The sequence below is a fragment of the Buteo buteo genome, chromosome 6, assembly GCF_964188355.1.
Source record: "Buteo buteo chromosome 6, bButBut1.hap1.1, whole genome shotgun sequence".
In the NCBI taxonomy this organism is placed as follows: domain Eukaryota; kingdom Metazoa; phylum Chordata; class Aves; order Accipitriformes; family Accipitridae; genus Buteo; species Buteo buteo.
This window is the reverse complement of record NC_134176.1, coordinates 35,497,859-35,569,947: the sequence shown is the minus strand read 5'-3', so window position 1 is coordinate 35,569,947 and position 72,089 is coordinate 35,497,859. Positions and strand designations below refer to the sequence as shown.

The 72,089-nt window shown below is 41.9% G+C and overlaps 2 protein-coding genes across 6 annotated transcripts in view; both read right to left on the bottom strand.

Moving 5' to 3' along the window:
• Positions 1-5,686, bottom strand: part of GREM1 (gremlin 1, DAN family BMP antagonist) — an 11,044-nt gene extending 5,358 nt beyond the window's left edge. Inside the window, exon 1 of the mRNA XM_075030389.1 lies at positions 5,398-5,686. The gene's annotated coding sequence lies outside the window, so the exon portion shown is untranslated. The remainder of the gene's footprint in view (positions 1-5,397) is intronic.
• Positions 5,687-26,740: 21,054 nt separating this feature from the next.
• On the bottom strand, positions 26,741-71,478 carry LOC142032149 (neuroendocrine protein 7B2). 5 transcript variants are annotated; one of them, XM_075030386.1, is made up of 12 exons: positions 71,317-71,478; positions 68,698-68,768; positions 68,271-68,367; positions 67,468-67,718; positions 66,771-66,931; positions 66,511-66,657; positions 64,742-64,816; positions 63,923-64,090; positions 62,526-62,661; positions 62,125-62,233; positions 61,181-61,328; positions 54,991-55,047 (listed from the first exon to the last, which is right to left on the bottom strand). In XM_075030386.1, exons 1-12 carry the CDS (start codon positions 71,443-71,445, stop codon positions 55,043-55,045), a joined length of 1,497 nt encoding a protein of 498 aa, XP_074886487.1. In that variant the 5' UTR covers positions 71,446-71,478; the 3' UTR covers positions 54,991-55,042. The 5 variants fall into 5 exon arrangements, with proteins under 5 accessions (XP_074886489.1, XP_074886488.1, XP_074886487.1 ...); XM_075030383.1 differs by lacking the exon at positions 54,991-55,047 and adding an exon at positions 58,114-60,799; XM_075030385.1 differs by lacking the exons at positions 54,991-55,047; positions 64,742-64,816 and adding an exon at positions 58,114-60,799.
• Positions 71,479-72,089: the final 611 nt, after the last annotated feature.

Below are 72,089 nucleotides of genomic sequence, written 5' to 3'. Positions count from 1 at the left end.
GGCCACCTAGAGACTCAGCAGAGTACCATCTGCTATAAAAGATAACTGTTATTTCTCAGTTACTAGGTCTTTCCAGTCACACGGAGAAAATAAATGTTATATTATGCCGTTCAAAAAGTGCTTCTCACTGAATGGACTGGGAAAGGAATTGCTGGAGTGGAAAAGTATCACAGGGGGGGTCCCGTGTATTCAGGGATTTGCTTGTGGATCTAATGTTTTAAGTCTTTGTCTACAGATTGTTAAAACACCTAGAGTTTATAATACATATGATAAATATATGCATTAGTTTTATTCATTTAGGTTTATGTACCAGTATGTCCTATGTTTGGCAGAAGCTTCAGGCTTCAAGCGAAGGATGTAAGAATGACACTATTGACGACTCCAACAGACAACTTGGAAGGGCTGCTTTTAATATCTAAATGAAATATGGTACAGAACATGCAATTTCAATAACCTTAAGGCTCTGACATAGAACAAAAAAAACAGTTGGGATTTCTAATTGAAGACTAATGCAGCATAATTTCAAGTGTCAGCTTGGACTTCACATTTGCTGGTTTTTCCCCATTTCTATTACAACCTGAATGTTATTTAAACATGTTTCTTTTTAAGTTTAATTTTGTCTTTAAAATAATTTTTTAAAAAAGAGTTACAAACCACTGCTTATTTCCTCAGGAGACCAGAATGACTTCTTCCAAAACTATTCCTATTTCTCCGGCAACTGTATACCCATGCTGTATTTAGACAGTATTTTAATATGCACTTTATTTACTCAAGATGGTGCCAGAGCCTTAAAAGAAAAAAAAAAAAAAGTCATTGCATGCAATTGAAAATAAATTGGTAGTTTATAAGCAGTGCCAGGAAACTTCAGGTGTTTGTTTAGTGTCCTATAACTGAGTTGAAGTTCCACCAACATGAACATGCATATTCCTGGACTACTTTTATTTCTACAACTGATGACCTACACATTGCTTCACTTTTTTTTTTTTTTTTTTTTTAATAAATGTGCAATTGTTGGCACAGTAAGGTCTAGTCATGTGAAAATGAGGTGCACTTTGGGATGGGAATTTGGGAGAAATTTGGTCATAATGTTTACTATTGTAAGATCTGTATCCCCGATTCATGCATCTTTATTAAGCATGTGCTTAACCCTAAGGAAATGCAAGCATGTGTTTCAATATAATCCTAAAGTGGGGGAGGAAAGGTAATTTTTCACTGAGTTGGTTTCCAGCCTTAAAGGCGGAAGCTATATTACATGCTCATAAAAGAAATTGTGATTCAAATGAAAATTAGCAACTCAGCAAAAACTTTTGTTATGGTCACTTCCAAAACACACACCTAAAAGTAAAAGTAATCCAATCATTTAGGGATAAATACAGTTTAAACATAGACCCACAGAACAGGCTGTGTGAACCTCATGATCCCCACAGCAGCTCAAGCAGGACTTTCTTTTAATAGTAACTTATTAAACATTTCTTTTAAAAATTAAGATTATTTTTTTAAAAATGCAAAATACAGAGGAAAATGAGGTGCCATGCCTCAATAAGGAAAGCCACCGACATGCAGTGTGGGCGCTCTGCCCCACCTCTGGTCCCAAGGCAATGCATTTGCTTATGAGAGAAGACGACACCTCTGCTTGCTTATGTTTAACAATTCGCATGGTTCATCCATCTATGAATTAGTGTTTGTGAATGTTTCCTTAACTGGGGTTTTTTTTATTACTGCAAAAAAATAGAACACAGAAGAGTACAATTAGCTAAATCAGTGTTACCATACCCAAAGGTGTACCAAAAAGAAATCTCTCCTGAAGTAGATGTATTTTTTTCTTGTCACAGCCATCACTCTGCAGAAGTAATAACTCTGGAGCTTGGGTAGGAGCTGTGAGGAATCAGGCTGTAAAATCTTACATTCCAAATTTCTGCAAAATTTTCAGTACTTGATACTAGCTGTCACATTGGCATAACCAGAAATCCTTTTGAGAATCCATTTGAGAATCCTTTGAACGAACAGATGACTATAACCAAAATGGTCAATTCCCACTTACTTCATTCAGATCCAGAGAGATCTGATATGATTCATATTTATTTTTAAAAAGTAACAAAATACTTCAAAAATCTATTCTTTCCATATTTCACTGCTGACTTCTACTTTTCATCATCTGTAAGCTCTTAGTCCTGAAGCCAAGAGAAGTTTTATTGCTGACTTCAAACAGGAGCAGAATTGGGCCCTAACATTCATATCACCTCATATGTGGTTGATCTAGAGCCTGGGATCTCATCATCTAAAACAGATTAGGAATTTTGTGGATTAATACTAGCAACCATTCATGGAGAAGTGTAAATGCTTTCAGGTTTATTATTTCATACAATTAAGATGTAATTTTTTCGTTTATACATTTTCTGCTATAAATTAAGTATCTCCACATGTCAGTTCATAAACAGAATTTCCCTAGGAGTTCCCAGGCCGAGTCAGAAAGTTATTACTGAAATTTTTAGCACAAAGCAACTTGTTTGAAAGAACTGGACAGAATCCTGGTTCTCTTGAAATATACAGGAAAATTCTCACAGACCTCAGCAGGCCCGTAATTTCATCTGTGAACCATATTTACTAGGAAAATATTATGATGAACCATGGACTCATGTGCTTCACAGAAAACATGAAAAATAATCTGACGAAGACCTACAAAACCCAAATGTATTTGGTGGGCTTCAAATACCAGCCAAAGAAAGAGGCAAAACACAACCCTTTGACTACTGAGAAAATTGAAGTGGTTTATGTCCCAAAGGATCAGCATAATTTTATGCCTGGCTTATTATATATGAATTACAGAAATAGTCTTATGTAATGTTTTCATAGTTCACAGATCTGTATTTTTAAATATACAAAAAGGCATGGCAATGGCGGTTCCCAGAGAACCATGATTTTGCTTTTCTTTTTTTTTTCTGAGATCAAGACAGCAAAGCTAACATCTCTGCTTGGTAGAATTTGGATACATTTACACTTCAGATAATTTCTTCTTGTGAGCCGTGGAGATGGCTTTTGTTGAGACACATAATGAGCGTAGGCAGCAATAGAGAAAAGAAAAAAAGACCTTGGAAACGTCTTTGAGAATCCCCCCTTTAAGAAAGCGTTGCTCTGCGGGGCTCCAGGGAAGTTGAACATCATGGTGGGCATGGCCGGTACCAAACCCGACTCAGACTCGCCTGAAGACGCCCACGCAGCCTGACAGCTCCACGCCGCAGAGCGCAACTCCCTTTAGACAGATTTGCTCACGGAGCCCCTAAAACCACCAGCCCGGGTTGGCTCCCGAGCACACCCACGCGTACGGACGAGGAGCAAAGGCTTCAGCTACGCGTTTCTGGGTGACATCGCCGAGAGAAAAAAACCCAGATGCTCTGGCACAGCGTGGGACTGCGTCCTGAGAGGAGCAGAGCGCTGCGGGCACTGCCGCCCGTCCCCACTGCCAGGCAGTCTGCGCCGCACGCTGCGTGGCCGGTCACTCGTGGCTTTGCGGGGCGGCGAGGCGCGGGGGCAGGAGAACAGCCCTGCCCCGGCCCACGGATCCCCGCGCTCGGCTCGGAGGCCGCTGTGCGTGGCTGCGGGCTCGCCGGCGCTGCACCCAAACGCCTCCGCGCACCCCACGAAGCGGGCAGCTGCGCCCCGCGTCCCTTCAGCCGACGGGGCGCGCCAGACGCCCGTCGGTGTTGCCGAGCCCCTGCCTACGCAAAAAGAGGTTTCCCCGGCACCGGACCTCGGGCCCGACGAGCGACGCGGGGGTTCGCTCGCCAGCCTTTCGCCGAGAGGAGCCACCGGCGGGACACCAGGAGCGAGACCGCAGCTGACGGCCGGGGGCGGACGCTACGGCTCACAACAGCAGGCCGGGGCCGGGCCGCGCAGCCCGCCGGGCCGCGGGGGACCGCGCACCTTCCCGGCCCGCCGCCGCGGCCCCGCACCGGACAGGCCGGCCCCGCACCGGACAGGCCGGCCCCGCACCGGACAGGCCGGCCCCGCACCGGACAGGCCGGCCCCGCCGCACCGCCCAGCACGCCGAGGTAAGAGCGGGCTGTCGCTGAGCGCAGCCTGGGTGGCTACGCCGCAGGGATCGCCGGCGGCCGTCGGGGGCGGAGAGGCCGCCGGCTTGGCTTGGCTTGACTCGGCTCGGCCGGGAGCGACTCGGCCCGGCTCCCGCGGGCGCCGACGCTCCTCGCGGCGGCTGGCGACACCACCCGGGTCTCTCCCGTGGGGGGGGGGGGGGGGCGGACACACGGGACAGGACGGGACGAGGACGACGGCCGTCTAGGCTTAGCCAACGGAGGACGAGCTCCCTGGAAGTGACTCCCGAGCCCCCGGGGGATCGCATTAAAACGGACGGGGCGAGTAAACGTGGGTCCTCCCGGAGGGAAAAGCCCAGCGCCAGGTCGCGCCGCGGGCCCGGGGCCGAGGGAAGCGCGGCCGGTCCGCGCCCGCGGGGAGAGCTCCGGCCAGGCCGAGCCGAGGCGGGGACCTGTCAGCGCGGGGAAGGGGAGCGGTGCCCGACGGACGCACGGAACCGTCGGGGCGGCAAAACGAGTCAGGTGGGAGGGCAGGGCCGGGAGGCGGCGGAGGGGAAGGCGAAGGGCCGCTCAGCGCAGCGGCGGAGCCGCGGTCCGTCCCGCCCGACGGCGCCCGAGGACGCGCGGTAGCGGGACGCGCGGCGCTGCCCCCGGGCGCGCAGCCGGTGCGCAGCCGGTGCAGACCCTCCGCTTCGCGGCGCTCGACCCCGCCGGCACACAGCGAGCCCCCCGGGCGGTGCGGCCCCCGCCCCGGGGAGGTGCTGGGGGCCCAGGCGCACGCTCCGCCGAGCAGCAGTGGTTTGCGAAGGCGGGCCGGGGCAGAGCCGGGGGCTGAGAGGTCTCGTAGAGGGCAGCTCGGCGGGACGGGACGGGACGGGAGGGGCCGGGGCCGGCACCTGGGGATCTGCCCCCGCCCCGCTCCGCGCAGAGGCCGGGCCGGGATTTTGCCGTGTGTCGGGTGGGCGCCGAATCCAATTTGTCGGGAGTGATGCTGTAGGCGGAGATGAGAGGCAGAGCTAACGGGGCTTTTGCAATCCCTGGGCTTGTCAGGGGAGAGAGATGTAACGGCGCCCTAATCCCCAGCGCTGCAGCGGGGTTGTCGGTGTCCGCCTCGCTCCCGCCGACGGGAGGGACGGGTGTCACCCTCTGCAAAACCGAGGCGCCCCGGAGTTTTGCTAGACACCGGTGAACGACTCCTCCCCTTCCCCCTCCCCGAAGGTAGGAGAGAGAGATTCAAATTTTGCCTCCCACAGAGACCGGCCGAACTCCGTAGCTGCCGGACCCGTCTGCGCCCCCGCTGTGAGTGCGCGCAGCGCGGCGCGGCGCGGACCGGCGCGTCCCGGCTCACCTGCGCGGCGGCGGCGGCGGCTCCTCGGCGGGGCCCGGCTCGGCGGCGGCGGCGGCTCCTCGGCGCGGCCCGGAGCTCTGCGGGGCTCTGCCCGGCGGGTCACTCGGCGGAGCGGGTGGTCTGGGAGACCGGAGCTGCCCGGGAGTCCATAGAGAGAGAGTCTCGGATCCTGCCTACAAATTGCAGCAGCGCCGAGCTGTCTCCCATTTAAATGTCTGCCAGCTGAGATCTGCTCTCCAAGCCCCTCCAGATCATTGGACAAGCGCCTCCAAAGCCCGTGTTATCCGCCCCCTTTAACACTTCCATAAACTTCCACCAGGGAAAGCTTTCAGTCATCCAGATAAACACTCGACTACTTGCCTCTCTTAAAAGAATCGGTGCTAAAGGTCACCACCCCAAGGAATTGTTCCTGGAATGCACAGAAAATTCACATTTTCCATCCCCATTAAAGTATGACATTTAAGAAGAGTTAAATCCCCCCGCTCCGCCCCCGGCCTCCGCTGCCCTTCCACGCACGCTGCCCGGGGCCGTCGGCCGAGCTGCTGGGGCGCTTCCCTGCCCAGGGGCCGGCCGGGCGAGCGGTCCCGCCGCAGGGACCCCTCACCGGCCTGCCTTGGCCAGGAGGGAGGCAGCCACCTTTCCGGCCCTCCCTGCTACGAGTCGCCATTGCTGAGGTTTGCCTTCCGTAAATATGCCGGGAGTTACGCGGCTTTGGCAAAAACCCCGTGTTTGGGGGGGGGGGGGGGTGGGGTGTTAAAGCGTGGCTCCCGGTCCGCAGCCACGCTCATAGCTCTTTATCAGCTAGAGATTTTTTTTTTTCTTATTTTTTTTTGGTCCCGCAAGAGGCGGGACGCCGCGGGTGGCTTTTTCCCCTCCCGTCGCTGCGTCTCTCAGAGGGCTGCGGGCTCCTCAGGCATCCCGCGAAGGGCAGCGACGGCGAAGGAGCGGAGCGTCCCGCCTGCGCTGAGCGCGGAGGCGGCCGGAGCCGCCCGCCCGTCGGGGCGGCTGCAGCGATGGGGGCCCAGCGCGCCGCTCTGCGCCCGCCGCCGCCCCGCAGGCGGCCGCTCCGGAGCCCCTAGGCGAGGCGGCCGCGGTGGCCGGGCCAAGCCCCACGGGATCCCGGGGGTCGCTCGGAGCTGGGCAAAACCCAGCGGGGGCTGAGCGTCTTGGCGGACCGAACCCTTCGCAGCCGGAGCCGGGGGCGCAGCTCCGCGCGGCGGCTGCCCCAGGCTTACCCCGCGTCTGCAGCCAGCGTGGGGTTGGGGGCGTCGGGGGGCAGAGCCCGGGGGGGCGAGGGGACCCCCCTCGATGCCACCCGGCCGCCGGGCCCTCCAGCACCCGCGGTTCTCGTCTCCCACGGGCTTTTTCCCACAGAGGGCTGCAACGCTACCGAGGGTCACTACGAGCAGGAGCCGCCTCTGAAATACGGGTTGACCTTTGGGCTTGCTAATTAAACAGAGACGTCTGTCAGCTGCCACTTCCAGCGGTGGGCATCACCCAGCACGCAGCAAAGCAAAGAGAAGCGCCCTGCGACGCACCCGGGCCCCGCAGACGGTGCTGCAAGCACCGGTTTGTTTTCTCCTTACTGTCCGGCACGAAATTACTGCCCGCGGACGAACCAAACCAGCCTTGCACCTCAGTCACCCTGCCCTGGCAGCGAGCACCCGCCTTGGGCCTCAGAGAGGCCCAGATCTCACCTGACACGTGGAGGTTTTTATTGTCCCTGGGTTTGCAGATGGGGAAGATGAATTAAAATGAAAGGATCTGCTACATTAGGGATGCCAGGGCTAGGCAGGATGCCAGGTTTCTGACTTTTCACAGTACTTAGTAGCAGCTTGCTCTTTGCTAAGGCCCAAAGCCTGGCTCCACTTAGTGCCAGTTCCACAGGTGAGCGCTCAGCAAGGTAGTAAATTAGGCCTCTTGCTGTAACTCACACACACATTCAGCAGTAACTTGTTAAAAAAATAATCACGTCAGTCACAGGGCAAGCGACCGTAGTGCAGTGGTAGGTGGCAGCCTGAGAGAGAAAATGTATTGGTGTGCAGGGGCCACTGAAATTCAAATACAATGAAGGGGGGAGGGATTACTGGCAAAGAATCACAGCAAATGACATCTAGACGGATGGAAGGAGAGGCCTAGGGAATTTTTAGGATTTTTTGTTGCTGTACTCAAAAAAGTGCTATTAAAATTAATAGATGTTTTTAATTAACTGGGGTCCTTCCTTTGTGAATCCAGAGAAAAAGTCGCAATTCCCACCTCTCAGTATGTTGACAGACTTTATGCTCCTTTTCTTTTTCTTCTGTTAAGTAATTGTCCTGACGCGTTCACCTCTCTTCTGCTCTCTGTCTCTCACTCTGACTACTTGCCCTAGAGCTGGGCTGGGGGGCTGCCCCTTTCCCAGGGCCGTGGTCAAGGCATTTGATGCTGGAGGAAGTGTTTTCTGTGGTTGCTCTGAGCTCCCGTTGGTGCCTGATGATGGCACTGGCACTGCATGCACTTCCAGGCATTGCTGCTGCCCTGCAGGCAAGCTGCCTCTCCGCTGTGTTTTTCTGCAATGTACTTTACATGCCACTCTGGCAGTGACCTTCCTAGATGATGATACTTCTGGGCATCTGTTGCAGAGCAGTCATCACCACTTTCATGCCTCACTGCAGTCAAGCATCTAGCCAGAGTGGCTGATGTGGAGTAGATCTCAGTCTGACTTAAAGCAAACTAAGGAACCCTTTAGGAAGCATCTCGAGGTGTGGAAGATGTGTTGCCTCCTCAAGAGCTCTCCCCATTTCTTGTGGCTGAATGTTCTGCACCATATTTCCCCATCTGTTTTCTTTCACTCAGTTCAATCGCGAGTGTTTCAAGTAGGCAGTAGCATCTTGGGTCCAGTAAGACAATTTTTCAGATTTCTCTGATTGTTGCGAAGTAGAATTATTCCTGCAAGAGTTTGCCTGCTCGTTCAGAAAAATAAACCAGTTGGGTACCAACAAGGTATATAATTGTAGCTGTATCTGCTTCCTTGGACTGAGTGGAGGTAGAAATAAATGTAATAATAATAATAATAAAAAAAAGACTTGGCAAAAAAAAAAGAAGAAACATTTATGTCTATTTTTTTTCTTTGTGGTTGAGGGTGGTGGGGGAAAGACATCTTTCTCCTCATTGTTCTTTTAACATCAGGTATCCAGATCATTTCCAGCTTAGAAGTTTGTATTCCTTTTACTGCTGGATTCTTTAACAAAACATTCTCCAAGTTTACTCCAAAGGTTCATCTGTGCTGGTCAGATCCCAAGTAAAGATGAGGTTCTGCTATCTTCTGGCTTAAAAAGCCCCCACTGCTTAAAAGAAAATATTTCCCTTCCTCCCCCCTTATCCACACCTGAAATTCTGTTGATGCTCAGCAGTGCTGCTAATTGGAGCTGGAATACTGATGGGGAAATTTTATAGAATTATTTAGCATAAAAGAGGCCTATGGGAATATGCATATTTTTGTGGCATAGGTTTGAGATGAAGAGCTTCAATGCCATGGGGTGGTAATGGCGTGTACTATGAACCTGGCTGGATTCAACTACCCGCTCGCTATTGTTTTGTTGGGCTTTTTTTTTTTCTTTTTTTTTTTTTAAGTTTCCCATTTCTTGCTGGTATTCGCTGTGTGAGTTGTTCTTTGTTTTAGTGGAACAGTAAGAATTGTTTTAAGCTTAAAAGAAGTGCTGTACTTAATTCTTGCAGAGAAAAATGTTATTGGGCTGAGCTCCTGTCTGCTACTGCTAACTTTGAGCGCTACTCAATATATCCTCACTGCCAGGACAGTTGGCGCCTTATTAAAAGCCTTTGCAGAGAAGCCAAAGAGTGACAGGGGCCAGATCCTCTGCTTGAGTAAATTGGAATAGCTTATAATAACTTCAGGGAGATGTAACTGATTTATGCCAGCTGAGAATCTGGCCCTAATATACCTAGAAATCCAACGTCTCTCACTCCTAGACATGTTCCTCCAGGTCAGAAGTAAGGCAAGCTGTCCAGGAGAGACAGGGCACATCTGAACTGCTTTACTTGGTATTTTGAACTGTTCTGCTAGAGAGAGAAAGGAGTTTGGTTTACAGGGCTATGAATCTGGCACCAATTTACAGAGGAAAAACTAAAAGGGTACATAAAACTCAGCCATTGATGACAAAATCTCTCATGTTTTCAGTGCTTTTTGTATGGCAGTGACTTGAGATATTTCCTTTCTGTTGGTAATGTTCAAGAAGAGTAATTCCAGACTACTCTATTCATGTATTTTGAAGGAGAAAATCTACATACCTACCTACCAGCGTGCCTCAACTTCTTGTTAATACAGAGGTAGTGATGATTCGCTGTGCTTTTTGCCCTTTAAAATTCCAGTGGTGCTTGTGAAAATCGTGTGAAAATGAGGGAGTGAAGTGTTAAGGAAGAAGTTGTCTCACCAACACAACCATAACTTTTCTCATTGAGCTTGTAAGGAGGCTAGAAGCAAGCGCCGACTTCCACTGCGGTCTGCTGCTCGCCACCTGCCACCCTGGGAGGGATTTAAAACTGCCCAGCGGAGGTGTGAGGCGATGAAGTTTGGCACAGTTGTTATTTGATGCAACAAAAGATGCGTGCGTTGCAGAGATGTCTGGTTTCAGAAATGGATTTTGCGGGATGTGCTCTCAGAGATGAGGGTTATCTTCACGTTACAGGGATTGTCGACCTTCTGGTGGTGTACGTGGCTGATCTTCCTAGCTTGATGGGCAAGATGAGCAGTGTCATTCATGGCTTGGAGCATAAGCAAGATTATATGTGGTGTGTGTTGGGTGGGCTGTGCATAGAAATGCTCCATCGTTAGTGTATCGCCCAGGTGTGGGAGCTTGTTTGCTTTACATGGGGAAACCCCCCTGTGTTTTGTCATAGAAAAGAAGTGATAGCCGTGTGGGGTTTAGATATATCCAAAAGTAACGGACAAAAAGTGGTATGATAAACTAAGGAAAAAGATTTTTCACTTTTTATTTCAAACCTAAGTAGGTAGACAGTAATAAATGGCATAAGATGAGGGATGGAGATGTTGTAGGCTTTCGTTTCAAGTTACTCTATTAACATAGCAGTCCTATGGTTCTTGTTCAGGTACTTCACTATTTATTCTATTACAGATTACCGTATGAAAAAATCCTCATTTAAATAGGGTAGCTGAACCTCATCTGATCATTGTACTTCATATCAAGCTGTATAAAATAATACCAGAAAAGGCTTAGGTTAGCCTGAATTGAGTTAAATTTCTCATAAAGTTTACTAGAAAAATCAAGCTTGAGACTGTGCAAAAATTACTTGAGACTAGCAAAGTTCTGTTTAATTAAAGAATGTAAATCTTTATCTTATTTGAGTTTTAGAATTGATGTTCATGTGGCTGAGGCTCCACCCCACAGCCTGAGAAGAAAGATTTGGATAATACTGTACTTACTGAAAAAACAGTATTTTAGATGTAGGTTGACAGAACATCAGCATTTTAATGTATAGATTTCCATCAGGTGAATGAGAGAAAATTAAGAAGGGAAAATGTTTGTTTGTTTTTAAATGAAATATTTTGATTTTTTTCTTTTCAAAACACTACTTCATCTAGGAATATTCCCCCACCCCCCCCCGCCCCCCCCCCGGTTTCATTTGTGAATGTTCAGAAACAGAACACTGGAAATCAAAAGAATGAATGGGTTCAAGATAAAATCCTTAGCTTTTAGCACCTAAATACTGTAAAAGTCTGGGATCCCACTCTGAATAGTATGGTGGCCTGGTATGTCTGAAAAGCTTTCTTGTTTAACATATACTACATGTAGAGTCAGGTTGTGAGCTTGTAATGATCTCTGCACCTAGAGCCGTGGTCACCCACCAGCATTCTACTCTGCTATGTGCTGCAGACATAGAACAAAAAAAAATACATTTTCTGGCCTCAGAACACCTACATATATAATACAATCCATATGTGACTATTTTTCAAAAGTGATTTAGAAAAGCTTATTTTATTAGGATGAAGTTTGACTGCTGGACAAATATAAACTTTCATGCCAAATGAGGAAATATCATTTGTCAAGCTAACCTTTTTATAACTCTCTTCACAATTTTTTTTGATGCATCTTATGTATTTGATGGCTATAGAAGAATTTGCCAAGAAAATGAAAGCCATAAAATACCCGTGAAAAATTCCTCTGCCCTCATGCATTTGCTTTTCTTTTTCTTCTGTCTCATGAATCTGTAGGAGGTGTTTGCTGACATGTGTTGCTTTCGGGGCAGCTCTGGAGCAATGTGATTCAAGGAGTGACTCAGCTAAGCAAACTGAGTTTGTATGACCATAAGAAGCCCTTATAGTCTGAAGTTGTAACTGGGAATTATGAAAGGAGGCATCTAAGGAGCTCAATGTGTTATTTGCTTACATATTTCACTCCAGGGATATGACAGCTATGAAATACAGTTTCCAGTTATGCTGCAAAACTAAAAGACTCCCTTCCCACACCTCACCGCATCCCAACATCTTAGATTACATACACTTTTAAGACATGTGTAGATATCTCATACACAGTCCTGGCAAAACAGTGCCTTTTACTCCTTTCTTGCTGTGATGAAAGGCAGTTTGTTGTTGTGTAGCCAGGATGTTACCTGGAAGAGGAGTGCTTTCTCCTCCTTGCAGTGTAGGGGCTTCTGTGCAGCACCTATAGCGCATACGATGTCAGCCTAGCAGGTAAGGTGGGCTTTGTTCCTGACTCTGCCACTTACTGCCTGTAGTGAAAGAAAAAGGAGTAAGAGGCGCAGGAGAACTATTTTATTATGTCAGGAGAACTATTTTATTATGTAAGAAGATTTGCAAGGCTTTTGTTTTGGTCTGCGGGGTTTTTTTTATCCCATTGCCCTCTTCTCAAAATTGAAATCTTATCTGTTCTTTTTGGTTTTCCTGGCAATATCAGGGTAAAAACAGAATACCAGATAAAAATGTAGCTTTGCAGGAATGAAAGAGCTGAAGCCCGTTTTGGCTGAGACAACAACTTATTTAGATTGTGTAGAACTTCTGCATTTTATATTTTAAATCCAGTGTCCCAAAAATGGCTGCTGTGTTATGGGAAGGGAAGAACTCTGTTAAACAGTTGTACTGCTCCAGCATCGGTTAGTCCACTTCTCAGAGTGAATACTAATGCAAGTGGGAAGAAACAGAACTCTTCCTCGCTGCCATTTTTTGTTTAGATGGTCTCTATGTCAAGAGGAAGAGGTGTAAGAGGTACAAGTGCCCCCCACCCCCCATCTTCATCCTTTAACCTGTTTCACTCACACTGATTTTCTCTTGACTCCATTTCCCCCCCTATAAAACTGCAACAGGGAACAGAGCTTTCAAAGGAGCCAGAATAATTTTGGCCTAGATCCTTAAAGCTTGTTCAGTACCAAACTTCCCATGAAATAAGCAGTTAATAAGGGGAGTTGAGAGTTCAACTTAATCTGGGAAGATAAGTCATATTTTTTTAACTTTCACTTATTTTGTGTCTACGTGCTTGAATGCATCCATTTTGAAATTTCTGAAAGCTTTTAACAGGGAAGAAGGCCTTTTAACTTCTGTAATGCTCCACAATAAAAAAAAATGATATTTCCAGTGAATAAGCCAAGTTTTCACTGTTGTGGACAAAAAAATCTAAAGGCAAAGAAGTGTTTAACCAGTTGTGGTTATCTAAAAGAACTGCTAAAGATAAGGCTCCAATTTAGCAGTCTTTGTTGATTTGAATAGCATTTTAACTATATACATAAATGCAAACAGATATTTAAGTGCTTTGGTAAGAAATGTGGACTTGTATGCATACTTCAATTTTTTGCTAAACTTAGATTCAGACCCGAATCCTGCAGGGACTTGCCAGATGCTTGACTTTTTGTTTTCAGTGGGGCTATTCGGAGTGTATAAAATGAAGCGCACACAACCATCCAAGAGCCTTTCTAAAAGACCCCAAAAAAATTTAGATACACATCTTTCCCCTGTTACAGGGGGAACATCTAGTTGATGTGCATATTAGAATGCTAAACTTTATGAACTTAAGAATTAAAAGTACAGTACAATAATAATAAAATACAAAAATAGTCTATTTTTTATCTGTATGGTTACCAAAACTTTACTCTTTCAGAAATTGCCAAAAAAAATCACTTCTGGGAAACTACACAGGCGAGCCTAGGGCCAAATCTCTTGTCTTGGTATTTCCAACTGCTCTGTTTTGCTTCTCCTGTTTCCTTGTCAAAAGGATCCTGTTTAGCCTGTTTGGCTAAGGGCAGTTGGATATTTATTCATTGATCTTTCCCTTTCTTACAGTATCTTGAATTCTAATTAGCATTTTTCAAGTCCTTTTACTTTAGTCTCCAAACATAACTACAACAGACATCACTCTTCACTTTTTGTGGAGCTGTTCAGAGCCATGGAAGAGCTGTCATCTTACGTTCTGGGACTAACCACACTGCCTAGCAATTCTCTGCTTTCATTGGCAGTTTGATGAAAATATATTTTTTTTAAATTTTTTTTTTCCACAAATAACATGCAATTCAAAGTGCCTGGAAAAGCGTAAAATCACTTGATGTTAGGAGAGACTCTGTAAATCAGCTCGGGAGCAATCCTGTAGGTGTTTGTAATTAATCAGGCACCAAAACCTTGGAGCTTTTGGATGCACTTTTAAAAAGTCTAAAAATGTAAACAGTTTTCTTTCCCCTCCCCAGGAAGGCTTAATGCACTAAAGACATAAGCGAAGAAGTTAAATCGCAAGTGATCGAATCAATTACACTTCAGATCAGACTGTGGCAGGGCTTTTTGGTACTCAACCAAATGGAACTAGACTCCTTGTAAAGGAGGCATTATTATTTCTTGTCAGGGTTTCAAAATGAACATATGAATTCACAGTAAAAAAATACATATTTTTCCTTTTGAAAAATATAATAGAACATTTAGAGGAAAGAATCCTTGGGAGCTGGCATCACCAAAGCTATCAGACACTTAAAAAAAAAAAAAAAAAAAAAGAAAAGATCCTTGTAGCTATTTCTTGTTCTTTTGATCCGACAAAAGAGAAAACAGAAATGAACAGGATATTTTCCTGGGTTGTGAGGCAAAGAAGAAATCCTCCTTTTTAATACAGTAAATTCTTGGATTCAGAGTTTATGACTTCTTTTGGCTCTGCCTTTCCTGTAGGCTGAAGTTTTTACACTGAGACAGCTAGCGTGATGTAAAAACATACCAGAGCCAAGGTACGGTGGTTTTTGTCTTGATCTGATTAGTTGAGATAAAACCAGGTGAGGGCACAGGCTATCTGGAGGCAGAAAGCACTTTTTTTAATCCAATGGAGATGGGACAATTAGTTTAGAAAACTTCTGCACATTAGGGAGGAGGTGACTACTACAGTCAAGTGTAACAAGCCTGCCTTCCTAGATAGAGAAAAACCACCATAACCAAATAGGACTTCTTTATTTCTAATTTAGAGAAGTACTTTGTAAGACCAAGTACTTTTATGTTTTAGTATCTCAAATCAAAGTGTTTGTTTTATCTGGGGTGCACATCCCTCTTGCTTTGAGTATACTCCCACCAGCTTCTGGAAAAGCTTTGAAAACCCCTTTAGTATTTGACCCTGCATATTTTAATAGGGAGAATTCCACCTGAAAACATCTTGAAAGGAATTATTCCTGCTGGTGTGGAGGAAAAGATTGTGACTTAGCTTCAATGCTGAAAATGCTTATAGCAAGACATGTATAGCAAGACATGTCTTGCTATAAGGAGGTGTCCTGTCAGCAACACTAGCAGGGTCCCTTAGGGTCACTGGAGCCCTTGGTGAACGAACCTGATGGATGACAATGATTGCAAGATCAAATTTGTCACTGGGATGCTAACAGTGAGTAAGAAAGTGGGGTTTTATGTGCTTTCTTTTCAACAGATGCAAAATGATCTAAAGCTATTTTTTAAGTTACTAGAATAAAGAATGCAGAGTCAAGTAAATGAACTCTTGCTAATTTGTCTTGCTAAGTAACATTCTTCCAATTATTTGGGTAGCAGCTAAATACGTCTCATTTTCCTGCAAAAATATTACATTAAAAATGAGTAAAAGAAGGCTGGTATTGTTTCAGGAATCAGAAAAGAAAAGATTGCAGTCTCTATCTGCTCACCGGAGGGGTTCAAGCCTGTATCTCCTACACCTCCAGAGGTGTAGCCTCTGAGCCGTGAGGCAGGAGCCTATTCGTATGGAGGACTCTGCACCTCCCCTGCTGAGGCTGTTCAACAATTCAGGAAACAATTAAATAAAGACAGGGAGCCAAAATAAGGCATCTGGTGGGGAGGATGGGGGAGGGTGGTTGGATCGTTTTCGCCATGCTCTTAAGACTGCTTCTGTATTTTTATCCAGTGCCTGGCTGGCTACCCAAACACTCCTTGAGGATTAGCTAGAGCCCAGGTGTTACTCTGTCCTTCTTCATGTTCACCCTGCCCTACTAACCACTAGATGACAAATTTGTGTTCATTCTTGATCCCCTTCTCTGATGCTGTTAGAGCCTTGATTCTTTTGCCATACCTCTTCCAAACACCTTTTTTTTTTTTTTTTTTTTTAATTAAACTCTCTATTTCTGCTGTGGTATTTTGTGCAATGCCTGGTCCTGTAGATGGGTGTGAGGTGGGTCCTTACCAGGCTGATTCCCCCAGGGAGTATAGAGGAGGAATTGCCAAGTTTGTGGATTCAGGTTGGATTTAGGACTGAGATAGGTGTAGAGCTATGCAGGTTCACCAAGTTTCAAACAGTCCTAGGCATGCACGGAAGTTGAAGTTTAGGTGCCTGAGGTGTTTCATTGACAAGAAAACATAGTTGTGTATAGACTTTAGCTGCCTAAGGAATCAGGCAAGGGAGGCAGGGCTTGAGGAAGACGTGCTCGGACTTTGGTATTTGTATTGCACGCAAGTCCAATGGTGGGCACTTAAGCCTTTAGTGGAGCCAGCCCTCAATCTCTTTGCAACTGTTCACCCATCTGTTAATTGGAAATCATTTCCAGTTTTGTAAACCTCCAAATCAAGAACCTTCAGATACACAACAAAATAGGCACAAAGTGTTTTTAACAAGCAACTGGTATTTTAGGGGCTGCCTATAAAGGTCTTATCTTCAAGCTTGCGGATAATTCTTGTCCTTTTAAGGGCTCATAGGTCGCTGCTGAGAACATAGAAACACAGCAGGAAATAGCCAGTATGGTTAGAAATGAGGATATAGCCTCAACTACTAAAGCAGAAAATATTAATGTAATTTAAACTGAAAGAAATGTATACTCTTCTGACCCATACTGCTTGCATGCTGGATAACTTGCACTCATGAGAACCCCTTGAAAACAAGTCTTCTGAGACTCCCTAACTTCAGACCCATAACCATCAGAAAGTCTGCAGCAAAGTTGGAGGCACTGTGGGGATAGCAGAAAGAAGCTATAAGGAAACAGAAGCAGGGCAAACTTTTCTGTTTTTTTTTAACTGTGCACACATTACCTGCACGTGCACAAACCCCTATGGCAGCTGAGTTGTATGGTTGTTTGGGAATTTAACCAATAGCCAGGGCTTATGCATGAACTATGATAGCAATGCTTATCTGTTATAACAAAGGCTTTTGAAGAACTTACTTAAATCACCTGTGACTATTTTTTTAAATTGATAAATAGTTTATGCAGCATTAAAAATAGGTTTCTTGCTTCAATTGCAGTAACACAGCTTTAAAACCCATAAATCCTATAGCTATTGCACTGCCTGTTGGAGTCACTTAAGGTTTTGCAATTGAGTTAGTCAGCAGCGTTGTTAAAAAAAAGGGAAAAAATAACCAGTGGTGAATTATGAGTGCTTCTCTGGATGATGTGACTTGTTCTTTCATGAGTCTGTTTTGTCCATTTGGAAATATAAAATGCCACAACGTGGTATTTTATTTCCCAGTGTAGAAAGGTGTTCTGTGTTAGAATAAGGAATCAGGACCACATTTCCCCATAGGGGCTATCCCACTTGAATTTCAGCCACTTTTAGAGGACTTTTGGACATTAGAATGTAGATAATGCACTGAAGAACTGCTAGGGGGGTTTGTTTGTTTGTTTCTCAGAATAAAGAATTAATTACAAGAGGCTAAGCTGTATGCTCCTTCTATGAGCTAACAAATACTCAGCTGCTCAGACCTAAAAGCCCTATCATCTGTAATGGAGATCTTTGGTGACTCCCAAGAAAGTTACATTGTCATATGGTGGTTAGGTTCAGAACAAAGATCTGAAATAAAAGTAGTCAGTGTTTATACATTTAAAATCAGGACTTAATGGTCTGTAAATGAATGACACTGGTTAGGGAACACGGGAGATTTGAGGCTAGGAGCAAATAACACATTATTTTTCTTTGTGCTTTCTCCTTTGCCTCAGTTTACAATGAAATTTAGCCACCGACTCCCACTATTGTTTTTCTTGGATAGCAGAGTAGGATGAAGAAACACAGTGATTAAATGTAAAAGACACCCATGCATTGCATTAGGAGCTGGATTTGGTAACAGGAACTATAGGAAAAAATAAAAAGAGGTGAATCGAGCCTACCTAATCTTTAAAATCTGAAGACATTCTCAGTTCCTACCATCTCTGATTCCTTCCCCACCTCTGCCCCACATACAAAAATAGACCTCGTTAGTAAAACAGGAATCTTTTTTGAGTTCTTTTAGTTCCAATTGGTAATGCTGCTGCCATGATACTCACATCATTTAAAGTTTGTTATGCTCCCATGTGTTGAACACATGGCTAGCAGCTCTTCCAACCACCAGGATCCATGTAATCACAGCAAAGCAGTTAGCATCAAAAAGAAAGCAAACATGAACTGATACTACATACTTCCTTCTCACGGTGAATTAGGATGATGAACTGGAATTCAGTGCCAGTCTTCACCTAACAGCAAAAGGCTTGAGTATGGTAGACCTGGACCATAATATGGAAAGAATTCATTTAACCCTTTCACTGTCTCATATTTAGAAATCTTGGCTTGGGACCCAGTCCTGTGCCAGTCAGCCATGTTTGCGGTTCACGGGGCCCTTCATGATGGTAATTGCACCGTCTTCTTCTACGTTCAGCAGCATTCAGTCAGCGGCGAGGCCAGCAGAGCCAACGGTGAGTGGGCAGCTAAGCGCTGGATGGAGGCGGACTGGCAGGTTCCCGAGGCCCAGGAGCGCAGGGGAGGAGTGGAGGGACCCGGCCGGAGCTGGCGGCTCTCACGAGAGAGGCTGATGCGGCGCGGGCATTGCCACGGCCAACCGCGGGCGATTGGAACGGCCCCGAGGGGCGCCGGCGAACAGGGCGTGGTGCGGCAGTTGGCGCAGGCAGGGCGCAGCCCCCTCTTCCTCTTCCCAGCTGGAGAAGGCCACTCAAGTGATGGGTGTTGGCCCGGAGGGAGACCCAGGTATGGCTGCCACTTGGGGCATGGTTAGGAAAAATGGGGCAACACAGACAGAGGTCCCGTGTAAACGTGCAGCTGTCCGGGTCTCTGGCTGCAGGGAGTGCCTGAGTCTGTCACTGATGCCGGAGGGCAGCGGGGACACCTCTTGTGTGAGGTGTGACCAGGTGGGTGATCTGCTCAGCCTGGTGGCAGAGCTGAAGGAGGAGGTGGAAAGGTTGAGGAGTATCAGGGAGCGTGAGAGGGAGAGAGATTGGTGGCCCCACACCTACCATCCCTGAGGCAGAGGCAGCAGATGGAGGCTCTGTGAGAAGCGGAGGTTCCCCTGCCCTCTTGCCACTGGGGGACCTCAGAGGTGGAGGGGAATGGATACAAGTCCCTGCTCGGGGAGGCAGGCGAGTCCCCTCCCGGTCTCCCTCACCTTCCCAGTTGCCCCTAGACAACAGGTATGGGGCTCTGGAACTTGAGGACCAGGCCAGGGAAGATCAGGGTGTAGATGAAGCCCTATCTAGGGAGGCGCCTAGGCGCAGTCGGGCAGCCCCACACATTCTCACATCCTCTGAAAAAAGAAAAAGGAGGGCAATTGTCGCAGGCAGCTCCCTTCTGAGGGGGACAGAGGGCCCAATATGCAGACCTGACCCATCCCACTGGGAAGTCTGCTGCCTCCCTGGGGCCCAGGTAAAAGACATTACCGGGGAACTCCCTGGTCTGGTTTGGACCTCTGATTATTACCCATTGCTGGTTGTGCAGGTTGGCAGCGATGAGATTGCAGAGAGAAATCCAAAGGCAATCAAAAGGGACTTCAGTGCACTGGGACGATTAGTGGAAGGATTGGGAGCACAGGTAGTGTTTTCCTGAATCCCTTCAGTGGCAGGGAAATACACTGAAAGGAACAGGAAAACACACCTGGTTAATACATGGCTCAGAGGCTGGTGCCATTGGTGGAATTTTGTTTGTTTTGATCATGGGGAGGTTTACACGGCACTGGGCTTGCTAGCGACAGATGGTATCCAGCTATCTCAAAGGGGTAAAAGAATCTTCGCTCGTGAGATGGCAGGGCTCATAGAGAGGGCTTTAAACTAGGTTTGAAGGGGGTAAGGGATAAAACTAGGTGCACCAGAGATAAGCATGCCGATGTTAGGGGTGGATTTGATAGGCCAGCTCAAATGCATCTATGCCAATGCACGCAGCATGGGCAATAAACAGGAGGAGCTGGAAGCCATCGTGCAGCAGGATAGATATGACTTAGTCGCCATCACAGAAACATGGGGGGACGACTCCTGTAACTGGAGTGCTGCAATGGATGGCTATAAGCTCTTCAGAAGGGATAGGCAAGGTAGAAGAGGTGGTGGGGTGGCTCTCTATGTTAGGGAATGTTTTGACTGTACAGAACTACACAATTCTGATGATGAGGTGGAGTGCTTATGGGTGAGGATGAGAGGGAAGGCCAATAAGGCAGTTATTGTGCTGGGAGTCTGTTATAGACCACCCGACCAGGTTGAAGAGATGGATGAATCATTCTACAAGCGGCTGGCAGAAGTCTCAGAATCGTGTGCCCTTGTCCTTGTGAGGGACTTTAACTTTCCAGACATCTGCTGGAAATACAACACAGCAGTGAGTCAACAATCTAGGAGGTTCCTGGAGCGTGTGGAAGATAACAAACAGGGAAGGACTGGTGGGAGGTGTGATGGTTGGAGGCCATTTTGGGCTTAGTGACGATGAAATGATAGAATTCACAATTCTTGGTGAGGCAAGGAAGGTGGTCAGCAAAACCACCACTATGGACTTCCGGAGGGCAAACTTGGGTCTCTTTGAGGCACTGGTTGAGAGAGTCCCTTGGGAGATGGTCCTGAAGGGCAAAGGGGTCCAGGAGGGATGGACATTCTTTAAGAAGGAAATCTTAATGGCTCAGGACCAGGCTATTCCCATGTGCCGCTAGTTGAATCGTTGAGGAAAACAACCAGCCTGGCTGAACGGGGAGCTTTTGCTAGGAGTCAAGAAAAAAAAGAGAGTTTATCATCTTTGGAAGAAAGGGCGGGCAACTTGGGAGGAGTACAGGGATCTTGTTAGATCATACAGAGAGAAAATTAGAAAGGCAGAAGCTCAGCTAGAACTAAATCTGGCCACTTTTGTAAGGGACAACAAAAAATGTTTTTACAAATATGTTAACAGTAAAAAGAGAATATCTATCCCTTAATGGATACAGAAGGGAACGTAGCCACCAGAGATGAGGAGAAGGCTGAGGTTCTTTGCCTCAGTCTTTAATAGTGAGTCCAGTTATCCTCAGGGTACTCCACCCCGTGAGCTGGAAGGTGAGGATGAAGAGCAGAACATACCACCCTTAATCCAGGAGGAAATAGTTAGTGACCTACTATGCCATCTGGACACACAAATCTATGGGACCCATCCAAGAGTACTGAGGGAACTGGCAGAGGTCCTTGCCAAGCCACTCTCTATCATCTCTCAGTGATCCTGGTCAACAAGGGAGGTCCTAGAGGACTGGGGGCTTGCCAATGTGACTCCCATTTACAAGAAGGGTCAGAGGGAGGATCTGGGGAACTACAGGCCTGTCAACCTGACCTCAGTACTGGGGAAGATTATGGAACGGTTTGTCTTGAAAGCACTCACGTGGCAAGTCCGGGATAAGAAGGGGATCAGGCCCAGTCAGCATGGGTTTACGAAAGGCAGGTCCTGCTTGACCAACCTGATCTCCTTCTATGACCAGGTGACCCGCCCAGTGCATGAAGGAAAGGCTGTGGATGTTGTCTACCTTGACTTCAGCAAGGCCTTTGACACTGTCTCTCATGGCATACGCCTTGAGAAACTGGCGTCTCATCGCTTGGACAAGTGTACTCTTTGCTGAGTGAAAAACTGGCTGGATGGACGAGCCCAGAGGGTTGTGGTGAATGGGGTGAAATCCAGTTGGTGGCGGGTCACAAGTGGTGTTCCTCAGGGCTCGGTGTTGGGCCTCGTTCTGTTTAATATCTGTATCAATGATTTGGCTGAGGGGATCGAGTGCACCCTCAGCAAGTTTGCAGATGACACCAAGCTGTGAGGGAGGGTCGATCTGCTTGAGGGTAGGGAGGCTCTACAGAGGGATCTGGACAGGCTGGATCGATGGGCTGAGGCCAATTGTATGAGGTTCAACAAGGCCAAGTGCCGGGTCCTGCACTTGGGTCACAGCAACCCCATGCAGCACTACAGGCTTGGGGAAGAGTGGCTGGAAAGCTGCCTGGTGGAAAAGGACCTGGGGGTGTCGATTGACAGCCGGCTGAATATGAGCCAGCAGTGTGCCCAGGTGGCCAAGAAGGCCAACGGCATCCTGGCCTGTATCAGAAATAGTGTGGCCAGCAGGAGCAGGGAGGTGATTGTTCCCCTGTACTCGGCACTGGTGAGGCCACACCTCGAGTCCTGTGTTCAGTTTTGGGCCCCTCACTACAAGAAAGACATTGAGGTGCTGGAGCGTGTTCATAGGAGGGCAACCAAGTTGGTGAGGGGCCTGGAGCACAAGTCTTGTGAGGAGCAGCTGAGGGAACTGGGGTTGTTTAGTCTGGAGAAGAGGAGGCTGAGGGGAGACCTTATCGCTCTCTACAACTACCTGAAAGGAGGTTGTAGTGAGGTGGGTGCTGGTCTCTTCTGTCAGGTGGCTGGAGATAGGACGAGAGGAAATGTGCTCAAGTTGTGGCAAGGGAGATTTAGGTTAGATATTAGGAAAAATTTTTTTACTGAGAGGGTTGTCAGACATTGGAATAGGCTGCCCAGGGAAGTGGTTGAGTCACCATCCTTGGCAGTATTCAGAAAGTGCATAGACGAGGTACTCCATAACATGGTTTAGTGGGCATGGATGATGGTTGGACTCAATGATCTTGAAGGTCTTTTCCAACCTAAATGATTCTATGAATTCCTTTTAGTTTTTATTTAGTTTGCATCTAAGTAGGTCACTGTCAGTGGCTGAGCACTTTAAGGGACCTTGTCTCTTTGCTCATGGTTGGAATCTGTCTTTGGCTCTAGGTACCACAAATAGGTGTCCCTTAAGGACACAGTATTTCTGTACTTTAAAAGAAGACTTATTATTTGAGATAATTACTGAACATGATACTTATTTAAGAGTATTGAAGGTAATTGCATGACTTCAAACAAAACTGAATTTTTAAGTGTACACATATGTATACATGTGGCAATAGATTTTATATGTTCAGTTTGGTTTTTGTTGTCTTCAAGACATATCACATTGCCATCCTTTTTGTATCAGGCATGGTGGAAATGTAATTCATTCTAAGTGTCAACTCTACTAGACTGAAATCTTGGATTCAGATTTCTCAAAATTGAGACATTGTCCTCCGATTCTCTGATAGCCTTAATAGCTTCTAACTTGGATGGAGAAGTACCTTAAATCTTACCTATAGCACACTTAGCTATTAAAGCAGTGAACACACTCATCTCCCCTGTGGGTCATGTGAAACTGTACTTTCCTTGTACATTTTAAAATTCTGCGTGGTCATGGTAGCATCTTCTGAAACTGTCTACCTTCCCTTTCTCCTTCCAGAAATCTGAGTCTGTGACTTTGACTAAAAAGTTATCTTTGAACTCCTTGTCTTAATGACCCAGACATTCCAGGCTTGCATGTAAAAAAGAAGTACTTGCATAAAAATTAATTGACAGGACAAGTGTTACAGCATTACAAATGAGGTAAGAGTTGGTTTAGTGAGCTTACCAGCAAAAAGGCCAGAAAATTCCAAGTTTGTTTTGGGTTGGTGGTGTTGTGGGCTTTTTCCCAACAATTTTAAATGTTTCAAAAATTAGTTTTTGTACAGCATGAAAATGAAAACAAAGCCTTTTCAACACTTTCACACAGCTACTGGTTAGAGGCCTGATTTGAGGGCATGGACTCAAGTCTCCTCTTCAGCATCAAAAAAATACTTTTCTTCATCCCCAACTCCTGACATTTGGAAACAAAGGGACTTGAATTTTACTTTGTCTACAACGAAGCCAAAAACTTAATTGACTTGGTAGTCATCTTTCTGCCTGTGTCCTTCCTCAGTTTAACAGATGAAGATACACTTCATCCTATTTTGATAAAATAAATTTCAGATCAGCTTTACTTACAGTCCTTAAGTGACTCTCGGGACTCTGACATCACATTCCCAGGAACTACTTCCAAGTTTCTTTGGTTTGCTCATGACTTGCTGAATAGATTAGTGGCATGGTTTTGTTAGGCAAATGCAAACGTGCCAATAAAAAGAAGCATATCACTATTTCCCCTCCTAAATAATTCAATAAGTATTTTTATGTCACTTTCTTCTGTGGGTTGACATCTTTATATTCTTTACTACTGAGTTTATTATAAGACTGTATTATATTTTGAATAGTGTATGTTAGTATATGTGTATTTGTGTGTGTTTGTATATATATATATATACACACACATGCACTCCCAGAGTAAGTTTTGTGTCACAAATACTACGATCTACTCAGTTAGGCAGTGCTTTTTTTAAACTAGGTTCATAAATATTTCATCACCAGAAAAAAAGCAAAGTTGCATGGCAATACACTTTATTTTGTATAGCTTCTTTCAAGAACATTGTATCTCAAATACATTAGAGGTCATTAACACACTTGCAGATTTTAAAATAATCTAAAAAGGTTTTAATTTAATGAAAATTCTGAACAGCAATAGCAATATACATGCTCCTTAATTCACATGCATCATAAAGGTAAAAGGATGATTTCACCTGTAAGAGCTGAGCAGCTGTTTACATTCTTGTAAATAGTGGTTTGATGGAGTGAGTTCTTGGTGAGAGGGATAGTTGGTATCTTTGTTCATTGATTCCAAAAGACCAGCACTGTGGTGATTCTTTATAAAAAACTACATATACATGTTTGGACTGTTGTTGGAGCAGTAGCAGGGACTTTTTTTGCGGGGTTTTTTTTGCCTTTTTTTTTTCTTTTTAATTAATATGGGACTACCAATCCCAGTACAGAAAAGCAGCTCTGCTATGAAACTGAAATTGGAGTAATTAATCTCATTATCATGGTGTAATAGCTATATTTTATTAAAATTTCACAATAGTGCTGTTGAGTCTTCCTGGTGAAACACTCAAGCTGCCTGATGGACTCAGCAGATGGCTGCTCACCGCCATGTGTTTGATTTCTTCCAACAGACAGTTCCTGTAAGACGCATCATTGTATTGTGCAGTGTAAAGGGGTTTTATTGCTTGCATTTAAAGACAAAAACATCTCTAAATTGTGTAATTTTTCCTTCGCCTGCTCTGTGCAGATCTATCACAGACAGCAGGGCAGCTCCTCGGGCCCCACCTGGGCTGCAGGCAGCCACCGCGGATCCCTGTCCTGCTCGGTTTGCAGTGCTGGATTATCACATCCCCACGCAGCAGGTGTAGCGAGCTGAAGCACTTCACGAAATCAGACATGGGATTTCTGATACTATTAAGCAAACAATTCTTCTTTGCCCCTCCCTTTTTAAGCCCCCCATTTACTGTACACACCACCTTCTGTTACATGCTGGTCCTTACTAAGAGCTTTAAAAAATGAAATAAATTGCCTTCGTGGTTGCTTAATTTTTGTGATTAAAATGGGTTTTACTGGAGCTAAAAAGGACAGAACATAGCTCAGACTACTTTAAAAGTATTGATAAGACAGTTGAGTACCTGAAGAAACACCAGTTTCTTAGGAACGGAAATCTAGCCTCTGACCAACTGGAAGCTTTACAGCAGCACCAGTGGCTGACTGTGGGGTTAGGTGGGAGGAATGACCATTTCACGTACTTGGGGCCACTGGGCATCAGTGGGTTCTGATTCCAGATTCATGCCATGATACCTAGTTTTTTCTGTTTTGGAGACAACCTTTGCAACTCTCAGTACCTATGTGAAGACTAAGCAGGAGTGCAGGTAAAAAAAGTAATCTTAAGAAGCAGAGAATACAATTTCTCCCGTGTGAACAGCTGGATTACTCCCATTCCAGGCACTAGAAGTGGAAGGAGCTCTGCGACTCACACAAACTCCTCAATTTTGTGACACAGGCGAGTATAAACCCCACTGCATTACTTACTACTTAGTTTTCTATTCCAGAATTTTCCTAAAGGGGAAATATGATGAAAGACATGATAGCTCAGCCTAGAATGTTACGGAGTTTTGCAGTCTACCCATAAATGACGTGAGAGGACTGACTCTCTGCATACATCATTTATTACAAAGTGCTGGGATAGAAAAAGCAAATGCCATACATAGTCCTATTTGTGCCATCCTGTTAATCTTCTGTAGCTAGGACCTTTAGTTTCTGCTAGTTTCTTGCCTGTTTTTTCTAAGGGATCATCATTATTTTACTGCATCTTTCTGTAGGATGGGGAAGGAAACTACATTTTTTTTCCCATAGATTTGAAGTTCAAAACTGTAAGCTAATGCTGTTTTCCATAATTCCAATGCCCCATGCACATGGCTTGAAATATTTCAGATGCACCCTGAAAATAATAAAATTTTAGGTAATTTTATATTCTCATCTATCAGAAAGGGAGAGCTCAGTTTTCTGGAATATAAAGTTCTTCAATCTCCTAGGGGCAAAAAAGGCAATTTAAGCTTCCTGGAGCAACTTCAAGAGCAGCAATAGCTACCAGTGTTATTAGAGCATCATAGTTTTTCAGAAGATCATCAGCTGTAGTGACCTTCATATCCTGGATTTAGATTCAGAGGATGTTGACACAACCTTATTAACACAGACAAATGTCTCCCATCTTCACTTATAATATCCCAGGGACGCATACTTTAAGCACATTATAATGCACAAATGCTGCTGTTACCAAGACAAGGAACAGCAGGGGAGATGAATTTCCACACAACAGTACCACTGATAAGGAAGAAAGATGTGCAAGTGTTCAGGAAAGTTGTGGACAGGGAATGACTAAAACCAACAGAAAAATATTCCAGTGGATAGAGTGAAAAAGCAGTTCTTTAATTTTTAAATTTGCACAGCAATAACCGAGACAAATAAGCCTCTGAAATATTTTGGAAAACGTCACTTTGCAAACCTTGTAGATTGCTTAAATGTTTATTAAAATGGACCAAAAGCCAAAATTCTCTGGGTAAAATAAATACTTTGTCCTTGCTAAGTAACAATATTTGTGAACAAAACATAAAACTATAATTTTCATGTGTCAAACATAGTAACATTTAAGATTAAATATTGGAGTCAGACTGGGCATTTTTTTTTTACATCTTCCTATTTACAAGCTGCTCATTAAGACCATTTACCTCACGTTAGCTATTAAAATGACTAACATTTTTAAAGTTTGCTCCATGACTAAAATAAAAACAACAGAAATGTCCTTTTACCATAACTTAACAAAAAGCAGAACCATATTTTTGTTATCTAGGAGAACATACTGTTATAAATACAGCTGTTTTTCATCTACAATTATATAAATAATAAACATGCTGCCATTCACAAGGATTTTAATAGATGATTATATATAAGCAATATTAAGATCTAGCAGAGGATGGCATGAGTTTTCATCATTCATTTTTACTGTACTTATTCAGAACCCTTGTCTTCATCTGAAAAATGTGGAACAGACTTCTTTGCTACGACATTATCCAGTCGCTGTCCTTGCAGATATGGGTTCACACTCTGAAAAAGTTTAAAATTATTTACACTTATTAGAAACAGGGAAACATATAAAAGGTAACTAGGATTAGCAGATATGCTTATGTATTTCATATCTGTCAAATACTTGCAGACTGAAGAAAAAAAAGAAAGCATTCCCAGGGAGTAAATCTAAAAGTTACTCAATGTTTTGTTTTCTAATATTTTTTGTGTGCAAGAATTTAATCCAACCCACTAAAAAGAATACAAGTGAAAGCGGACTATCGAGAATATAGAACAATCTGAATTAAACACTCTCTTTTTGCTCCACTTCTCCTTTCCTCAGCTCAGCAGAGAAGCAGCAGCAGCAGATCTAACTCCCTAATTCTTGAGGCAGGACAGAACTTGTTAGAGAAGTACAGGTAAGCTTTAGCTTAAACCACAAGACTCTGATGGACCTTGTGTTGGGAGACAAGTTAGACACCATGATACCATTTTTGACCAAAGTCTCTTCTTCAGCCCATCTCCTCTCCAGGAAACCCATCCTCGCTTCCTCTTTTGATGCTGAGATAAAAAACTGCTGGCACAGAAGCAGAGCCAAACAAGGTTTTGGCATAGCAAATGGCTCTCATACTACTGCCAGAACAAGGGAATGCTGGAAAGATCATCCCCGGAGAGGGTTTAACTTCACTTTGCACCATGCAAGCAGCACAACGTTGAGACTGAAGATGAACAGATCTTGTCTCAAAACTGTTTGGAGATCACAGTAATGTAGAAAGCCTATGCTTGAATTTTATCTATACCAATGGAATAAAATGTATTTACTGTGTTTGCAAGTATCAAGCAGTGCAGTAGAGTTTCAGTATTAACTTAAATGTTATTTACACCCACTTTCTGGCCTGTTACAGTGACAGTGTAAACAGAATTCAAGTATATACTTTCTCCTTCACAGATCTAGGCAAAAATTCTAGTGTGCTGTTTTTTTATACCCATAAAAATTGTTTGCCTAAGGACAAACTTTGGAGGAATGCAAATTTTCCAGCATCTCCTGATTCTTGTCAGGCTGGCTGTATCACAGAAATTACATTTCTTTAGATATTTCTGTGCTGCTTTCACCAAAACATAGGAATTCAAAGCTATGGGGAAAAAAAAAAGGTTTTAAAATAAGCACAAAAATATTTATTTTCAAATATCCTGGGTATTTGTCAAATCTTTGGAAAATATTTGGGGTTTGTCTGTCTTTAAGTTAAAGCCCTTGGTTTTCTCCAGATTTGTAGACGCTATCATTAATACTGAAGCATAACACAGAGCAGCCCTTTTGCTTACTTCTATTGTTTTTTTGAGTGCTTTGCCTGCTGCAAGTGAAAACAAAAATATTAAGAACCAGAAATGAATGTGGAAAAATCTTTGAAAATAGAGCTAACACTAATTTAATGCTTGAAATTGTTAAAAATAAGACACATGTAAATGATTTGTTTGTGTTTGTTTAAAGAAGTTCTGTTTAATGTTAATTTAGTGAAATTCGGCTGTTGCATAAACTTCTAGGAATTATTTGAAGATTCTTAGGAAGATTAATTGGTCTTTTTTTTGGAATGGTACTTGCTTGCTACTTTTTGAAATAAAGTAGAAGAGAATGAGAATACATAAAATTTGAATCCTTTTCAACTAACAAAAGAAAACACAAAATATAATGCAAAATTTTTGGCTGATTTGACTAAAAAATATTTAATCCTATACAGCTGTGCTGAATTCAAAGTAATGCTGTTCCCGAGTACCTTCGTGCACAGCTGCAAGCCCATGGCAACGTGACTCAGTGATTACAGAAGCACTCCTGTCATGTTTGGGATATTAGATTCTGGACAAGACTATGCTCATGCATAGAAATTTAAAAAAGGGGAGAATTGCTAGTTAAATTAGGAGTCACTGTAGGCTTCCTTGTCTTGCACTGCAATTGCTGCAAAAAAATAACACGGCAGCAAATGGTAAATACATGCCTTTGCTATATATACTGATTATGTGTATGTATGTTTGTATGTGTGTTTATATACATACATATAAATACATGAATATACACACATACTTAGAATGTGCAGTTTTGTAGACTCCAGTAGTGCCTCTGTGACTGTTACACTATAGCATTGTATAGACACAACACAGTTACTATGTACACAGTTACACAGGACTCACTTTAAGCTAAAATCCGGACATTCTGACCCAAAAGACCAATCTGTTGCCAGAAGCTGTCCGCCCTAACCTCTCTGTGCAGAAGGGCATGGAAGAGTAGCAGGGGGAGTAGCAGAGGGCCGGAAGGGGAATCCAGTGGGCTTTTTGGTTTCTGGAAAAATACACTCTGCTGCTGACAGCTCTAGGTTACCCTTCTGCTGACAAAGTGAAAATTCTGAATTGTTCATTAAAGCATTAGCAATCATTACAGTATTACTCTCAAAACAATAAAATACTTTAAATGATAATGAATTTACCATTAAGTGACATGCCTGTGCTAAGAAAATAAATCTGCTGCAAAGCAAGAAACTGAAGCTTCACTTCCAAAATTCTGGGCTACCCCTGGCCATGTGGCTGTCATGTCTCTCCATTATTCCTTTTGTATCTGATTATGTCAGTCAGCACACAGACAGAAAATGTATTTAATTTTTTTCTTTTTTTCTCATGAATATATTGCACCAACCCTACTTTAACATGCTGTTCTAGCTATTAATAAATATTCCACATAACTATTTCCAGAGTATATTCTACTTACTTTAGAATCATGTGCCTACCCTTTTTCCTTTTCTGCTAACAAACTCAAAAATCAAATTTAAGCAGGAGGCACATACTAAGCTCAAGATGATTGATCATTAACTTACGGTTGAACAGTGCTTATTACCAGTGGTGTGTGAATCAGTAAGAAATCAACTCATCCTCTCCCTTTCTAGCAAAAACTTCAGGTTTAAGAGTTAAATAAATAAATAAAACCTCTTCACTTATGTTTCAGTTATTTTAAACCAAACTTACTTCATTTACAATATAAACTGTGCTGTCATATTTTGAAAAGCTACTTTCTGGCAGAGAGCTAGACCTTTTCTTCTTGTAAAAATAACTATACTAGCAGCAAAGCTAAAGACTGCGACTCTGCCTGAAAGTGATTTTTTGGTAAAAGAAAGGCTGACATTACCAAAAACAAGAGAGACGATAGATAGTGAGGTGGACTGTGCAGAGAAGCTCTGTGATATGTGGATTGCCTTCCTTGTTTCAGGGGGCAGAAAGATGAGAACCCATTCATCTTTGTCTTTCAAGCAAGTGGGACATGGAGATAGGAGTTTAATCTGAAGTAAATCTAAGTATGTAAGTGAATCAAATTACATCAGCTAAAGAACCAGTTCTACTGTCATTTACACCCAAAAACATATTCATGGGCATGGATAGTGGTAATTAATTTTAGCAATATTTTTAGTAGGAAACTTTTAAATTCTGTTTTAAAGACACTGAAATAATTTTAAATGCTTTTATGCAAATAGGATCAATTTAAAAACACAGATCATATAAAGTTTTTAAATTAATGCTCTGCACTGAAGTGCATCTTCTGAAAGCAACAGGCAATTTAGAGAAATACGTCATGTACTTGGTGGACAGTCGTGAAGCCTGCTGTAGTAGTTAATCACAGAGATTCCCTGACTTTACACATTATGTAAGGTATAATGCAGATGCATTAGACTAACTCTTCATTTCAACAGTATGATTTTAGTTCTGATTAGCTCTCTAGATGATACAGGGGCTATAAAGTATTTGGATAGTTACCCTCTTTCTTCTTTTTGGACCACCATTAATCTTCTCAAAGAGTAAATTCTTGCTCTGGAAGGGGAAAAAATGCAGCCATCAAATTCATTACACTCTTCTTTTAAAATACTACTTTTGCTGTTAAATATTAGCAAGTTTAGAGTGGTGTATAGTTTTACAGGAAACATAAACCACAAATAAATATTTTTATATTCTTGCTAACATTTTGCCTTTCTTCAGGAGCAGTCACAGTCTTATCAACAATTATAAAGCCAGTAATTTTCCCCTACATTGCACTATATTATCACCTGTGTTCAGGCAATAAGTACATGCTGGTATAATGATACAGACTGGATGTTCCCCATCATGTGATACATGGTAAAAATACATACATATTTAAAAAGAAAAAGGCAGAAGGAAAAAAAGAAAAATAAGAGTGGCAGGGAGAGAAAGCAGGAATCCTGACTCCGTTACATCTTTATATAGATTTGAAGTGACACAAGAACAGGGGCAAAAATATTTGCTTTACAAGGGATTTTCTAATTCCTTTTAAAAACGGCAATCGGCGTCATTCCTACTGTTTTGTTGTCTTTGCTTATTCCCTTCCAGATATCAACACTTCCCAGTGCAAAGTTCTGCTGAAAGGAGTTCAGCGCCAACTCTTCCTTTGTTTAAGTAGTGCCCTCAATAAAGTTTCTAAAAACCATTTGGTCTATAACATTTTTAATGGCGAACCTTTTAAAAACTGCCAAAAACATCTTGGCAGAAGAGAAAGTTATGATGATGAGAAAAGAAAAAAAAAAACAACAACACAAAAAAACCCCTCTGACCATAGTTTACATAAGTGCATCCACATATTGTTGTATTTCATACAAGTAGTGAATTCTAATAAAGTCTGGAATAACACACACATGCTCAACACATTTTGTTTCAATTGTGTATTATGAAGGAAACCAAAACCAAACCCTAACCTGAAAATGGAAGGAGAGAAGAATTACATGTATAAAAGCAGAACACTGTATAAACAAGACCATTAATTCTGCTATAAACAACTGACCTAACGTTGATTATATAAATAGAAAGTGTAATTGTAGCGCGAGACAAATTCACCAAACACTTCTACCCTCTCTGCAGCCTTGATATGAGAAAAAACAAACATTTTCAAGTGTTACAATGAAATCTGCCAAAATTGTCTGTATTGTACTTCTCATGTTCATTAAACCCCAAATTCACAAGGCCTATCTCTTGCCCAACCTCAGTTATTTTGTCTGAGCTGTGCCAAAAGGGAACAGAGATGAAGTTGGCCAAGGGAGACATTCTTGGCTAGTCATTTATGCAAACTCACTTCAGGAAAACTTAAATTTAACATTTTAAAGAAACCCACGGATGTGTAAATTATTCTCTTTAGGAAACAGCACCGCCAAAGCCTCTCTTTGTAAACTATTTGACCTTATACTTTTCATGAACGAAAAATAGTGTTTCTGAAATAAAAAGACTTTCATGACTACTGGAGCTAACATTTCTGTCACTCAGGAAAATTCCTTACAATTGAACTGTTCCTGCTCAGGAAGATTGTATTTTGTTTAGTCTGTTTGGGAACATTTTAAGACCGTAACTACTACTTAAGCATTATGTGGATGGCAAAGCAAATGAGGTTATGGAGCATGAGCTAAGAGTGTGCTTGTGTGATAATAGCAATCCTGAAAATACGTTCCACTGCGTAAGGGCCTGAGCTCATCAGCCACCAAAATTTTCCTGCGAAGTGCTCGCCGTTCTCAACCCTCACCTAGGAGTTGTTAGGAATGAAGGCACGGAGGTTCTCCAGTTAAAGATAGACCTCATATGGAGACGTGCTACTCGTGAATTGCTACTTTTTCCTCATTCCTGCAGCTTCCTTTGCACCCTCCCGGCTACTTGGATTAGGGTACTAGAGGTTGGGGGTTTGGGTGGGAAAAACTCAGAAATTAAAATGCTTACAGCCAACTAACTAATGCCAGAGAGATCTACCCTTAGATCTTTCAGACTTCACTGAAACTTCATTAAGTCAGTAATAATCAGCAGCTCAGTAATCTGGACCTGCACAATTATTAAGCAAAGCTGAAAAGGAAAATTGCATTAGCAAGGTTGCACCCTTTCAGGTGGGCTTTTTTTTTTCCCAGTCAATTTACAGTCTTATCAGGAATATCAAGCATGACAATTTCTATTACTCCATTTCTATTACACACTACTACACTGAATGAAACAATCTGTATTGTCCGAGATTGAAGATGGGGACCAGATCTACCATAACCCACCCTAATAATCACCATTGCCATCCAGATATTTAACAACATCAGCTGGTAAAGAAAGACGCACTTAATGTTGCTCACTGTAACTGGAGCTGGAATAAAATGAAATCTGAGTGATTAGTTTCAGGTTTCTATTAAAATTAGGAAGCCAGAGATGGTAAGTTCTTTAACAAGGAGTTCAACTTTGACAAATATTTTCATCCCTGCTTCCCATTTGCCTTTCTTTGTACTGTCTTGGATTCCTCCACTGTAGCTGATAAGCAAAACTGACATTATTTCTACCTTCAGAGTGAAACGTTATCCATTGCTTCAGTAAAAAGAAGTGTTGCTGAAAAACATAGTTCCTTTTAATTTTCTACGTGTACTGATACTGGTGCCAGAAAACACAGCTGAACTTCCCTCCTCTTTTTAACCCCTACACATGGTAGTGGTTATTTATGGAAACCCAAAGTGTTAACAACTCACATATAAGTGGGTTTTAGATTTGTATTGTAAACTGTATATTGTAAACTATCTTTGTGCTAGTCTTTCTGGATGCCAACAACACTTCTTCAGACCATCTAAAGAGTCAAGTTGCAAGATACGGGAAAGGCAGACTCAAATGGAAAGTACCTGTATCCTGCAAGGAAAAGTCTGAACTGAGGGGAAAAAACCAGCCTCAGAAATCTTAGAACTATAGTTGCACACTAGGGTAGAAACCTCCAAAAGTCCCTCATCTTACTATTCCCACTGTCCCCTCTACGTTTTCCACATATAAGGAGAAAAAAAAAAAAGAGTCTTCAGGGCTGGGGAGGAGAGTGTAAGCTGTGTATCTCACCCTATAAACAGAGTCCGTTTCCGAGACTTCCCACAGGTCAGCATATTGATATATGGAGAGTTGTCCCAAAGACAGGCAAATTCTTCCTCTTTCTTCCCTCTCCTAAGCCAGTATACATTTATCATGATTTATGTATTTTTATCTTCCTACGTATTAGCAGTATAATACTATATATACACATATATATACACACACACAATATTTAGCATCTAGATGGAATCATACACTTTGCTGTATGAGACAGCTTCTAGACTTGTTTTACCCTTATAAAAAGTGTCTGCTATTCACAGGGTACTGCAGAGGTTCCACAGTTTTGCAAGCATGAGAGCCTGTCACCAAAACACACCAACCAACCTGTTTCTTTCCCATTATTCATGAACAGGCAGGTCTTTTTTTTCTGACCTGCTAATGTAATTTGGGTTTTACTGTGGTTACGCTAAGGAATGCATGCTGGCTCCTTGCAAGGACAAGTCAGTGGGAACTGTAACACTGCCTCGACGGCTCTGTGGCAGGAAAAGGCAGGGGAGAAGCTCCCCGGAGAGCTGCGAGCACACGCCAGCTCGCGTGGGTCCAGGAGACACGCTGGCTCCAAGGGCTTCAGACGGCGCTGACAGCCCAGAGCCTTCACAGCACGCAGGAGTTCGTGGAAACGCACTCTGTAAATACACAGCCATTACGGCCCCCGAGGCATCTGGTCCTAGGCTCCGCCACGGGAGAAGCTGCTTGGGGGCAGAGAGGATTTTGGTGGCTGGGGGCAGTGGGAGGATGAGGGTGCACACAGGTACCCGCCGGGCAGCCCGCGGTCCGCTGTGCCGGTCATTGACGTCCTAATCCAGATGACAGTAAGTGACCTAAAAGACCTGATCTACTTTATCTCTCCTTTATAAAGTCTCAAAGAGCTAATTTTTAGAGTGCTTTTCTGCTCTTATGTTTCCAGAGAGATAAAAATAACAAAACCAGCCATAAAACCAGATACCGTTGTATTTATCTTTTTAATGTGTAGTAATATACAATGAGGAGGCAATCGGGGCAATTCTCCTGATCTCGGCAGAACGTTTGCTCATGCACATTACCAGCTGTTTCTTCTCTAATTAAAAAGATCTGGAGTTGGCTACACTGCAGCTATATGATTACTGTTTAGTACCTTACAGTCTGTTTTAATCCATGCATGAGCAGTTTTTTCCCTTGAATTAGTAGTGATGGATGGAGAAATGAAAAAATGCCAGTATTCACTAATGATTACCTACCATTTGTTAACTATATATGTTGCTGATGACAACGCAGTATGTACGCTTGATTCTGAAATATTGCTATAGGCCAAAGATTTACAGAAGTGCTTTTATAGTCTTCAAAATGGTATTATGAAAGTAAATTACTTATGAATAATAAGAAAACTAACAGCATTATCTGGCATAAATAAGAAAGTTCACCATCTGGTGTTTTTAAAATGGAAACCTTTGATGGTAATTACTTAGAATGCAACAAGTTTCCAAAATTTGGATTTTTGGCATGATTCTCTCTAGAAATTTAGCACTCACGTAAGTAATTAAGACTATAAATCTTACACTGGTTTGATTATGAACGATGAATCATTGTCTTACAATTACAGCAGGAGAAGAGGCTGCCAAACATGTCCATTTATCGATATATGCTTACAGAGCACTGGTTTAGGGCAATCTTAAGTAAAGTGTTATAACAACGTAAAATGAGATTTCACGATTTGCTCTAGAAGCATAAATTATGATCATTGTTATTGTTTTCCTGGCGCCTGAAGATGGATTTGGGATTGGACATTTAACTGATGTAATCTAAGATTAAGCAGCAGAGCTCTCCTTTGGAGCCTATAGCCTGCAGAAATAGTCTAGCTGGAGTTATTAAAGTCCTTGTACGCTCAGAGCAAGATTTTTGCCCTTAGTGTAGCTCGCTGTACTTATTATATGCAATGTGTAAAATAGGTTTTCAATATAATATAGCGCACAACCTGAATAGAGGAAGAAGCAGCAAGTCCTCCAAAATCCTTAAGCCAGACAGGATTCCTTAAAGCAAGTTGTCTGGACCTAGATTTTTTAAGGTGTCTAGACAATGATGCACTCCATTTATTTTTTCTTTAGCATCTAAGTAGCTGAATAGTGAATACTCACCTAACTTGGGTAATCTTTCAAGTTAGTGCCCTGCGATATTTTGAAATCTTGTGCTACAATCTTTTGGTTACATGTTCACTGCAGTTTGAAATGTGGTTTGTTGCATTTATCAAGCACGTACATAGTTGTCATGCTTTGGGACAGGTAGTAAGACAAGGATTTCTACTTTATATTTTTATGGGCTTTTCAACAGTCACAGGCATTATTTCTAAGGGCAAGTTCACCTTTTTGAAAAGTTTCCCTTAAGGTGATAATTTTTCCAGCAATAAGCACAATATTCTCCTTGTGGTTTCATAGTATCCCAGGCAGCAGACAATACCCAGTTTCACATGCAACAAAAATAAGCAAGAAGCATGTACTCACCCACTTGCCCATGTTGGGATAGTCATGCTCTGGATCAAAAAGGTGTTGGTGCAGCTGGTATTCCCTGCTGAACTCTGCTGTGTCTGGGGTGTTTTCTAGACACCCATCATCAACTGCAAAAGTATGTTAGAAAGCACTGAGTGCTTGGTAGCTTTGAAACTCACAATACGTGCCACATTAATCAGCAAACTTCTTAAATGCAATTATGCAATTTAAAAAAAAATCATTTAAAGAACTGGACGACTGGAAAATATCAGGTATTTTTTTCTTTTGAAAGGAGTTTGTCAGCATATATTTGAATAGTTTTTTTAAAAAAATGCAACTTAATGAAACTTCAAAACTAAACAAATTTATTTTCCAAGCTCTCCCCCTCCTTTTTGTGTTTTGCTTAAATTAGCAATTGAGCTTGATTTTACATAGAACTGCATGTTATTCTGATTCAGAAGGGATCCTCTTTTCATTTTTAAATGCCCACAGGAAGTTGTAGAAAGTGTTTAGGTAATACTTTTGAAGCTCATGGTAAAACAATGCTGTGAGCAAAGACAGAATTTCCTTCACTGAGTAGCTCTTCATGGAACTCCATTTCAGGTTTGCTACTTTGTTCAAAATGGCTGAAAATCATTTACACATCATAGGATCTCATAAAAATGCAATGTGGCAGAGGTTTTATGCTGAAGACGTTTCTGCAGATTGGTATCTGATCTGATGGGTCCAGAGACCTCCTTTAATCACAATGGATGGTTTTGCAGACAGTGTCACATCGAGGATAATACCCTTTTAAAAATCGGTTTATGGACTTTTTACCAAAATAAGTCATCTTTAGATTAAATGAAGATTCAGCAGCTTGAGGCCAGAGTAGCTCTTTGGATAGAGTCTGCTCCTGGAGCTCCCTCTGCTTTGTCAGCATGGGGAGCTTGCAGTGCAGGTTCCTCTCGGACATACCCACGGAGATCCTACCACCCCGGGCATGACGCTGGGCATCCAGGCAGCTACACCTGCCAGAACACAGGCACTCCAGAGGACACACCTGGGGGCTTTCCCCTCCATCCTCGTGTGATCATCATGTAAAAAGATTTGCAGGTGAATTATCATTTTCCCTTGGATGTGGGAAACAGTAAAGACTTGACTTAAAAATGGGTTGATTCAATGACCCGAGGAGGTTATTCAAAGTCCAACAGATCCTGCTTTCTCTCTTTTCTCCTTAGAATGGGGAAAAAAAAAATAAAGTTGCCAAGAGGAAACGGGGGAAAACTAACCATACTGGCTAAGTAACTCAGACACCATTAAAGCTAACTACAAGCACTTAAAAATTATTTCATTCTCAGCAGGCACAGGGTCATCTCGAGAGAGAAGCAGGTGACAAGAGAAATATGGTACACCTTCTCAGACCATCTGTGTCTTTTGGTAGAAAACACAAAGGGCAGCAGGACATACATGTGCCCTCTGCGACTGCTAATCCAGAAGTCTTCAAGCTCAAGTGCTCCGGGCTTATGTATTCCCGCCGTGGAATGTGCACATGTAGACAGTGACTGGAAAAATTGTTTTCCATTAAGCAAATCCACAGACCTGATTGAGGAAGGCCTCTGGTAATTTGTATGCATAATACAGTCACCACTTGAATTTCCATTTAAGGCTCTGAAAAACATTTTACTCTAATCCTAGTAGATAGTATCTTCACTCACAGCGTACCTATTACAGAGCCATTTATCTGAGCGGGCAGCACTTCCCTAAGAATTCTCCTTGTGTTCAGATCTGACTGTATTAGCTTAGCTAACAACTTTTATTTCACCTAAGAAAGAAAAATGGAAGGGATTTTCAAAGGCATTTCTCTGGATGCCGGGCTTTTAATTTTTTTATCTAATCACTAACTGAAGTCTAATGGGCAAGCACAGAAGATAGAAAGTCTGTGTGTGTGCTTGTGTGTGTGAGAAAACCTAAACCCATCATTTGCAACCAGTCAGACAACAGCTATATTGAACCAAACGGAAGATTAGGTATTATTTTAGAAGAGATGCAGGCATCATCAGCAAATGGGCTGTAATAGAAAACAGTAAGGGAGGACTATTCGAAATGTTGTCCTATTTTTGAATGAAATGTAAAAACACTGTTTGCAAAACTTTTCATGACAAATATTTATTTTTTGATCAATTCTAAGCTAGCTAGAACATTTAATAAGAATACAGACAACTGTTTTGCATTATCCAAATAACATAAAAGAAGACTAAACAGAAAAGATTTTGAAAGGATCTCAGCTCACAAATAAAAAATGAGAGAAAAATAGAGTGCTCATTCCCAGTTCCAGCTTCCAAGGCAGACAATGGGTGTTTTACTACTACTTGCAGTACTGGAAGTCATTCCTTGGCTCAAATAACAGGAAAAAGATCGATTCCATTAGGGTATGTCTATATCATGCACATGCAGTCTGCTTTAGAGATCCTTCAGCACTAGCCACCCACACGGCTTGGTATATGGGCAGCTGCAAGCTGAGGGATGTACTGGGCGTCTCGGGCACCGCACCGCTGCGGCGCTCCGAGGCTGCACTGCTCCTCTGCCAGAGCAAGTCTGCGTGCAACACGCTGGGGTACGTCCATGTAGTTCTCCGTTTCTTGGCACAGATGCACCCTCAGTGAGCTATAAAGCCACATGGATCGGAGCCAAGGTATCTTAAATATTGACTCATGGTCTGGGTTGGAGATCAGGGCAGACAGTTTCACTCCTCTTGGCACAATGAAAGTCTCTAAAATAAGGGTAAATCTCATCTGTACAGAACGATAACTTTTTTCAGGGGCCAGCCTAAAAATGAACTCCCTCAGGAGCAAGATGCTATCATAAATCCCACTATCTTCTACTCTGAGGTCAAGATGAGTTCTTCCACCTGACCTTCTCTAGCAGGCATATAGCAATACAGAAGGTGCACATATTAAAAAAAAAAAAAAAGCTCATCTAAACCACCTGACTGCTCAACAGTTCTGCTCCTGGGGTAAAGAATGAAAGAAAACACCCATTACTGATCAAGTGTCATACTGCCTAGTACAGCGCTGAAAGACTGGAAGACGTACAGTGAAGACAGAGGTACAAACGCTACAGCAGAATTACCTGTTTTTCCAATAGGGCAGGGATTTGGAGGGTCAGGATATCCTTGATCTTCACTGAAATCCTTTGGTACGTTGTCTCCTGTCAGCTCAGCCACAATGTTTGGGATATTACCATAAGGGCCCAAGTGCTGGAGACCCTCATGTGCACCACCTAGCAAAGACAATTTACACACACTTTTTACAAGATTTAAAGTGTAAGTGCTTTAGTTGCTTCAAGTAATCCAGACTTAGATTTAAAATATATATATATAAAATTGTTATAGAGATAGATCCAAGTTTAGATTTCAAACGTCTCTTTTAGAAACATAACCCTGTGGTCTAAATCAGATAACTTAAGTAATGAAAAATGAAACTAGGAAACAAAATCAGCCACTTATTATTAATCTTAGGGTCGTTTTCTTCCTTAACTGTGTAAGTTATAGGTAAGAAAATGCAAAGAAAAAGAAACATGAGACAGTAACAGAACTTAAGACATTTACTGCACAATCATCGTCAGTCACTGTTCATTGTAGCAACCAGTAATTGAAGAAGATATGGCAAGACAGCATCATGGCAAGAAGACAAAGTTAATGACACTGTAGAAAGAAACGATACTATTTGCACAGCCTAGAAATACATTAATAAATTAAGTCATGTGAGGGGACCCAAGATGATATAGCAAATTTGGTTGTATACAGCTAGGAAAAGCATTTTTAAATCAAACTATTTCTTAAATGCAAATTTGTGTTTCCTGCAGTAATGGTGAGAAGTGATTAAGAGTCCATATTGTTGATAGGAATTCTTGTCCATGTACACCTACACAGTAGTCATTACGGTATGAAACATCACATTCAGTGACTTCTACACCTTTAGTTAATAGATCAGTTCTAGATGCAGGCTTTTATATTTGCCCTGCGGGACTCGGAGCACCATCACTGCAGGGCTACGACAGCAGTGTGCAGCAGGTTTTATAACTCAGTGCCGGAGGACACGATGATGGGCTTCCTGTTCTTGGGCAAATGCATGCAGAAGTGGTGTGCGACAGCCTTCTCACACGCATCTCAGATTGGGTGCCTTGCCTTTGACGAGCAGAGTCTTCCACTAAAGGTTTCGGAACCAAGCTCAGGCCGTTCTCTCTGTATGTCTCTCTACAAATATTTATCTGCTCCAGATCTTTTCTGCACGCATTACTGGCCAAATGCATCTACTGGCTAATACACGGCTGCTTGCAGAGTTTTCTAAATACTGTCATACAGTATTCTTTTGAATTTCAGACAAATAAAAACTTAGTTTCAAGCATGCTCTGTTTCCCTGCCATAAGACAGTCACCACACACACTGCAGCAACAGCTAATGTAGTTATGGAGTACTGAGATGGTTGTGTGACAGCAGAGCAATATTTTTTTTAAACCCTATATAATGAGGGATAACAACATACAGTCAACATATAAATTCCACTAACAATGAATGAGAGGAAAAGGAATTTGAATGATTGGAAAATGTGAGTTACAGAGTGAATGCAGACACAACTTTTTGGGTAAATAGCACGATCACCATATTATCACCAAATAGCTTTATTTTCAATTTGTATCATTTTCATAGATCCAAAAGATTGCAATAAAGCTCCTGAACATGAAAGCTGCTCCAGAAGAATCATTCAAGTACTCCTGTCCCGACTTACAAATAAATACTACCAGCCTAAATCTTCGTTTATACAGCTAGGCATCATAAGCTAACATAATCACTTCAAAAATTGCTAACATAAGGCAGTCTTGACAAATTTTGTATTCGTTTCTACATTTAGAAGTGGTAGTTGAGTCAAATTGTCTGTATTTTGCACATAATCAGTTGGAAGCTGGCATTATAGTACCAGAAGCAAGTTAGTCTATAAGCATCTATATTTCAATTTTATTTGCATGATGGACTAAAATCTAATCAACATGCTAATTTTCCCCCTCAAGTACAAGTTTCTTATTCTGTAATTCAATATTGAAGGAAAGTTTTACAGATATGTAACAAACATAAACGTAGCCCTACAAAAAATTTGTATCTGTGTTATATGAGGTTTTCCCTTGTAGCTGACCATGAGACCTGGTACTAAAACCAGAATAGTGTTACCCACACTATGAACTTTATTACACATTTACAGTCCATAGTCAACACAAAGATGATGCTTATACGAACTGTATAGTTTCACAGTAACACTATGGTGATGAGGTTAAAAAAAGTAGAGCATACATTTAATCTACTGTCATTTAATCTAACGTCTAATGTATAGCATAAAATATTTCCTTTGTACTGAGCCCCTTCACATGAAGATTGATTGCATGTATGTACTTAAAAGCATCAGGTTATGATTCAGCTGCAAACTACAGAACCACATAATCAATACGTGTTTGAACATCCTGTATACAATGTGGTTCATTATGGGACAATCCATCAGATAGAAGCATATCCACGCTTGTATGTGGTGCAGACCTCTTGGCACCAAAGCTCCATCCATAAAGAAAACAGAGGTACTTAGCAGGCTCCAGTGTGCTATATATACATGTAAGTTTAAACTGACTGCCAAGAATTCCTTTGACTGAGTACAAAACAATCTTTTTATATTAATATAAAGGATTGTTTCCTTTAGGTATAAATGTCTAGGATCATTTAAGGGGTTTTCCTTTCTTTCCAAAAGAGCTGGAGACAATAGCACCTGCTCTGGTGCCATAATTTAGCACACTTGAGTGATTTAATAGCATTAGCAAAGCTCATTCCTTATAAACTCTGATAAATAGCGCACTCAATAAAGGCTGCAATAATAAAAATGAAATGCTATGAATATACCAAATAGGGGTATTATGTACAGTAATTCACAAGCTGCATTAGTTTTGGTATTGTAATGTTACCGATTTGAAGAAACATATTAGGATTAAATATACTGCAGCTACCAAATCAAAATATTGTGATACAAACATATACAGTCAGCTATAAAAAAAGCGCAAGATGGGTCTCTTGACCCTTGACGCAGAGACTGAAACAAAAAGACAAGACTACTAAATATCGAGGAACTTTTTCTGATTTCCTATCCAAGGGAAGCATGAGAAACAACATTGTTAAATTATTTGAAACGGGACTAGAAAAATCCAGAAAAATAGTACAGAGAACACCCTTGTACTGAAAAATGTTGGGGTAGATAAATCTATGTTTTTCCCATCTCTCCTTACTTCTTCTATGAACTGGCTTTTGCATGCCACGTGCTAGCGAAAAAACTGCTCCAAAATAATCAGCTCTTGTTCATGTGCAGGATTTCTGTGTGAGCATGTAGTTATTTTACATCCCTACAGGATAAACTGCAAGTTTAGATTTTTTGGACTGAGGTCAGTATTGTTATAAGTAAGCTTTGGATTTAATTTAAAATATATGCATATATGTAGCCATCTTCTGGCACTGGTCTTGAAATGTTGCAGGGTGGGAAACAAAAATGGAACAATGCCTCTCCCCTTTCCTATAATTCTGGAAAAGTCTTTCGTCATCTCACCAACTGCTGGTATCATCTCAATTAGAGATATTTGGAATGACTGAAAATTTGAAGTGAGCACATTTTAGCTCATTTCTTTGTAGGAGCAATACCATCTCTATGGGTGGGAGGACAACACAACCACTCCGTTCTTGGAGAAAAGAAAAGAAAAAAAAGGAAAAGAAAACACAAAGAGCAACTAGTTTCCTGCCAGTATTGAATATTCCCCTGATCCAACAGATCCAATGGAAATGCTATTAGTCCACTGAAGTTCTAGTTGCTGCTACCCATCTATTGATAGCGTAAAGCACAACTGAAACAAATATGCTCTCAAAGGCAACCCTCCCCATCAAATACAAACAGGCAATGCTACCCCCAGAAAAGTAATTTTAAGAAAGTCAGTGACAATGGATTTTCAAAAGTGTAAAATGATTGCAGAAAATTTAAAGACAAATAATGGGACAGATTTGCCTTTCAGTCTGATTGGAACAGTTTCCCATGCCATGGTGTAGATAGGGTTACCCCACTTCCAAATTCAGAAAAGAGGTGGTTTGGCCAATCTTAGCAAGGAGATACAAAATAGAATGGATCACGAGTATCTGTTGCGGGTAGATAAATCCCAGATCCCAAACCGAAGCCCGTACTTAAAAAGTCATACTATATGCCCTAGTCTTCATTTCTTTTGCTCTTAAACATCATGAAGCAGGTTCTTAAGGTGTCCAAGCCCTTCCCAGATGCACAGAGGAATACTCCCCTTGAGTAAGAACTGCACCTCTTATGATCTTGAGCTGTACAAACTCCAAGCAAATATAAGCTGCAAGGTAAGCCTGGTATACCTTACCCCATTTATGTAAGATACCTGAGGGAGTAAATAGATATTAATCAGAGATGCAATACCATCTTTGCTACTTCGCAAAATCTTTTGTTAATCTGGACTATTAGTTTTTATCACTGGGAAAAATCTTCAAAATTATTTCCAGTGTGTCCTCTCTCTGATACAGAGGGAGCTCTTTTTCCTTTTACTGTGACAGCTTTATGTACTATCATCCTGCACTCCCATCCCCAGTCATCTTGCTGTATCTACCTTTGCTGTGTCATTGTCACATTTAAAAGTGACATCTCATCCCTAATCAAAGGCAAATTTGGCAGAATGCTTTCTGGTGCTCTTGTATCGTAAAATGGGACACCATCCACTAACTTCCTTTTTCCTTTGCTTTATTATCTGCAAGACTCCCTGCCATATAATCTGATTAATTGAAACTGTCAAAAAAATCCTGAATGAAAAAATGCATTTTCATTTTCCTTACGCTTTCTAACATCAGCAAAATCTTCACAGTCCCAATGCCATTTCCCCCATGCCTCTTCAGCTAGCATCCTACAGAGTCCTACCCTGGTTGCTGAGATCAATTAAGATCGGGAAATGAGAGGCACTGAAAAAATCACAAATTATCACATTTTCTCTATTCCACAGAAGCTGCTAATTAAGGGAATAGGGAAGGAGAAGGAGCATAGGAGAACCAAGAACAGAAAAATGAAAACCTAGCCAACTTCCTTAACCATTCAAGAGCATGCCTTGGGAAACCCAAGAAAACTGCAGCTATACATACTCAAGCATCCACATTCCAGAGTCAGCTTGTCTTCTCCTTAATGACACAAAGTTTCTTAAAACTATGAAGATTAATTTTCTTTTTCTCTGCAGAGGGACAAATTCCTTTCAGTATGTTTTCTAAAGCCTTAAGCACACACATCACACAATTACTGACCTTGCTTTCAGTGAATAATTCCATTTTACCCCATATTTTAATTACAAACAGTACAAATATTTAAGATATGAAATGTTTTTATTGTGAAATGGTTAGGACCAAAGTAACGCCCATGCCTCTCTCGCAAACAATTTATAACAGTAGCTTATATGCCATTATTATTCATTATTCAAACTGCACACACAATAAAAAAAAATCCAGCAGCTCACTTGCTGACAGAGCGCAAAAGCAATCTCTTATGCCTCCCTTGGTTGAACAGTTCTCTAATGGACTACATTAAGTTGCCCTTCAGTCTGAGCAAAAAGCTTTCGCGCTTCACCGTGTGGGTCAGCTTACCCTTTTTACAAACACAGGGCAACCTGCAGGACACAGCAACAGGCCCCCTCTGCCACGCCATAACGTCACCTTGCCGAAGGCCACGCGTGCAGCACGTGGCTCCAGGAAACAGGGCACCAAAAGGAAGCTGGTGACCTACTTCATCCCACGAGAGATGGGACGCTATTTCAATCCTATAAATGTAAATGTGCCAATGAAAGACTAGAACACTTCTGTCACTGGCACTGATGCCAGCTGCACGAGAAGCCCACGTGCTCCATCAACGTCAACCCGCTCGTAGAAAAATACTCCTTTTGCTCCTGTCACGTGAAGCATGGAGGCACCGGAATTGTCCAGCATGGGACCACGTTTTCTGTCTAGCGCTCCACTGAACTTCACAAAGTTTTCCTGTTTATTTGCCCATTCGTATTCGTTCAATTCCATTTTCCATGCAAATGGCTCGAAGTCCCAGCTGGTTCTCCAACAGAAGTGTTTAAAAGCTTCACGCGCCTGTCTGACAGCTGACATCAGGGCAGGTTTTCTAACTCCCCCAACGACCCCAAACCACCGTGAACAATACCAGAGTGAGGCTACAGGGCTCCTAAGTCTCTGCTTTGGCGAGCCGGTATAACCTCACAACTCCAAAAGCAGAGACCTTCCTACGCAAAGCTTCTGCCAACATGGCCCAAGTTAAGAGGAGATTTCTTTTGCGCTTCAATAAAAGCATCGGCACGTGATGAAGACGCAAGAGAGCGGTGAGGTGAAGAGCCCGGCCAGGCAAGACCAGGCCCAACGCTGCTCCTTGGCACTGCAAGAGGGACTCGGGCCAGCTGACCTGATCTACTAAAGCATCCCAAGGGGAGAAACCAGCTTCTTCCTCCCTCCTGTTCAGCAGCTGAGAACATTCCTCCTCTCATTCATCCCTGCAGCAGCTGCGAGGGCACTGCTGAAAGCGCGCACGACGGGAAGCACAGAGAGAATAGCTCCAGAAACCTCCGGAGCATGCCAGAGATCCTATCTCCTGCACGCGACACCACAATCAAGAAAAGCAAGAATCTTTTCTTTGTCTAGACTTCTAAAATATCTTTTCATAGAACCACATAAATTAAAAAATCTTTTCTAACTGCAAGTTAATTTAAAATTCAGATGGGAGCCAGGGAAATGCGCATGATTTTGAGAACAATTACAAAAAAGTATAACTCCTAACTAATGTGCCCAAGGATTTATTTTATGCATGTGAAAGACAAGCAGGGAAAAAAAATCTTTGAAAACCAGAGCTCATCATAATTTGGCCAATCTTCACTGCCAGATTTTTAAATACTTATGGACCATGTTCCATTGCTAGATAAAATTTTACTGTTTCTTATTAAATTCCTATATACCATCTGCCAACACTAGAAAACAGTAATACTATAAAGCATCAGACAATACAGAAACTATCATATTCCGTCTCCTCCTCCTAAGGTTTCTTACCTCTCTTCTTGGATTATTTCCCTCTAGTGACATGTACAAAAAAATAATTGTGGCTACAAATCCCATTCTAATTGATTAATTACCTCTAGGTACATGAGAATCTACTTAATTCTAAATCCTTACAGACCTACCACCTTTCTTCCCTGAAGGAGTCCTATCTCAGACTGCCTTCTCCTTTGGTGGCATCTTTTAAAGATGACTTTATGAATAGCAGTAGTCTACACCATGTAACAGTGGTCAGTGGGAGGTTTTAAGAGCTGGAGTCACTTTATCTTCATGGCTCCTCAGAAGAGGGATGTGACACCTGCACTCCCCCCTGCAGCCACGAGAAGAGGACCGTTATACGCACGTTGTTTCAAGAAAAAGTTCAAAGCCTCAAATCTAAATAGGTCCCTCAGACCCACATGCAAGTAACAAAGATCGAGACAGAAATGGGGATTAATACACTTTTCTTCTTGCGTTCCCCATTGACTGACTTCTCCGATGAGCACACCAGTTCCGAGAACTTTCCCTGCCTCTCCCCAGACACACCAAGGAGACAAAAGCAGTGCCTGCTCAGCTCCTACCGCACACGAGCGTTGAGGGAGGGCAGCTCCTGAAATTCAGTGAAGCGGCAGAGCCCACAGCGGTAACACCCACAGCCTTCGCTGGACCTGCCCCTGCTCCAGAGGGAAAGGTGTCAAACACACTGAGGTAACACAATACCACCTCCACATAGCAATGCGAACACCGACTTTGCTTTCTTATTAGTCACTGCGTGTCATGGCTTATAAACGCGTATGGAAGCAAGGGTATGATAGGCCAAATTTTCAAACACTTGTCTTTAATAAAGAACAAATAAAATCATACGACCTCATTATTTTCCTGTTTGTGGAGTTACAGGTAGAATCGTTTTACATGCCATTTCTTCACAGACCTGTGCCATATCACTTACTCAGATAAAGAAAATCCACTGTAAACTGCTGCTGTCATTTGGCAGTGTCATTTGGCACCGTCATTAGCTTTTAAATTCAGGGATTAACATTCTAAATCACCTCTCTTATGACATGCACCACTGCCTGATACTCAGATTCTGGTTATGTTTGACATTACAATTTGGGGAATAGAATACAAAGAAAATTGTAGGTATTTTTAGTCAGATCTACACAAATCCAGATGTCTACCATATTAATGTATCAAAAAGTGTAGCTTTAGCATTTTCATTTTATGTTAGAAATTTGAGATATTCATATTAAATTTTGAAATCATATTTCCTGGGCTATTTCAGTAATTTGCAAAAAACCCCGCTGAAAGCAGAGACTAGTAGAGTGATGGTGGGGTGTGATTTTGTTTGTTGAGTGTCAGGCCCATAACGCAGCATTTGATTAAAGTCATGTGTGCTTCAGCAAAAGCAGTCCCAATGTGAATGCAACTTCATGTCTCAACTGCAGCAGGACTTCCTCTATAGAACAGATACAATAATCCAAATCCCCAATGACTGTGTGGTCTCTTTGCACTAAATTGACACTACAAAGCAGCTCTGAAGCAGCAGAATTCACTGCCGGAGGTCCGTCCCGGCCCAGTGACTCCTACACTGCTACCCCTGCATGCTGGCACAGAGCAAAGGGGACGCAGCCATCACGCTGCCATGTTTGCTGACCCCCAGATATCGCTCCTATCTGTCAACGGTTCTTACTTCTAGTCACCCAAGGAAGTCCAAATATATTTGGGTATAAGCATAGTCCAAAAGCAAATGAGTACAAAGGTCGTTTATGCACTGGTTTCACTGCGTGCATTCATAAGCAAAAGTTTTGGCAATTTTCTAATACAAAGTTTTTACTGTCCTTGTAGGAAACTTGTCTTGGGGGTACATTACAGGCCAGAGAGCAAGGTAATCCAGCGTTGTCTGTCTTAGTTTTCTTATTAGGAAAATGTAAACAAAATACATTATTAACATGCATGAGTTATCTGCATAATTTTATGGACAGTAGTTTTCATGCAAGGTGCTATTTGTACGGAGTCTGCTGACGAGTCATTAACTACCAGTTGTTAGTAGAAATATTAGCATAATGTTCCAGACTCTCTTGAGTTTTATCATCTCAATCAGGCAAACAGTAACTAGCTTTTTCTAAAACAATAAACAGGCATTCATTTCCTTTCAAAGTAATCAAATAAACCCCAGCTATAAGCAGCCTCTGCAGGAGAGTTAAAACCCTCCCAAAGAGGCATCATATTTTCTTATACCTACAAACAATCAGGGCTTAAGGGACATAATTTAATGTTGTCACTGAGGTTGACAGCATTACGCCTCTTTTGCAGACTGCAGACTTCAGACTCTCTGGGCTCTCATGCCAGCACCTTTATCAACCATCATCTCCTTTGAAGTGTTTTTAAGAAATAAAACCAAAACAACCAAATCAAAGACAAACAAAAAAACCACCCAAGAGGCTTTCTGTTGTATTGAATTGTACAGGAGGCAATGAAAATGTAACGAGATGATATTTGCAAAATGAAGATAGGACTTCGCATTTCCCATTATGCAGTTAAGTGCTATAAACTGCCCGAGCTGAGCTACTGGTGCCCCCGTGTGTTTAAGTGAGATTTTACTGTTCTCCTATGCATGATATAATAGTCCTGAAATTTGCACTATACACATATTCCTCCCCCCCGCCGCCCAAACCCCTTAAATATTGGCACAAACTTGTAAGCATGCGAGGAAAGAAAAAAAACACGTGGTCTCTTACTTCATAAACTCCCTGCCATGCAGAAAAAAATAACTTGTATGTTTTTGAAGGCATTTCTTTATTTTATTGTTTTGTCCTCTATTAACATAGATACAGCTCCCTTCTTGTCTATACAAAACCTGAATACAGCCCAGTGGTGCTTGTAAAGTATTTTAGTGATAAACCTAAACGTAAGTACAGAAACACAGCTACTCATTAAAAATGCCTGTTTTGCTTCTCTATGTTTTTCCCCCTCTTTTTATAGATACTGCTAAGTGACTCCAATATAGCTTTCTGAAAAGACAAATTAACAAGGAGAGCAAATATTATTAGAGAAATTAAATTAATTAATATGGGTTTATTACATTTAGGAATCGGGGCGGGGGGGCTGTGCAGAAAGAAAATCTATTAAGTTGTCAGCAAAACCCAGCTGCTCCAAAGATACCACTTCAGGTGTTAAAAACATCTTGGCTGGACACCCATCACGCAGGATCTGTTTGGCTTCTGCCGTGCTGACCCGCCACATCCCATCTGCCAGCTGTCGGACACAAGTACAAGGAACCGGCCACCAAATTCCCATTTTTGTGACATATTTATCCTGTGAACGGCTTCCACTCAGCTAAGAGAGCCCTAGCAAAGGAGGAGAGCTGACGCTGCCTCCGCACCTCCCTGTGGGCTCGGGGTGGAGAAGCCATCCTCCAAGGGCCACCAGGAGAGAAAAGCTACCACGATCACAGCTCTCTGGACCCCCCAGATCTCCTTGGATCACACACAGCTTGAACTTCACAGTAATTTCTTGGTAGATTAAACTCTTCAGCAGGCGTTTTCTAGGCTCTACTCCTATTTTAGCAGCTTGATCTGAGGTAACAAGTAAATTGACAAATGCAAAAAAAAAAAAAAAGAAGAAAAAACCCCCCAAAACACCATGTATTTCTAGATTTCAACATAAGAAAAGGCAGCAACTTCTTTCAATTAACAAGCTGTACTTTTTTTTCTGTCCATCAGCAGGAAATCTATCTGGTCACTTAGGAAAGAGAACACATGCTGCTAAACGTAGTTTCTGAAAAGTGCCCATCTTTCAGTTGTCTTTGGCACAGAGCAAGTACTTTACGTACTACAGCCAAGGCAACACATCCACCCTCTGGTTTTTAGCATTTTAAAGTCAAAACGTGATGATTAACACTGGAAAAAATGTAGATAGCTGAGATGGAAAATGGGCATAATTAGGAAATCTGCTTATGAACTAACAGCAATAGTATTTTTGTTACATATAAAAATATTGAGATCTTATTCAGCTGGAAAAGGTTATTACAATAATCACTCAAATTTGCAAACATTTCATTATAATCAGGCTGCTAGTATAAACTTGTCTATATTATGGCAGCGTAAATTTGTTTCCAAATTCCAAAGCCACAGAAATTAATTTTTCCTGACAGCACCTCATTTGCAAGTGTACACATATAACGGGTGAAATCTTGGCCTTTTGAAAATCAGTAGTACTTCTGGAATCCTGGCTTGGCTGAAGCTGATGGCATCCACAGCTATCAACACTGCTGCAGGTCTACACTGCTGGGGCAAATTCTGACAAAAACATTTTGTTCAGTAAAACAATTTTCTATAGGAACATACTAAATTTATTAAGCTCTGATTGATAAAGGTTTTTTTTTATGCTGAGGTGCAATATCTGGTCAAAATGAGAAACAGATGCACTCCAGAACAGTCAGTGGGTTGATGATCAGGACACTGGCATGGGATGAAGCAGGCTGTAAACTGTCTACATTGGTCACTGCAACCTACAGTTTGAAAAATGGCTGGAAGTCAACACTCCTGGCAGTTCCGAATTTCTCATAAATAATAAGAGTTTCATACCCAATTCTACTCTCAACTGCTTTCAGGCAAAAATGCCCAATGAAGATAATGCCTCAGGAGCACAGTTAGTGAATTACCACTTTGCCATGATGGTATTTAGAATGAAAACCCTATTTTGCTGAGACATATTCCAATTATTGTTAAACCTCTTCTTCCTTTCCCCCTTAGTTTTCCCTTCTATTATCTTGTAGATTTTTTTAAGCACTTGCACACAGAATTATTAGCCAGTGATAAAAGTATAACTACGTTGTGGAAAGCCCGTAGGTGAATCCTTCAGAATCTGAAACCTTGTACTGATGTACTCCAAAAACACATGCAGTTATTTTTTCTATTGCTCAACCATAAATTACTTATTATTCATATGCATACCACTGGGAACATCAATCAAAAGTCCTCTCTCAATCCTCCTCAATACTCCTGTCAGCTGACACCTGTGCTAGAGGCACAGGTTTTTTTGCTTAAACATTACAACCCATGACAGGTTCTTGTGCTGCTCGGTTCACCTCCTTGTGCATTGGCCATGAAGTATCTGAGAGACAAGCAAGCTGTAATTGCTCACCACCATCAGAAACATTCTTCCAGAAAGTCCTGCAAGTCTGTTTGGCAGAGCAGAGATTGGAGCTTCCTCCTCTGAGGAAATTCTGTTTCTACATCATGTGAAGGAATTTCACAAAATATGCGTGCAAGATCCAACTCCCCCCCACCCCCCAAAAAAATCAACCCCCCAAAAACTCAGTTCAGAAAGGTCACAATATTTTTACTATACTGAGCATTATGCTTCATCTGCCCATAACAGGTCAATGCCTCATGGGAGTCCTCGTTCAAATGCCTCCTGTCCTCATTCCTCACCAGAGGACAAGGTCTGTGCTTGACTCCAGTTTCTATTCTGTTTTGTTCAGAAAACATTGGCTGACTGGAGCCGCTGGGAGGTCAGGAATGTCAGCCCGCTGGCAATAACCGAGTAGTGGGCAGACTGCAGGGAAAATGGTGAAAACTGCAGTTTTTCAGGCACACACCATATGTGGAAGCATTATGTATGGGAATCTCTTACAGAACTAGACTGTTCGGAGTAAACATCTTACCATGTCATTTTAGCAGTTCTGTTTCCAAAGTAGACACCTAATAGAAAGTCAAATGCACTGTGCAGGTTTTTCCCAAAATTATGCAAAAATAAATATTCAAAGAGGATGAAACAGAGCATTGTTAACTGATTAGTAATTGGTATATTCAATTCTGAAGTCTTTCACAATGTAATAGTTAAAATCACTGGTACAGAATGAAATGCAAGTTTTCTTGGATTAGCTATCCTGTAGTTCATGGTCTATATTTAAAGTAAAACTTATGTTGAAAATTTACTGAATTATATGTACTTTTAAAAAAAGCAGTATAGTGTAGAATGACATAAGACCATATTAATTTTGTAACTGGAACCAACACTTTCACAACACTTTTGTAAGTTGAAGTTTCTAATCAGATACTTTAAGAGATATCTATCTATAAATAGACACATATCACTACAAGAAACCAAAGAAAGAGCAAGTGATTACTATCTGAAAAACTTACCGCAAAACACTCTATGAAAAGCAATGGTTGACATGAAGGTCTGATTTGCGTGTCTATTTCTACACTGATTGACAGCGTTCACTTCACAAGGCTTTTTTGCTTTCGCAGAAATTTCTCAATAGGCTGTTAAATAACCATGGTAGACTTGAAAGAAGAGAGTCATCCTCATTTGATCAGGAGGGGAATGTTAAATATGATAAAAAACCTGGATTTATCACCTTTCAGTTTTACTCTGTTATATACACAGAAGGTATTTTTATTTGAAAAAAAGGAAAAAAAAAAAAGAAAAGGAGGGGGGGGGGAAGTTTGTCCAGCCTACTTTTTGTGGAAGACTGTGTGGATGACTGGAAAATTAGTATTATTCAAGTCTCACAAGCACCAGAAGTGTTTCAATACTTAAGAGATTCTTAATCTGGTTTTGCTAACATTGTAATTAGAAGTAATGGCAAACAGCTGAGATTAAATATTTGTCAAAGATCCAGATTTGCTTATCTTTTCTAACTTTTTTTTTTTTTTTTAAAGTCTGGGGAAAAGAGGGAGATGGAGAGTAAAATCACTCACTTCCACCAGTCTGTCCCAATTTCTCTACATACAAACACTCATAAAGAAGGAAAGGGCACAGACCAAATCTTACTACTTAAACCTAATCTCTGTCATTTAAGTTTGCAGAAAAACATATGCCCTTCAAAGTTTCTTTAGAAAATTACATAAACTTAGCTCTGCAATTAGCCAGTAGAAGCGCCAGTTCAGCTTTAATCCTCTCTTCAGCCTCCATTAAGACAATTGTATCTCTTTGGCTAGGACAGTCTGTAGATCCGAATGGGGACAAAATAAAGGGCACAGACTTATGAACTGGGAAGACTTGCTACACACTGTATCAGATTGGTTTAATTCTGAGAGAAGGGTTGAGAGTTTCTGCTCTGTTTTGATGTTTGCACATAAACTATAATATCTGGAGTTGCATGCCTTCAACATTTTGCTGTAATCCCAAAATAAAAGCTAGTTTATTACAATTCAAATAGCAATACATTGCAACATTATCCTAATACCCTGACATTTGAGCCAGATATTTCAGATGGTTTGCATAGTTATAAAAGACTGATTCCAAGGCAAATTTACTCATGCAGAGTGAGACCAGAAGTACTGGCCAAAAAAAAGAACCTGAGCCCAGAGCATTCATCACAGCAACACAGTGTTGAGGTGCTGCTTGTGGGCGCAGGGAGAGGAGCACCCGTGTCCTTTCCACCCCTGCAGCTGCAGTCTGCACACTCCGCCACGGATCCTGCCCCACGGAGGGCTGCACAGGGTTCTGCAGCACGTGGGAAGAACTCCCCGAATAAGGTTTCTCCCTTTAGCTCGCATGACACTGCCAACATTTGATCTCTTCTGGTCTGCAAAGGTTTCTAAAACTCCATGAGGTTTGGGCTCTGTAGCTCACATTTGTTTCATGTGAAATATATGTGATATATTTATACACACTGTTGGGGAAGAAGTCAGTAAACTCATTATTTTGAGATACTAGAGACCAGATGCTTCTAAGACGACATGACTTTCTACAAATGCTGTACGTTAAAAAATCCCACTACTTCTTCTGCCAAGATTGTTATATTAAGGAAGGTAAAAGAGGGATGATGATTTTAAAACAAAGATCAGGCAACAACATGGTGAAGTAGTGCAGGATTTTAAGCTTAGGATACTCTGCATTTATATGCAAACCAATAATTATTACCAAAGGATACCAATAAACTCATCATAACTCAACGTAGAAATCAGCTACCTTCAATGCTCTGTGGACCAACCAGATTCATAGCCTGGTGCGCTGGATATTCTACCCGGGGTCTGGCAATGCCCAACTGCTCCATAACGCCATGGAGGAGCCTCTGAATATCTGCTTCAGAAACCCTGTCAGGGGTCCTAGGGCTGTGGCTAAAAGCTGAAGCCAATCCAAATGCCAGCAGAAATATCACGTTACAAAGCAAGGTAGTTGTCATTCTGGTAGCCCCTTTCATCCTGTGAAAAAGAAAGGAATTTGATTATAAATGATAGTGGAAAAAAAGTCCAGTACGCTTGCTGAAAATAACTTCTGATCTTCTGATCTTACTACTGCACATCACAGCTTCTAGGGGCAGCTGAAAATTCAGCCAGCTGAAAACTTGGGGGTGGGGGGGGGCAGGCAGGGGAGGAATTAGGGTGGATAGGTTCTTCTCTTCTAAAAAAAAATATTAGGTAGCAAACTGCAGAAATCAATTTTCTGATTTGCATTTGCCCACAATATTCATTAACAGTCACTGCAAACAAAATGGATCCACTGTTTCATTTAATGAGAATACGCGTGCCATGTCCCCCTCCCTCGTTTATTATGCTGTTTGATAAAGCTCTGGGCTAAAAGCACAGGACTCTTCAGCCTGGAGCTGTGCTTTCCAAGCGCTGTTCTTGCATTGCCTGAAAAATGAATCACTAGAAACTGCTGAACAACCTGCATTATATTTTATTTGTACCTAAAGACAAGAGGCTTCCTATTTCCTATGCATCATCTCCCCCACCTGAAGCCAAGAGGTTTCATTTGTTTCCTCGAGTCCTTTTCACTAAATGGCTGCACAGTGTAGTTTAATTAGGAAAAACAAACAAGCACCACTTACTGTCCCCTTTGAGAGGCTGAATTTTAATCAGAACGCTTGTTTCTCAAAGCTCCTTTCCCCCGCACATCAGAGAATAATTAAAACGCATCGCTTCCAACCCCCTGAATGAACAAAGCCCCCTCGAGTCCCCCCGGCCTCCTTAAAACCCACGCAGCTGCCCGATTTCTGCCCGCCAGGCGCTCGGAGCTGTTCCTCCGCTCCAACCGCCCCCCGCAAGGCACCTGAAAACGGCTTTGAGGCAAAAATGGCTGAAAGCACCAATGCTGGAGAAATCCTGCCCGCTACGGCGGCGGGCGGCTGCCCCCGCCCCCCCGCTCCGCCGGCCTCTCCAGCAGAGAGCCGCACGCCAGACGAGCCTCCTCTCTTCGATTTCGAGGGGAAAAAGCCTGCTTTTTACAAAAGATTCCCCGTCAATACGCAGACGGGCAGGGCTGCCGCTCCGCCGCCTGCCCCCCCCCGCCCCTCTGCGCTGCTGCCCGTGGAAAGCTGGACCGTAAGACCCCCCCTTCCCCCGGGGCAGCTCGGCAGCGGCACGGAGACCCCCGGGCCGGGCCGCACTCACCTCCCGCTCCCGGCGCGGCTCTGCGGGTGCGGCGGCTCCGCGGCCGCGCATCCTCCGTGCGCAGCCGCGGCCCCTCGCCCCCCTTCTCCCCGCAGCCGGGCCCCGCCGGCTTCTCGGAGGTGCCTGCCGAGACCCTGCCTTGCTGCGTGGATTTGGCCAGTTCAGAAGATGACACAAAGCTTGGGGGGGGGCCGAGGGGGGACGGTCAAGATCTCCCTTTTCAGCTAAACGCAGTAGTCTAAAGTGAAGGATGCTGATGGCTTAACGGTTACAGAAATGAGATATTACGTACTCCTAGGATGTGTCGGTCTTCCTGCTGCGACTTCGCTCCCCAGAATAATACAATCACCGGTTTACTTACGGAATGATAGTATTACCTAACTGCAGGTTTACAAGGTAACAACATGGCAACCGCCTCCAAGAGCTTGCAGGTAAAGGTCTCCCCATTAAACAAATTTATGTACCTCATCCATAGCCGAGGTTAACAAAAAGACAACTATAAAAGGATCTTGCTAAATTAAGTCAATCATTTAATAGCACTCAGCATAAACGGTAATTTCTAAAGGCTGTTTTATGTAACTCATCTTCACTGCTACTGACATGAACATGACATGTTCCATTTTAGGATATCTACAGAAAAGCTCTGAAATTATACCCCATAAACCACAACAGATCCAGGAACTGCACTTTCAAATGTAGATTACTCTCTCTCTTTGCTAGTCTAGTACATTACACATGTCTAACTTGCAGGATTGGGCATCTAGTGTTTGTAATCTTTCTCCAAAACATGATCAACTTTATGTAAATGGATGCGTGCCTAGACTGTTCTGTAGAACCTCTAAAAACAGAGCCTAGAACTTCCTTTGACAATCTTTCCAGGTGTTTAAGGGTTTGTTTGTCAGGCCCCTACCAAAATCTCCCTGTCTGACATTTAAGGCTACTGCTTCAAGACTGCCTTGCATTGATGATCAAAAATAGTTTACTGCTCCATCCACAACACATTGTCAAAGCTACCTTAGCATTCAAAATATTTTGTACATATTAACAGGAAAAAAAAAACCTCAAGTCTTGCTCTTTCAAACACAAATTGATGTGACTATTACAGAAGGAGTCAGATCTCATTTTCTTCCTCATGACATTGCCTGTATCTCCTTCTGTCCGATTTCCATCTCCTTCCTACATCCTTGCATCAGCTCCGACTGCTGGCAGTTCCTTTGCTGAGCCTTATTTACCTCAGTGAAATGGTACAAAACATGGTGCTCTCATGCGCTACATTCAGCCTACTGAGGGATCTGCCAGCACCAGCTAAAGGCAGAGGGTAGGAGCACATCGCCCAGAGTATGGAGAAGCAGCTTCCTCTTTGGGTGGTGGTGACCCGTTAACGTTGGCTCCCTTACTTCATGAAACTGAAGCTTCTGCTACTTAACAGGAATGGTTGGTGTACTCCTGTTAAGATCCACTAACAGCTCTTTCCCTAGTGTTAGAGCTTAAGAATAATGTAGCAACAGAGTGAGGCAGCTCAGCTGGGCTGATGGGGGCAGGAGGTTTCCACCAGACCACTAAGCTGAACCAATTCAGCTAGTGAGTTGGTGGGTTATGAGGAAGGAGACAGGGAACAGAAAGCAAGCGGAACTATTCCTTTCATTAACATATCACTCAATAAGTTTAGAAGCCTACTCCTGCTAAATTACGTTGCACCATGCCTTTTGCTAGTTGTGAGAATCACCAGCGTGTATCAAAGATGAACAAAAAGGAGAGCCAGAACAGAATCATTCTGACACCAGTATTTTCAGACTTACTCATTTCTGATGTCCGCAGTCTGCATATGACAACATAATCTAAATTTCTAAGTCATTATAGAAGAACAGGCTCGGAAAAGGGACAAAACCAGTGGTTTTATTAAAACCAAAAGTATCCAGTGCTTTCAGCTCTTACATTTTGCCAATAAGCAATTCGCACATACAGAAAGCTAATGAACAGTTTTAAGTATTTACTCTTAAATAATGCTACAACTGATGACAGACATAAACAGTTTTGATTCCAAAAGATGTAAACATTTGCTTGTGCAAATCAACTTTTAACACACTATGGCTTCTTACATTCGTCTCTTGCAACACTATCGGCATCTAAAACCTGCTTCTGCACATGTAATTAACACTATTCTGTTGCTCTAAAAATAAGTTAAAACCCTCCTTTCATATTAAGATAAAACATTTTACTGCTCACAACTGAAAAAACTTGGTACCTACTGCAGAAGACAGTGCTGCATGAAGTTTTAAGACTTTTCACTTCTTGAATAAACGGCACATTTATTTTCTATGTGTTCTAATAATTCTCCAGTGTGTGTGTACATGTCAAAATAGAATTCATTTACCTACTCAACAAGGAAAATATGCTCCAAATTTACTCCAATATAAATCAAAACCATTGTCTCAAAAGAAGTAGAGCTGGTATAGAGGTCCAACTTAAATATCAAAGTAACACTACAATACACTTAAAACTAAGAAGTATATAAATTTAACTACCAATACTCAGCATTAAGACATTTTCTTTCACATGTCTGTTAGTTTTGTTTAAAATGTCTGAGAATTGATTTTTGTCTTTAAAAAAACCCAACAACCAGCCACCAACTTGGTACTTAGCCTAAATACTGCAAGAAATGTTTTGGGAGATGCAGCATGCTTTTAGAAGCTGAGATAATCAAATATGGGACCTAACACAAACGTTTGTAAAAACTGGTTATTTTTGTTTTAGAAGTCAAATTCACTTGGATGAACTGACTAGCATTTGCAAGAGTTTCAGTAAATGAAGAAAACCTTGACATAAAACAAACTGTTATTTGTACAAGTCCATGACTCATACAGTTAAAAAAATAAATCAAAGCCCACAAATAATTAGAGCTAAAAAAATAATCATACAAATTTCAATTTTCCAAAGGTTAACCAGGTTACAATAAGCCCATTTAGCCATCATATTTGATCTTATAAGTCTACTGGTTTTGCAGTTGGTAGCAGTTTCACTTTAGATATTGGATTCTTTGGAGAGCCTCTATAACGAATTCTTTCTTTTCCTGAAGCACTTCTTGTGATTGTGGATTTTTCTGGGGCATCACCCAAAATATTTATATTTGCATTAACTTTTAAACTGGATTTTACTGTTTCATGATTGGTTAGATCTTCTAGAACAGACTTTGATGGATGAACAGTTGCTTTCTGTTCATGGATTCCAGCAGTTCTGACAGAAACATCAGGCTTGTCTGATGGATTTAATGGCCTGCAACATGATTTAGATGTTAAGTCTAGCTGCTTACAAGATACAGAAACTTGGTTGTATGTACTTTCACTTCTGAGTGGCAAAGCCACGGAATTCTTTGAGGGCTTTTCTGTGCAGGAGAATAGTGCAGAATCATAGCTCAAAGATTTAACAAGTGGTGAACCAACATCACTTGCTTTAAGCAGTTGAGAACTTACAGATCGTCTGTTAGCCTCCAATAAGGAATTCATTCTTCTTACAGACTGTCTAACAGGAGTACGTTGAAACTTAAGAGGTGGTTTAGTTTTGCTTGCAGAACTTGGATCATTTAATGAAAGCTTGTTAAACCACTGTATGTGGTCAGAAACCTTTCCATGGTCAGAAACAGTTGATGTTTTAGTTAAAGTTTTATCAGAATTTTCAGCTTGCAAGGATAGGTTGCCTACCTCTTTTTGTGATTTAGGCAACTGCAAAGTAGGAAGCTGCCCTGCCACAGAAAGTTTAGCGGTATCTTCTTCCAAATTACAGCATTTTACCACACAGTTTTCAGCTGTTTGTGAGTGTGTTAATTTTATTTCCTCTTTTCTTCTGAAGGAATCTAATTTGTTTAAGTCATCTTTTGATGAACTGTTCTGAACTGTCAACTTGTCTTCCCTGGTTAGTACTTGAGGCACAGGAAGTTCTGTTACTTTTTTTATACCTGGTTTTGGGACATGAAGTTCAATCTCAATAGAAGTTTTGAAGTTTCTTTTCTCCAAAACTTTAATTTCATCTTTTTTTGATTCCTGTTTATCAATAGCATAAGCTTGATTAACTTGGTGCAACAGCTCCCTGGATTTTGTATTTGCTAGGTTTTCAGAAACTTCTTCAGCTAACAATTCTTTCTTTGGACTGAGACCTGTGAGACAGAGAGTTTCATTTAATGTTTCACCTGCTACATCTGAGAAAGGAGGTTTTGTATCACCTATCAAATTGTGAAGATTACTTCCAGATGCAGAGAAGGCTTGCTTAACTTTCAGTAATGTTTCTGCAGTTGAATTACTTTCCTCTTCACAAAGCGAAAGTTCTAAGCTGTTGTCTTGTTTGCTTACAGTTGTGGATTTGAATTCATCTGGAACAACTGGTGGCTTTCCAAATATCAAAGAAGAACCGATTCCCGTCTCAGGGTGTCCCGGCGGAATTCCCTCATTCCTGCTGATCACCTGAGAATCTCTAACAGTAGGACTGCTCCATGACATTCGGTGAACTACTTTATTGTGACATTTTGGAGTTAGCAAGTTTTCTTCTGACTTGCTCACATTCTTTGAACCTTAAAATAAATATCAGTGTTTAAGAATAAAATCTTGCGATTTTAATGATCATTACAGGGAAAATAACTTCTAAAAAAGCCTAATTATCAAAGCAGCACTGAATTTAAAGATGACTCCCTCAAATTTCAGAAATGTGAAAAAAGGTTGTAATATTAAGAACTGAAATCCTGTATCTCATCTTAACTAACAAAAGAGAGCTACTAAAATACACTAGAAACACGACCCTGTCCTAAACCAATTCTTTTTCCCCAGGAGCCACTAACATTCAAGTAAGTAACTTTTGTCCTACTGGCTAGAAGCACTTTTAATCCAATCGCTTTTATATCTTTATGGATAAAGCAAAAGTTTTCCCCATCCAATATATTCTGTTAGATACTTACCTTTCTTAGGGAATTTTTCATTGACACATGGGCTGAAGAATGCATCTCGTTTTGCACATTCAGTTCTGCTTTCCAAACCTTGTTGACTTGCAAGACGCCTTCCAATATTTTCAGATCTATTACCAACTGCACATCCTGATACAATATTCTTGAACAAACAAAAGGTGATAATTACTTCCATATAAACTTGTAATTCAGAAACTGATTTACAGAGGAACCTCCAGGAAAAGGGTATGCGAATCAGCCATGGCAGGCTTTTCTTGGCCATACTTCACCTTGCCTTGATTCTTTGTCAGTAGGGAACAACCCACCTGCAGTAAGGTAGGCTTAACCACTCTGTGAACATAGTGATTCTGTGCATAGGCTCTGTAATATCAGAAATTCAGGAACTGTGAGACCTGCTGATCATGAGTGTGGTGGGTTGACCCGAGCTGGCAGGTAAGCTCCCATCCACCTGCTTGGTCACTCCCCCCGCTCCCCAGTAGGATGAGGGAAAGAATTGGAAAGGCAAAAGAGGAGGGGGCTGGGGAACAACAAAAAAACCCAAACCCACAAGTGATGCAAAAGCCATCACTCACAACAAGTAGACTGATGCCCAGCCAGCCCCTGAGTAGTGGCTACTTTGCAAAAACTCCCCCATCCCAGTTTTACTGGTGAGCGTGACATTATATGGGATGGAATAGCTCCTTGGTCAATTCAGGTCAGCTGTCCCAGCTGTCCCCTCCCCCAGCCTCTTGTCCCACCCCAGCTGAAGCCAGTACAAGCTGATCAGTTACTGCTGTGAAAATAAACCTAAGGTTTCTTGTACTTGATAGCAGGTCCAGCCATGCTGTGATCCCTCCATTACCAAATAAGTCCTTCCTGCTACTGAAAAGCAATGCCCAAAACTTAGGATTCAAATTTGCAGAGTAACAAGAAGACTGGGTTATAAGCAGAATACTTACTATTTCTCTGTTGCTTTTCCCCAAACCAAACTTCAAGCGTAACGACCTACGAACCATTTCTTTTCGGCTAATCTTTGGTGAAAAACAACCTGTCTTTCCTGATTCAGCCCTGGGAGGACAGAGGGGAAGAAGTGACACACAAAAAACTCTTTAGGAGGGCAATGAAAACATCCTGATGCTTATTTATGGTTATTTCCATTAGTTTTACTTCTTCTATTGGCTCCATTTTGCCACATTGGAAGATCTGGTGATTTTAAGATTACTATAAAAATTTGGTATGTTTTGAACACCAAAAAAAGATGATTTTTAAAGACAGACTGAGATTTTACACATCATTAGTCAAGGGGTCTAGACCTACCTTTCCCATTTATCTTTAGTTTCTGAGAGTTAAGGCGAATTACCTGTATAATTTTTTGCTTGCATGTCTTTTACTTCTTCTGTTCCCTGTACTAAACAGATGATTTTCACCACCAGCTGAAGGAGACAGCGAGGCTTGTGATGACTCAAGAGACACACAAGGGCTTGCGTCAAACTGAACTACAGGAACAAAATCATATTTACATGATCTTAAAATAGCCACTTTTTTCAGATAAAGTTTTAACAGTTAACACAATAAAGAATAGGTTTTTAAACAGCACAGATTTGTTCGCTTATTTTGTGGAGTGCTGGCTTGAAATTACTTTGACTGCCATTTTTATTTAATATTAAATGAGGCTGTTGCTTGTAGCATCCATAGAAGCGGCTGGATTGCAATTAATTGCATGCTACTGATATCAATACCTCAGTTAAGTTTCCACACTGCTATCATCAGATCAGTTCCTCAAATTTAAGAGCTTAAGAAAAATTAGATTCAGTCTTAATATTATTTGCAGTGTGCTTTTTTTTTTTTTTTAAAACACACCTAGCCAGATCAGGTAAAGCAACAATAAATGAAAGAGATGCTATTCTACTACTGAACTTTTTCATGAAACAGATGCAGTACTACTATCTTTAGAAAATGTCATTGCTTTCGTTTGCTTATCCATAGAAACAAGAATTTCATGGGGAGCATGAAATGATTTAATAAACAAAAGCAAGAAGTTTTATACCACTCAATTGAGGTAAAAAAAAAAAAAAGATCTTCAGGGAAAACAAACATAGCCAATCTAGAAATTTGTTTTTACTCTAACTTCAGCTGGCAGCACATTAAAGAACCAAACAGAAATAAAATATGATTTGCAGAAGAGCCTGACATTTGGAAGCACTCTAGTAGAATGAAGTGATATTAAAGGACTGTTAAACAAAAGTAAAACTTTTTCTGTAAAATTTTGAGATTATTTAGCATCTAGAGAAAACAAGACGTGATTAGATTCAAGAAAGAACCTTTATAATAGCAACAATTACATTTCACGTAGAGGTAAGACCAGCTATTTAAGTATTTATGAGACAGAAGAAGGCTACAACTTTCAAAAGGTTGGAAGCATAGGCAGTCTTCATGGATTTGTGTGCTAAGACAAAAATGTGAGTATAACCTAGGTGATACAGAGGAACTGAAAAAGATAAAGGGGCATCAGGATTGCAGATTTGAGAGATTAATAAAACAGAAAACAAGAACCAGAATTTTGCTTTTGCTCAATCCATGTAACATGACAGTCACTGAAGAACATAAACAGACTACTTGCTAAGACAGGAAAGTAGTGCAAGGAACACTTAAGCGAAGATTATCCACGACTGCCTGACAAGAACAGAAGATTGTACATTTAAATTAAAAGCCACAAACAACCACTTCAAGCAGCAAGTTAAAAATGAAGCACTGTACCTGATGCTGGTGTTGAGCTGCTGTTAAAAATGCTACTTGGTAACAACTCAAAAGCAAAAGTATGCTTAAAAGATCGTCTCTTCTTGCTGGACAAGCCTTGAGAGCAATCAGTTGGAAGTTTACGCTTGGTACTTGGAGTAAGAACCACTGGAGTCACCGGTGGAAGGACTGAAATTCAGAAAACCAAATTTGCAATAACAGCTTAAAAGGTTGAGTTTACTAAAATATAAACAGTTGTTTTGTTTTTTCTTAAACTCTGAAAGAAAGTTGTAAAAGCTTAGCCAAAGTGCATGCATTTGAACAGGCAGGCAACACAATCAATATAGCTCAGGGTTTGTTTTTTTTATTTTGTTTTTTTTGCAAGTTAGAGTACCAGAAAGGAAAATCCAAACCCATACATTAATAAAATAATACAGGTATTAGGAGGAAAAAAAATAAAGTATAGTCATCTTTTGTAAGTTTAAGAGACAGAGTACAAGTGAGAGAATTTCAGTCCTGGCAAATTTATTCCCAAGATCAAATGCTGCACTGCTGCACTGAAGCCTTAGCATGCATTAGATAAAAAGCACAAGTTCAGTTGTGTAATCCTAGAACGGCACAGCCCGCTGCTGCAGTGATTGTAGCTGCTCCAAGAACTACAGTAAATGCAGTATCCTCAATAAATATGTAGCTATATTCAAAGTTTTAAACAATTTAAATGTAATCACTTATCTTCAACTAAGTTCTAGTTCTTCAGTTAAAAAAATTTGTGGAATATAGTTGACAAATCCAGAAGATACTGCGTGGGCTTTATTTAGTACAAATACACCAAATACCTACCGCTTCTGTCTTGTTGTGGTGTAGTGGAGGGTGTTCTGTTAGATTTAACTTTATTCAATGCTCCACTAACAATATCTGAAATGCAAGACACCAAGTAATCAAATTTAAATAGGAAGTTTGTCTTGCTCTATTTTCAACTCAAGTTTAACTTTTATTCTTTCAGAGAGAAATAAAGCAAATCAGTTTAAATGGTTGTTTTATGTAAAGAAAACTGTAGTCCAGATCTTCTCACCAACATAGTTTTTGTTGCTTTCACAATAGCTGAAAAATTCTATTTAAAAAAAAAGATTCATGCACAGACAACAGAAGAAGTTTCTTGTAGAAAATTGTACTGGTCATTATAAAATTATATGCCTTCTGATTTCTTGTAGGCAAATCTAGAAGGTGTCCATGAAGTCTTTCTCACAGAAAGTCTCACAGACTTTCTCACTTTACTGGACAGTCATCTTGAAGTTAAAAATTAGTTAGAGCTTTGAAGTTAGGCTCCAAATAGAAGTATGAAATTTCGCTCTTGCAAAGAAATAACATACAACCTTTCTGTGAACTATGTGGTTTTGGTTTAGGGTGTTGTTGGTTTTTTTGGGGTTTTTTTTTTTTTAAAAGGCAACAATTAAACCCAGCAGAGTATATGCATGAATCATGAACTTTTACTGTTTTTCCTGCTTTTAAAAAGTGTAAAATGGAAGTATTTTTATTAAGTGCTATTGCTACCTACAGTTGTATTTCCATGCGTTCATAGCAAAGCTTAGCAAACTACAAGCTTGCAGTACTTCTTTTATGGTGTGTGGCAGATATCAGGTAGTTTTTAAACACTCATCTTTGAAAACAGATGAAGTGTAGTAATACTATGTTTTACTACCTCTGGAGAAAGAGTAGAAGCTGCCTACCTCCAGAACCTTTTCCACAGCATTAACAAATTCTAACTGCTTCTCCTCAAAATTTTAATATTCAAACACTTATCACTTTGCAACCCCAGGATGATCTCCCTTCTTCAGAGTGGAAAAAGTATATTACACAAAAAAACCCCATGCCTTAGCTAAACATATACAATAAAGCCTTAATTTCAATTGCTGTCAGGTTTAATATTCCAGGTACATGAGCTAAATAAATACTCATATTTTTATAGCAATACATACAAGATCAGTGTTACAGTGGATTTGAATCAAGTCAAGTATACATATTCCATAGTATTTCCTCAAAGAGAATGCAGAAGAACCGAGAATATACCATTTGATTGTCCATATTTGGCAAAACAAACTATTGAATAGCTGAACTGGAAAAAAAAACAAACCAGATCCATGATATCAGAGCACACAGTATCCCATAATATCCAATTCAGAGTTACACTTCAAACCACACATGCCTTTTTATATCCTTGCCTTCTTATGAACTGACTTAAAGTATGCAATATCTTTGAGTGACCAAGTGTAATTTCAAAACTAGCCAAAAAAAATATCTTTATCAGTGTTCTGCAACAGGATCTGAAGTTGACTCAAGAAAAAGCTGGAACATTAATCTGGCTTCACAAATCCGAACACAAGCAAAATAGCTTCTTTGGTAGGCAACAGAAACACTAGAACAAACTCAAAGTAAATATACAATAAAGTGATGTGATTACTGAAGTCTTACATAGATTTCACAAATCAAACCCAACAAATTTCACAGGCATCTATTCTGCTTGGGGAAGAAGCAAGTGCTTAGGATCAGCATACCTGAAGTCTCAAAATAATTCTATTTTAGTTGCCCAAACTTTCACACAACATACCTACCCCCAACACTTCGGTGCCTCCTCTTCTTACATTCACTGGGAGATTCATTTTCACTGTCTTCATGGCCCCACAGTGAGGGAGTAGATTGAAAGGCATCAACACCTAACATTGCAGGAATCTTTTCCAAGATAAATTCTGGTACTTGTCCTGAATTAGTTGAGAAATACATATATTTTTTAAAGTTATTTAAATAAGTTGAAAAGAAAAGCTGTATACAGGTATGTGCAACAAGACATTTTGATAAACATTTATCATCTTACCAATTTCTGCTGCATGGTCAATAAGTGTTTGCACAACAGCGGCTTGCAAACGAATTTTTTTTTCTGTACCAGCTGACATCTTTTCATTTTCATTCGAGTGCAAGAGGTTGGGAGCAAAAATCACTGCCAGATTACTGCTATCCATTCTGTTTTCATTGGATCTTAACAAGAAAAGGTTTTATTACACAAATTATCAGGACATAAGCAGTGGAGAGAGAAAAGACCAAATAAGACAAATGCAGTTGGGGCGGAAAAAAAAAAAAACAAACCAAAACCCACCAAAAATTGGAGTCATTCACTTGAGTGCTCACATGTTGAGATTAATGTGTAGACTTATGCACCCCAGGCTAGGTAACAGCATGACTATGTTATTGAAATCAAGAGGTCATAGACCCCTGACAGTTTTGGAGAATGCAAGGTATCAGATTATGTTAATTTTATCAATCACTCCTTTTACTTTCCAAAGACGAATGAGGAATACAGCTATGAAAGAATGGAACAAAGTCAAGTCTCCAGCAAAATAAGGTTTCATAAAGAAAACACTTTGAATTTATGAAAGAAAAGACCATGACTGAATTCTAGTGAATGACTGCAGATAAAGTTTAAAGTCACAAACCACTCAGTTACAGGGGTTGCCTGGAAAGAGAAGTCATTAAAGGAATTGGGAGCTGTTTACAAGTACTCTCTTCACACTGACCTTAGGGACACAGTTCTCAGAAAGCTGAAGAAGTATCTCAAAGCTTCAATTGTTCTGTCCGCCATCAAACACGACAGCAACATGGTAGCAGTTTTCTTCTCATTTCCTAGCTGCTGAGCTTTGAAAAGGCCTTCCTGCAGGTGAGGTGGAAGGATGGGTTCTGGCAGCTCTCTAAAGAACTGTTTAAGAAGCCCTGCAACATCACATGGCAGTGCAGCTGAGAGGCAGTTTTCACCTTGATCCAATTTACTCTGAAATTGTTCACAAGAAACATGATTTGAAGTCTTCAACATACCATCAGATTTCTAAGTTTAGGCATTAATCCTCTAGCCTGTATCAGAAAAGACTGTCACATCTTCCCCATTTTTAGTTTCAACCTTGTAATGTTTTACTTAACTACAGTACCTACAAAGAGACACAAATGATGTTGTCAGACCACATGTGTTAATATACATGTTTCCCATGTACACATCCTTCTGAAAGAACATTGCTAAACAAATATCCTCACAGTATCCAGGGTGCATAACTGCTAACAAGTTTGTTCAGTCACAAGTGTATTCTCACCATCTGAAAAGCTGAAAATTTTCCCAGAAAGGGGGTGGGGGTGGGGGGAAGTGAAGTATGCCAGTTTCTGGAGTAGATTGCCTCTCATTTCTAAAGCAGGTAATGTTACCAGTCTACTTCTAGTATTAAAACTTAAACATTACTGGAAAAGTCCAAAAACTGAAACATGCAGATGATAAAGTGAAATGCAGCTTATTAAAAAAACAAAAAAAAACCAAAAGAGAGGCTTTAGAGAATACCTTCAAAGCTTTTAAACGAACAAGAGATCCAGACTTTCTGAAGAGTCCCTCGGTATGAACATGTTCTTCCAGATATTCACAAGTATCAACAAGAAAGCTGAGGAAAGAACAGTAACATACTTCTGACACTCAGAATAAAGCTTGTTTTTTCCAGAAAAACTATTTCATGATAAATAGATAAAACTTAATATATAGGATAGTTTTCCGCAATGACAAGAAGTATAAAGAAATACAACTGAATGATAGCTGTGGTCCTGAATTCCCCATCTAACTTCTGCATCCCTCCTTCCCCAACTGAAGCTATTCTTGTATTGCCCATAAGCTTTAGCAGGCCTGGAATAAATATTATGTTCCCTCTTCTGTCAAGAGTTCAGTACTATAAAGAGAGCAAAGTAAGCATAAATCTAAATATACAGTGTTAACTTACCTCGGAATATAACCGTATTCTGGCACAAGTGATTGCGGTAATGCATGAAAAGGTATTCCAAAGATTTTACCCTAAAATACAAAATTCAGTTAGTGTTATTCAAAAGTTGATAGGATTACCAACAAAATATCACAGAAAAGCACATATTCCACAAAGTACAAACAGAAGGGTAGTTAAGACAAAAACCAAAGTCTTTCAGACAAAAGAGATAAGAGGTATTGTCAGGAAAAGCACTATCATCTCTAGGTATCTGAGCCTATGCTGATTGTAGTTTCAGGTAACACCCTAGATTACTGTGAAAGAATAGAAAGGTTTTCTGCAGTATGTTTTGCACTTTTTATTTTACAAGGAGTCAGTTTTCCTATGAGGCCCCCAAAATCAGCAAGGATATTAAACAGACTGTTCTGGAATCTCACCTTACCTTTTCAAATCCACTAAATGCTATTATTTTTCTTAAAAATCAACACAACACATTTGAAATAACCTTTTTTTTTAAAGTAATTTTTTCTTCACCTGAGGCACACAAGATTGCTGTTTCAGGGAGGATTAAACTCAACAGGACAGTCTAGAAAACTGTTCTGAACTCTCATATTTAGCATTTGTATTTAAAAACCTGTTATAACTCTATTGCCTTATAGCAAGAAATCAGAGTATCTGTTACATATTAGAAAAACAAGCAATTTCTTCAGTCATTACTACTGATGCTCACCTACAGCATTTTTTTAAAATCTGATGTTACTGCACAGTTGTTTCAGTTATAAAAGCCCACATTGCAACGTAACAACTTGTACATTTATCTCTTCACCTCACCTCTTTTCTATTTATATTTACAGAACATTCAAGCCAACCCCTCCCCAACCAGAAGAGGATTGGGATCATGCTCAACTTATCAGAGATGAATGCAAACTCTTGGTCACGTATACCTGAAATTCAAAGTGCTGAGCACGTTGGGAAAATAGTTAATCAATAACTAACCCATTAGGCCACCTTGGGCCTATCTGTCCTACAGAAAACAAACATAACATGCTAAGGAAAGAGAAGCAACACATTTGTCATTGTATTCCAGGTTGCTACTAAAAGCACACACAAAACAATTAACTCCAAGATACAATGTTTTTCTGTATTTACAAGCTTATGTAATAGAGAATTCCAGTGGCTTGTAATTCAACATTTAAAATTCATAACTGATATCCTCACTTTAATGGGTTTTGTTCGAAATATCAGTAGTTTAAGTTCTCAAAATAAAGTTATGTTTGTTGCCTTACAACAGAAATAGAATCCCCCCTAGCAAAACAAATGTTATTCTATACTTTTTCCTACCTTGCTCACTTGTTATTTAAATATGTTTTCTTCCTTGTATAAAATTTAAGCACTACAGACAGCTATATAGGCATCTTTTATTATGACATACATATATTATTCACAGTTCTTATTACCCTCCCTTCAAATGGGGGAAAAAAGTCTAGAACCATATGCTTGATATCGGCAAGGAAGAAGAAACGAATTCTAACTTTACTTTTGCTCTCTCCCCCTCCAAACAACCCAACTCAAGCATGTGTTTTTGCAACTTCTTTGGCTTATATTGACCAAAGGTTACTGCAGCATTTTGCAATACCTTCTCAGCCTTACAGAAAGCTCATTCTGAGAGTGCTGAGTTCTGTGCCATATCAGTTGCAGAGGGATCTTGTTTAGGACTTGATAGTGGCCCATGCTTTATAAATTAGAGTCTACTAGAAGATCAGCGTTCTGAAGTGGACTTCAATGCTGTATAAACTGGCATTCATTAGGATACTTTAGTTTTAAAGAAGAGTCATGAGACAGAAAACACACTTTTTTCCTTCAACAAATTCAAAGTAGGTATTTAAGGTAACAGGACAGATTTCATTCCTCAGAGCACAGGCAAATCAAGACCAGATCTGTCTGCACCAAAACACCCATCCCCACGTCTTGTACTAAGAAACCATGCAAACAGAGCCCTTCAAACCAAAAATCCAAGGAATCAAGTAAAATAAAAGACACAATGCCTTTAGAAACTACACAGTAGCTACGTATTCCAAGAAATAATACAATGACTAAGATTTAAATTCCGTAGTGAGTGACATTAAGCAGAGCAAAGCGTAAAAAGCTCTTGCCTGGACCAGCGGCACGCATGCGCGTCAGAGAGAACCAACCGCATTAACAAAAAGGGGAACACATCCCATTCACCATCTGGTCCGCCTTGCAACGCTCGGGTCCTAAACGGGCGGGGGGAATTCAGCGTCGCTAGACCGTTACCGCACTAAATCACAGCACGGCTGCCCTGACCACCGGCTGGAGCCCTTCCTCGCTGAGGAAAGGGGGGCACGGACGGACGGACGACGACTTCCCCCACTGCAGGGATCTCGACGCTTCCCCAGGAGGGGAGGTGATGCCCTGCCAGGGGCTGGCAGCAGCAACAACGGCGCTACGGCCACGTCAGCGATGCCGGACTGGGCAGCCACCCGGCCTCGCCGGGGACAGAGGACCGGCTCCCGCAGCGGCGGCAGCCGCCGCGCTCCCCCGCGGCGGAGCCCAGCCCAGCCTGGGGAGGGGAGGGTGTGCCCTCCCTGAGGGCCGCAGCGCTACCGCCCTCCCCCTTACCTCCGCGGCCGCCGTTCCCGGCTGCTTAGCCGCCGCCAGGCAGCCCCCGCTCTTCACTTTAATCCCGTAAGAGGCCCGGAGCTCCTCCAGCACCGCCAGCCGCACCAGCCGCCGCCTCTGCTCCGCCATCCCAGCGCCCGCCGCCTACCCCGACCTCTCGCCCCCCGACCCCCGCAGCCGCCTTCTCAGACCCCGCTCAGCGCCATCGCGACCGCCGGGCCTGGCCCGGCCCCGCGCCGCCGGTTACCGCCTGGCTCAAACCCAGCGCCCTACCCCGCCCGCGCCTCTGATTGGGCCGCTTAGCCGTTCGAAATCAGGGCCCAGCCGCCCAACGGCCCGCCGGGGCTGCCCCGGCCGCGCCTGCTTCCCGCGCCGCCTCTCAGCCTGCCTCAGCTGGCACGGCCCCGCCCGCCGCCTTCAGGCGATCGCCCTGGCTACCTAAAGGCCCTCCGCCAGGCCGCCAGTCTGGGGTGCTATGGCGACCGCGGGAGGGCGGGAACGGAGGGACAGCGGCTGCCGGAGCTCCTGGGGCCGGTTGGCGTCGGCGAGAGGCCGAGCGCTGCGGGGGGCTCCCCGGTCCCTGGGCAGGGGGAGGCGGGGTGAGCCAGCAGCTGGGGTAGAACAACAGGCGCAGCAAGCGGGAGTGTTCGCGAACACAAACCCCAACGCCATTCCCTTCCCCTCACCGCCCCCCTCCCCAGCAAGCTTCAGGCCAATGTTAGCAAGTTTGGGGGTTGTTGGGTTGGTTAACTTGAAAAGAAATGTTTGTTGGT

Excerpts from the sequence above, each read along its gene's own strand:
- LOC142032149 (XM_075030383.1), bottom strand. The coding sequence starts at position 71,445 with ATGGCGGAGCAGAGGCGGCGGCTGGTGCGGCTGGCGGTGCTGGAGGAG. Across the intron at positions 66,658-66,770 it reads TGACCATGCAGCAGAAATTG|GACAAGTACCAGAATTTATC; the intron begins GTAAGATGATAA and ends CAACTAATTCAG. Across the intron at positions 64,817-66,510 it reads GAGGCACCGAAGTGTTGGGG|ATATTGTTAGTGGAGCATTG; the intron begins GTAGGTATGTTG and ends CTTGCATTTCAG.